At 39.0% G+C, this 72,089-nt stretch overlaps 1 protein-coding gene across 2 annotated transcripts; it reads left to right on the top strand.

Annotated features, from left to right (window-relative positions):
• The first annotated feature begins 17,664 nt into the window (after positions 1–17,664).
• Positions 17,665–70,341, top strand: SDHAF3 (succinate dehydrogenase complex assembly factor 3). 2 transcript variants are annotated; one of them, XM_037046432.1, is made up of 4 exons: positions 17,665–17,906; positions 63,838–64,247; positions 69,941–70,042; positions 70,165–70,341. In XM_037046432.1, exons 1-2 carry the CDS (start codon positions 17,733–17,735, stop codon positions 64,039–64,041), a joined length of 378 nt encoding a protein of 125 aa, XP_036902327.1. In that variant the 5' UTR covers positions 17,665–17,732; the 3' UTR covers positions 64,042–64,247; positions 69,941–70,042; positions 70,165–70,341. The 2 variants fall into 2 exon arrangements, with proteins under 2 accessions (XP_036902327.1, XP_036902328.1); XM_037046433.1 differs by having other exon boundaries at positions 69,941–70,079.
• The last annotated feature ends 1,748 nt before the right edge of the window (positions 70,342–72,089 follow it).

Genomic DNA, 72,089 nt, shown 5'->3' with positions numbered 1-72,089 from the left:
TATGACCCAGTTCAGTGCTTATTAAAAAAAATTAACCAAATAAAACCAACTGGACAAGATCTGTGTGAACATCACTTATCTTATGAGGGGTCTGTCTCCCTGCCTTCCATGTGGGGAGGCAGAACCCTGTTTCATACTCTTTAATCCCATCATCACCTTTTCATTGCCCAGCATGTGACTGCCGTCTTCCATTTGTGATGGTGATAACATGGTATGTTAACTCTGCTTCCTCCAAATGAGGGCAGCACCTTCTTTGGAACAATAAACATGGCACCGATCTAAAAGTGTTAGTGAATTCACTAAGAAAGGAATTGAGCCATATGATGTGAAAGCTGGAATGAAGATGGGAATCAGCAGTGGGGTTGCAGGACTGGTCCAGAGTCACACAGCTCGTTACTGACGGGTCCAGGGCTACACCATGCCTCCAAACTCTCACTTCCAGTGCTCTTGATCATCCGTGATACCGCTACAATTTTAGTTAGCACCCACTTTGAATCCTCATAAGCTCAGAGCTAGTTGTAGTACACACAAGGGGGAGATGACTTAAGTTATAGCTGAGCAATAAGAACCAACTGTGCGAGTTATACATGTTAGAATACCATTCATTAGCAACTCAAGAAGGATAATAAGAAGAAAAGACTTATTCACATAATATAAATAGTACTGCTATTTGTATTTTCCGGTTAAGTCTGTATTGCTTCCATGTAGTCTATTGTTTGTGGAATAGACATGGAAAATGTAAATTCCAGACCAGCTTCCCCCATCACTCTCCACCTGGCCGGCCGTCTTCCTTCACTGTCCGTAATGCTGAGATTAACGTTAATCTGCTACTCCTCAAAAGAGAGACCAGTTGATTTCCCCCATTCAGTGCATTTAACTCAACACCTTCTTTGCTGAAAAGCTATACTGTGTTAACTACTACAGCGCGTAGAAAGCTAATTGAATAAACAACAAAACAAAACAGTCTCATTTTCAAGGAGCCCAGGAACAAGGAAAAGGGATGCCAAGTTTATTTGCAATTTTGTTTAATCCTGGTCACTGCTGCCTCTTATTATGACTAATCAAAAGTTGAGGTGTAATAGAAAAAGCAAACACCAGATGGGGATGCCGGAGACACGGAATCTAGCTCTTGCTCAGCTTTTAATTAGCTGTATGACCTTGGGCAGGTCACTCAATCACATTAGATCTTCGTTTTTTTTCCATCTCTAAAATGAGAGGTTTAGATGGGAAATAATTTCAAAGCTCCCTCCAAAGCCTAAAATCCCAATTTATGATTACAATATATTTATGTGAACCAAGTAATCATCTAATTCACTCCAGATTATGCCCAAATTAACTTATAATTAACTGATGTTATCCTCACTTTAATTCAGAGCACTGAATAAAATTGAAATTGCAAATTGAAATAAAAATGAAACAAAGCTTGTAGTGTTGTTGGTGATGTTGGCAAGAAAGTCAGTAGTTAAGGTTCAAATGACCACCATAAATTGTTTTTGTTCAGCTCTTGCCTAATCCATAGTTGCTGAGTGGGAAGGCCCTACCATTTCCTGTCCTTTTATTCTGATTTAAGGTACAAGGCGTGCGCGCATGCATACACACACGCACACACGCCTGCAAGCGCGCACGCTCCCACACACGGATTCTATTTTTAGGACGGAGGAAGGTAAAAGAAGGTATTTTGACCCAGGACTCACAATTCACCTATTCTTCGCACCAAACGAGGGTTTCCTCTTTCAGCCGTGGTTAGCCTTGGTTTCTGTGTGGGGCGCTGGGCAGGCTGGTCCGCGAGTGTGTACAACTTTGCCACAGATCATGCCCAGGGGCCCCGGAGCTAAAACCTGTGCATTGGTGGTCCTGACCCTAAGAACCCGACTTGACGGGGTGCAGTGCAGGAGAACTCACATTCTTGTGAGTGTCTTCCAGGTTGGGTTTTTTCCCCTCTTTTTAAAAAACATTTCAGCATATCTTTGCTTTCCTTTGATTCTTCTGAGGTTTAAGGGTGGTCACTGGCAGAATTACACAAACAGAGCGCTCTCAGCTCAGCAGTCCTCCCGTCCACATTTGGAGCTCTACGTGGGTGGCACGGGAGTAAACGCCAAGAAGGAGCCCGGACAGATCTGTTAGCAGAAATTAAATGGTTTAGGATGCAGTTCTGAAAGCTCCCATTAAAAGGCCTGAAGCACTTAAAAGTTATCATAGTAAAGTCAGTTTCAAAATTGCTAATAGCTCAATTCTATTAATCTTTTCAAAAATATATCTTTTTATACATCCGATTAGTGTTTTTAATACCTCTAAAATTAGAGGCAAGGTTGTCTTAAGAATTGCGTTTCATTTCATCTGGTTTTTAAAAAATAAAGCCAGAAACAAAATTTCTTTGTGTTCCTCCTCTGGCTTGGGGTTGTGGAAACAGATTGGAAGACAGGAAAAATATTACCCAAAACATAGCCTATGAAATACCACCTATTCTTCTAAATCTGTATCTTTCTATCGGATGTTATCTTGATGTAATCAAAATTAATTTCACTGATCAACATATTGATTGAATTAAATTCCTGGAATCCTAATTAGTGCAGTATCGAGGATCTGTGCCTGTCTTTCTTTTGTCAAAAATATTGAGCTCGGTTAGCCTTACGATTAATGAATAGTTTCGCTCAGAACTTACAATGATTGAACAATTCATATTACAGATATGTAAAAGTATAGCCAGAGGTATTTTCAGAAAATAGTTTCATTTAGGACAGCAACTATTTCAGGTTGTGCTTCTGTCTGGTTAGAGGAAGGATAAGTATCTGAATATATAGTAAAATAATTAATTTTGAATATTTTCCTTTAATTCTTGAATATCAGAAGTAACCTAGGTTGAGAACTGTCCTGCCTGGCTGTCAGGCCACCCAAGCTGAGCAGCCGCGGAGCCCGATTTCTATATCAAAGCAATATTTCTCTTCAGGAGTCGCCTGCCCTGCAAGGACTGGCATTAAATGGTGGCCTCAGACAAGGCTTTCCCGGGACATGGTTGTGTGTTCTTTCCCACCTCGTTGCTAGGGCGATTATTCCCCAGGGAAAAGCGATTTGCAGAGGGATTATAAAGGACGTGCTGGCTGCCAAGGAGGAATTTTGAAAAGAGGTGTGGTGCCGGAAGAAATGATCCCGACCACGTATGTTCCCTGAGATCTCCCAGGGAGCAAAGCTCATGAAAGAGGCCCTTCGGAGAGAAGACGTTTTCTACTGTTTCTGCCACTGAAAAGCAATGGGGCCCGTCCCCGTGAAGTTCCAGACTCCGTTTAAGATGCGAAGCATCAGTCTCCTCCGCAAATCATGGGACAGGGAGGGCCTTTCATCTGTTCTCCAACAAGTCAGAAAGTAACTGACATTTAATGGCAATCAGTCAACTTTATTGAGACTGTTTCACTAGAAGAGAGTCTGCTCATCAAGTTTTTATCCGTTTCCAGCAGCTTTGACTTCTTTAAAGACCTTCCTGAAGATGAGCTGGGCATGAGGAAACCAAACCACATGGTGACGTTTTCTTTAATCTTCGCTTGAGGATACATTTACTGATTTTAGAGCAAGAGGAAGGGGGAAGGGGGGAGAGAGAGACAGAGAGAGAATGAGAGAAATATTGATGTGAGAGAGATACATGGAGCAGTTGCCTCCCATGCGCCCGGACCAGGGATTGAACCTGCAGCCTTCTGGTGTATAGGATGACACTTCAACCAACTGAACAAGGCCAGGGCAAGCCACAGGTGACATTTACTGAATACTCTCCATGAGAATTGTTTCTGCTATGTTCTGTTGACCCTCACGGTCTTCCTAAGAACCACATAGGCTCTTTTAGTTGTGAAATCTGAAAAGCTCAGGTGAATTTCATTAAGGCATCCTTTATAAGGAAGTTGGAGAAAGGGGTAAATAAAGACTAAGGCCCTTAACTCCAGACCCTGGCAGCAAGGCCTCTCCAGTCAGAAATTCTCCCTTTCCCTCAGGGGCCCAGCAAAACTGAGTAGTTGGCTCTGTATTTTTGGTGACCTTCCTAGTTATCTATTCTGTGTGATAAACTACCCCAAGGCTAAATATAACATATAATATTTTATGGTTTCTCTGAGGTAGCAATTCAAGAAAGGCTCAGCTGGGTAGTTCTGGCTCAGAATTTCTCATCTGGGTGTAGTCAGGCAATGATTGGAGCTGGAACAGGGGGCGGCAAGAACGTGGGGAAGCTGACCACTCATCTCTGTCTGTGTACAGTATTGGAGGCCTCTCCCCGGGGCCTGTGTGTGTAGGTTTAACCTGGGCTTCCTCATGGCATGGCAGGCCTCAGGACGTCTCAGGGCCCCAGCACAGGTGTTTCAGCAAACTAGGTGGAAGCCCTTTCTGAGGTAGAGAGGTAAGAGACGGGCAGCTCCCGGCTCCTCTGATTGGAGAGCTCTTGTTAGGGGCCCAGGTCTCAGATGTAATGTTGTTCCTGGAGAACGTGCCATACAGTAGGCGTCTCCTACAAAATGGGTGCCTCAGACTAGTGGGACTTTGGTGGCAAACATCCCATGTATGCATGTGCGTATTATAAAGTGCCATTTAAGGCTGTGTTGACAAGAGAAAGACAAAATGAAGAAAGGCCAAAATTTGGTGGTACTTATCCCAGGGAAACCATACTCTGTCACCCAAGGTTCCAGTTGGTGAAGGTGACACACCATGTATAGTGTTATTATGTCCTCAAGCAGCATCATCCATTGACATAAATCCTGACGGAAGCCAGATCCCCTGCAAAAGCTTCTGGAAAGCAAAGTATATGGTATAATTAAGGGAGTGAGGTTGCTCTTAACAAATCCTGTTTATTTGGAAAATATATTAATTAGGGTACAGGCTGAGTTACTCTAATGAAGAGACTTGAAAGTACAGTGGTTCGCATGAGATAAAATTTTTTATTTTCCACATATATCAGCCCAGAATGAATTGGCAATTCAGTGTGTGTAGGTTGTTCTGCTTTGTGAAGTAACTGAGGGACTCAGGGTTCCGTCCACCTGATTAGGCCTAAAGATGTTGTCATGCTTGAAACAGGAGCAACGGCTTTGTGCTGTGCATTTGAGCCTGGGCGAGGGAGAGAAAGGCAGACTGGATAGAAAGGGATTCCAGTAAATTCCCCTTTTAAAGGATTTGACTCAGAACTTGCACATGTCACTTTTGCTCACGTCCCACTGGGCAGATACAAGGAAGGCTAGACAATATGATATGATGTTAGCTAGGCGGCCACATGTTCAGTTAAAATGTGAGATTTCTGTTTCCAAAAAGGGCAAGTGAAGACAGTATCAGGGGACAATAAACAGTCTGTCACAAAGTCACCATGGAGTTCCAGAATCTTTTTAGAAATGCCATTAGGAGGGATAACGACACTGAAGACATTACACTCCCTTCTCTCTCGCTCTTCTCATCTAAGCCACTACAATCAGTCTGGCTTGGGTACCGCTGGAGAACACCCAGACCACAAAAGGGGTCCAGCTGAGGGTCCAAAGGGAAAAGAGCCAGAGAGCCAGATTTATAGGGCACATTTTTACTTTGTGGTATTTCTACTAGACAGCTTTGTCATTGATAGTGTTGAATAAGAAATCAAGAAACACGTTATCTGTTGACCACTTAACATAGGCATTGCCTTGGGAACTTTATCTTGAGAGATAAAAGGAACATTGAGATGAGCCTTGCCTCCTAAGAGCTCAAAATCTGCTTGTTGGACTCAGTCTTGGTAAGTTAAAGAGCAATAAGATCATAAAGTAACAATTACACATTTCTTGGATCATCCATTCTGTGCTCTATAACATATGAAGACCCTAGGACCCATTGAAGGTCCACCTAAGCTCTTTATTAGACGGGCTGCCTCATGCAGCCAAAGCCGTATTGAATGGTAAAGAGCTGGAGAAGATGCTCTGAGAGTGTGTGGAGAGGGACTGACAGCCCCACCCAATCCAAACCATCTTCCCCCCTGAAACCCACTCATGGCTTAATGATTTCTACAGAGAGAAGCACTTGGAGTCCAAGAATACGAGGCATTCTGGGAGTTGAAGTCTTTTTATAGAGTTTCCTAAAGAAGTATATGTCACTCCTCATTGGAGGATGGATAAAGTGGAGAAAAGAAAGGAGGGAGTCAGGATAAAGAGACAAAAATAGGGAAGAGAGAGGCATATTCTAGGACTAGCTACTTAGGCCTATTGGCTGGACTGAAAGGGTGTGCAGAAACAAGAGTGGGAGGCCCAAGGGTTGGGGTCTGTGCTGGAAGGACCTCAAATATGCAGCCAAGAAAGCTCTTTAATGTGCTGTCTATTGTGCAAAGGAGCAGGGTGGGCTTGGCAGCAGATGTTTCTAAATAACATGCTACACCTAGACAGTAAAGGAGCACCACTTAGCTACATTAGAATTTCAATGATCGCTGGGAGTTGATCATCTCGGTGGTTTCTTCTGGAAGCTGGGGCATACACAAAAGCTCCATTTTGAAGATCTATATTTAACTAAAAAAGCCAAGCATCTTTTACAGACTGGCCTTGGAGTGTTTGATCAGCCTTTGTTTATTCCGTTTGATGAGCCTGATCTCACACAGTTTTCTTTGAGGCTTCCTAAATATGAGTGCCTTCAAAAGGGGCTCACAGACACCTCCCCAGGCCTGCCCCTGCCTCAGGGGAGTGTGGGGGCTGTTGTACCATTACCGGTTTCTAACACAAAACCGCAAAGGGATGGACACGAGGCCTGCATCTTTGTGTTTTGACGGCTGAAGGAAGTTATGCCCAGGTATTGGGTGTCATTACTTTCACTAAAGATGGAAAAAAAGTGATAAAAAGCTTGTGTAGAGTAATTTCACTCTCAGTGACATTTAAAAAAAAGGTGGAGAACAAGGAGAAATTTAGGAAAGGAGCAGGGGTACCAAGAAGCCTGCATTTCCAGCACCTTCCATAGGTCAATGAAGAACATGTTGCTAGATATTTGATAAAAACAGGTATGTATATTAGTGCACTACCAATGCCAAGCACGGGGCCTCGTACATTGGAGATTCTCCATAAATCATACTGAATAATCAAATGAAGTAGTTTATATAAAATAGTTTTGGAACAAATATCAACAACAAAAATTATTAATTATGTATGCTCTCGCTTATAGTATAGTCTTCTTTGTTCAGTTTTGTTTTACAAGGCTCAAATTCTGAGGTGGAAGGAAAAGAAAAAATAAAAAATAAGCTCTAATTTCATTTTTCAGAATAATGACTTCTGACATTTAGGTGTATTTCTTACAGTCTTTTTTTCTATGTATATCTGTGTTCATATACACATTTTAATTCATTTAAACCAAGTGTATAACCTAGAGAACAGAAGCATAAGTTAAAGAAAACAACATGGACTTACTAAGTTTCATTCTCTGGTATAGTCCTAAGATATAAAAATGGCATGCAGATGCATGCCTGTATCTTACATGAGTCTCCGCCAGCTTCATCCCACATACTCGGAGCCTGCTGTATCAGCACACACACTGCATATGACGCCTGTGCTGCCTTTTGCTCTTGAGTTTTAGCACCATTTAATTAAGGTCTAATTAATATCAAACTAAAAACAAAAACAAGAAGGCAGACAAAAACTCACAAGGTTTTTGAGGCCAGTCAGCTTTCTAATTTCAGTAGCCATTCAGCATGTGCCCATGAATCCAACTTGGCCTTCCCCACTGAGGCTTTAACAAGAGAGAGAGAGAAGTTAGAGGCTCGTGTGTTGATTGCCCCCGTGTTGCTTATTTTGCTAAGACATGATTCCAGCCTCTGAAATAGGCTTTTAGGGCAGCCTCCAGTCCAGAGATCTATGGCAAAGATAGCACTCGGGCCAGCAAAATATTTGAATACATTGGCATCATAGAACTGGACGCTATCCTTGTTTTCCATGAGCCTTGGAAGGCTGTCCGCATACTTGAGGAGTTTTGAGCATCCACTCTGTCAATAGGCTGGGAAAATAATGGGCTTTTCGGAAGCATGCTATGAGGGGCTTTTATGAAGGGCACTTATTGTGCATTTCGGATGTTTCTTTGTCCTTCTTTTTTTTTTCTTTCCTATCTCCTGCATAGGAGGTAGTGCAATCGGGCACCGGGAAGGGTAAGGGCGGCTGGTATGTGCTCTCCCAAACCCTCACCACAAGCCCGGCTGCCTGAGCTGAAGCAGCCACACAGAGAGCTAAGGAAACTTNGGCTTTTCGGAAGCATGCTATGAGGGGCTTTTATGAAGGGCACTTATTGTGCATTTCGGATGTTTCTTTGTCCTTCTTTTTTTTTCTTTCCTATCTCCTGCATAGGAGGTAGTGCAATCGGGCACCGGGAAGGGTAAGGGCGGCTGGTATGTGCTCTCCCAAACCCTCACCACAAGCCTGGCTGCCTAAGCTGAAGCAGCCACACAGAGAGCTAAGGAAACTTGAAAAACTTAATTAAGGGAGAAAAAAAGCAAACAAAAATAATATTATAGTGGATTTACTGAGTGCTGCAGCCTTGCCAGGGAAACCACAGAGTCTGCATGTATGTTTCTTATATAAGACATATCTAATTAAAACAGGAGACGGGACTACAAGCTTTCTTCTAAGTTCATTTAAATACATGTTTATGTTGTGTTTAAATTCCCTGTGGGGTAGTGTAATGCTGATCCAAAAGCATAGAAGCAACTTGATTAGGCAACTGTAGGCCTTCGTGAATACTTTTAGCCTTAAGTACTTAAGACTTAACTTCCCACCACACACAACAGCTATCTAGTGAGGCCAGGCAAGCCCCAGACCCAAGATAGTCCTTCCCCTGATGGACTGATCCACCTTCACTTTTGTAGTGTTCTTTCACGCCTGGGCTCTTCAACTCAAAGTTTATAATACTCCAGCCTTATTTCTGCTCTTCTCTGCTCTTGATAATTTATTTTATCTTTTCAGATGTTATTTTTTAAAAGATTTTATTTATTTATTTTTAGACAGAAGGGAAGGGAGGGTGAAAAAGAGAGAAAGAAACATCAAAGTGTGGTTGCCTCTCATGTGGTCCCCACTGGGGACTTGGCCTGCAACCCAGGCATGTGCCCTGACTGGGAATCAAACTGGCAACCCTTTGGTTCCCAGCCCAAGCTCGATCCACTGACCTACACCAGCCAGGGCTCAAGTGTTATTTTTATTTAAAGACCAGTTACTCTCTTTTCACTTCTCAGACCACTTCATTTTGACTCTTGACAGTAATGAAAATATTTTAAATTGGACTTGAATTTGGAGAAATTTAAAATGTTTACAAATCACCCAAAATATCCACTTTATGCATATCTGAATAAGAAGTTTAGGGAAGGAAACTGTCATTCTGTTAGCTTATGATACAGATTATGTTTTAGGACCTTGCTTCTTAAACTGTGCTTTGTGGTCCAGCAGCCTCAGCATCGCCTAGGAGCTTGTCAGAGATGCAGAAGCTCAGGGTCCTCCCCAGACAACCAGAATCAGATTCTGAACTTTAACAAGATACCCAGATAGTGAGTGAGCACATGACAGTTTGAGAAACACCAATTCAGGGTCGATTTGCTTTCTGGACAAATCATCCCTGGATTTGAGGCTCACCTTCTTGAGGCGTTATAGAGGTTCTCCTGCAGGAAGAATCGGTCCTTCAGCACCTTCAGCCACCTTTTACGGGATCATTAAGAGTCTGCTAAGTAGAATACAAATAAAGAATCACCACATAAATTTTTAAATCTCTCCTTTAGTTTGGCCTAAATTTAATATACAATGATTCTGAACTATAACTAGATAGCTGAAAAATGGATTTATTTTACATGGATAAACATCTTTCAATTGAGTACTTGTAAGTGAAAAAAAAATTCTTTAATGCCATACACCTGTATATGGCAGAGTAGATTCCCTATAGAATGTTTATTTTGCCACAGTTCTTGAGAAAGTGTACACTAGATGTATGTTCTTTTAAAAACATATTGTTAATATAGATCTGATTTGACCTCACTTTGAAATGTGTATTTCATTACTGGGTGCATTTGTTGTGACATTCTTGAGAAAGGCTGTAATTCCATCATATATCCACTTAAAAATAATCTCATCTGTTTCACAACATTATTAGACTATCCAAAAGGCCATTTGGGGTTCAACTAAATAAGGTAATTAAAATAAATGTATGATTTATTCTAAAACTTGAGCCTAATTCTAAGACTGCTGTTGATATTTGCTGTTATATTTTTAAAGAAATAGTAATCATTAATAAATGTAACCATTTATTGCCAAAGTCTTATTTTATGAAGGAAGAACAAATGCTCCTTTGTTTCAACGCTCTTAGGGCAACCTTAAAGATAATTTTTAAGAAGTCACTGATTCAGAATAATGTAGTTTCCAGACTTATCCAGGCCCCACTCTTCATTCAGTAGATAAATGATCCTCCTTCCTCATGGTCATGGCTATAGAATGGTAGACAGAGACTAAACACTACTTTTTCACTTAATTTGTCAAAGTCATTCTCAGCCAGTGTAATAGCAATTCAAGTGATTTCACCACATAGTCCAAGACTAACAAGTTATGTCCTATCATAGATGTCAAGAGTCTAACAGACACTGTAGGATTTGCTTTGAATCAGTAAACCAGTCAGTCCACGTTGATGAGAGATTATCACTTCAAGGACAACTGCTCTGGCTGCTCAAAGGAAAACCATCGCGCTTGTGTACATAGAGGCTTGGGCACAGACTCTGGTTAAATTTAGGTAGACACCCTGTAATTGCCTTACATCATGTCAGTTCACTTAAGCTTCATACACCTAAGATTAATGGCCTAAAGTGGGAAAAAGTTTTTAAAAACCTTAAAATAAGAAACGTGGTTTCTACCAGCTATCAATTTACTACATCATCATCATCATCATTGCTAGCATTAATTAGCACATTAGCACATTCTGTTTGCTATAGACTAACTAGTCTGAATCTTTTTATATATCAAATCATTAAAATGAACAAGAATTTTTTAAAAGATTTTATTCATTTATTTTTACTGAGGGGAAGGGAAGGAGAAAGAGTGGGAGAGAAACATCCATGTGTGATTGCAAAACAATTGTATATCATAATGAAAAATACTTTCATATATGTATGATGTAATAAAAAGTGAGCTAATACTAGCGCAGCTGCAAGTTTTGCCTGTAGTTATAATGCAATTTTATCCAATTTTATATACCGGGGAAACAGACTTTACACTGGAGACAAGGCGAAAGCTCTGGAAGGTTTTGAAGAAAGGGAATCCAGTTAGAAGACTATTGTAATCATTTAAACAAGGGAGAGGAGTCTAGGCAGGTGGGTCAATGACATGGGGTAAAAATGACTGATTTACAAAAGAAGTCTCAGCGGGGACTGCTCAATTACAAGATACATGAAGAGCATGGAAGATGTTATAAAAGCATCCTGAGTCCAGGTACAGTGAAGAATGGTGGAGAGAGAAAGGTTTTTGGAGAAAAATGATGAGCTTAATGTGGCCTATAGACTCTGAAGGGATGAGAGGACATCCCATTTAAACTCACCCAGTGGTTAGATATGAGGAAGGCTGAAACTTTATTGAGAGGTCGGGAGCCTGTGTGAGTGAGATTTGGTAAGATGTCCTGGCCCTTCTCCAGGTAAAGGCCACTGAAGTGGTTAGAATGGGCTTGGCCAGGTGGGGGCAGCAGAGCATCACCAATTGCTGGGGACAGCAAGACGGGACAAGGGCAATGGAGCTAACGATTGGACTGAGCCTCAGGATATGTTTGCATTTGGTGGTGGGAAGAACGAAAGCCAGTAAGGACACAGAGGTAATGAGACCCTAGAGGTGGGATCGCCTGCGGGGCACAAATGTTTGAAAGCCAAAACATGGCAGGATTTCTAGGAGGTCAGAAGCAAGTGACTAGTGACTTTGAAGAAAGTGATTTTAGAGGAGTACTGGGGACAATAATATATGAAAAGAGGTGAAGTGAGCAATAAAAATGGAAATGGAGAATTTTTTTTCAAGTTCACCAATGAAGGAAGCGTAGTGTCAGCATGGTAGTTTGAAGGGAGGCAGGATAGATGGAGGGATTTTTTTTTTCACGGTGAATTGTTCTTGTAAATGTTCGTGAGCTGAATGGAATAATCTCATGAAGAGAATAATTGGAGGTGCCAGTGTGAGAAAAAAGAGGATAATAACAAAGCCACCTCTCAGAAGAGTTAGGATATAATCAAGTGTTCTGGTGGAAGGTTTGGGTTGGTGGAGGTTAGGGAGGAAGAAGATAAATAGATTTTATCAATTTTTAGTAAGTACCTACTTTGTATAAGTAAGCTGTGTTCTGAATGTTCACTGGTTATTTGGAAAGCTTAAATCATTTCCTTAAAGCATCATGGTGCTATAGCGATGTGACCTGTGGGAAGAGGGATGGTTCAGGAGCGAGCTCTTCAGACAGCCCTCAAGTCCGGAGTCACCTCCCCCTTTACAAATGTTGATCCACCCCAGAGTTCTATCATTCCTCTTTTCACCTTCCCATCCTCGTCCTCAAAGATGATTTCTACTTTTGTGGTTTAAAGTATTGTTAGCTATATAGAAATATTTATCCTTATTGTTACGGGAACTCTTTAGAGTTCAAGTACTGGATATTTAGCAATCAGTTCCTAACACAGTGCCTTGATATCTTGCATACTTTTCCTGGAACCCAAGGGTCTCCAAGTTGGAAATGTAGTCCCATTGGTTCTCAATCTTGGCTGCACATTAGAATCAGTTGAAGGCACCTCTAAACAATATTAATGCCTCGCCCCATTCTCAGAGATTCTGATTCAAGTGGTTTGGAGTGGAGCCTGATTATCAGTATTTTTTTTTTAAGTTACCCAGGTGACTGTAATACACAGCCCTGGTTGAGAACCCACTGACTTAGACAATGAGCAGATTACACTACTACTATTAGGCAACTTTTAATTCAACATTTAGTATAACCTGTCCCTTCAAACTCAATGTGACTAAGGTAAAATGCACTTCCAAAAGCAGTTTTCCCTCCTGACTTTTCTGTCTTTGTCAATTGCACCTCCATAAGCAAAAGCATGAGACCCCTTCGATTTGGCCATTTGCCCCATTTCCCCATATCAGGTTAGTCTTTAAATCCAGTGTCCTTCAGGGTCTTATGCCTGTCCCCCAGAGCTCTGCCCACCAACAGGTCATCAACTTTAGGGAATCTCTTGCTCTCTTTTTTGACTCAAGTCTAGACAGTTGAGTTCATCCTATACTCATGTGCATGGCACATTGTAGTTATGGTTTATCTTTTTTTGCAAAATGAAGGAAATATTACATACATTCTTTTCCCATTCCCCTTTTACACAAAAATTTGCCTATTTTGTCAGATCTTTTCCCATTAACTAAGATGCTGGCTTTTGTGTAAGGAATCCTGATTTCCATTTTGTTACTATTGTTTTAAAATCAGTAATGGGTGATGGATTTGTCAAATTATTTTTCAGCTTCTGTAGCAACGGTCAGTATTTTTCTCCTTAGAAAACAATTAATATCATTAACACTTTAAATGATCAAACATAACAATATATCTGGACTCTGGTCAAATTTCCATTTTCGTATACCAACAATAGCAAACATTTAAAACATTCCTTATAGTTGGCTCTTTCCCTCAAATCTTGTTTTCAGTTTATGGATATTTTGACCACAAGAGGAAAACTGGTCAACTCAAATTGGAATGTCAATGGAAAATTTTGACAAAGAGATGGTTTTTTCTGGAAGATACAGCTCACTGTCCAGCCCACTGGGAAAAGAAGGTCACTTATTATTATTCTCATCATTATTGCTTGATTTCTCACCTCAAGGCTTAACCACACCACTAGGTCTTGGCTTCTCCCTCACCCGTCATTTGGCATTTCTGAGCATCAATTGCCCAGTGCTCCGTGGACCTTTTCTGCTCCTTTGGGCTGGATTACTTCTTTTATTGTTACTTTTTAATTAATTCATTGGCAAAATGTTTTTTCCACATTTTTATAAGAGCTTTGGTTCTAAAAGAAGTATTTATTATACATGTTCTTTAACCCCAAAGGAAACCAGAAAAAATTAAACTGGAATAAGAAATTAATTTTCAATTTACAGGGATGTGAAGAGATGAAGTCTGGTTGGAAAAAAAGTTCCTGAAGTAAATAACCACACTGCCATTCAATCCTTGCCATCAATGTGGTTTGTCATAACACCAAATTAAACTCTTTTTTAAAAAAACATTCTGTGTTCTTTTAAATAAATATTTTTCCTAAATTTAAGCAAAATGAAAAAGCCCATTGAAAGTAATAAGTACTAGAGTGCTTACTATTTGTAAGGTACAGTGGTAGGCCCTGAATGGGATAATAAAATGAGTAAGTCCCTGCCCTTGGTGCAGGGTAGATGTCTTTGTCCTTTAAAAAGGTTGTACAGACAAGATTCTGGTGTCTGGGAGGGGACCTCACAAATTCCCGCAGTTACCCCTGCTTGACCAACAGGTCATGAGTCACTTGTCACCTTTAAAATCACAAAATCCATGCCCTCATAGAATTTTTATTCTCGGGTCATGGCTGTGGGGCAGAGGGGTGGGAGGTCATAAACAAATAAGTAAAATAAGCAGGTAAGTGTTATGGAGGAAAAGCCAAGGTTCGGGAGTTCTGGGCACAGTGATGTTGCAATTTCAAATGCATTTGCCCGGGAGAGTCTCATTGGTGGGGGGCTGAAGTAAGGAGCTGAGTGAAACAAAGGTATTAGCCAAGAAGATATGTGGCAGAGCATCCCAAGCAGAAGGAACAGCAAATACCAAGGCCCTCACTTGGGACTGTGCCTGGGCTGCTCAAACATGAACTAGGAAACAGCAGTAGGCTAGTGTGGCTAGAACTGGTCAACCAGGGACAAAGCACAAAGAGAAAATTTAGTGAGTTAAGAAGTGGGGAGAGTTTGGGTTTTACTCTGATGAGAAACCACTGGAGGATTTTGTTGAGTAGAGAGTGACATCTGACTTACAGCTTAGGGGGATGATGACTGGAGTTGGTCATTGTCAGAAGCAGGAACACAAGAAGCCACCACAATAGCCACGTAAAGAGAGGCAATTGTAGTGAAGTGATAAGAAATAGGTGAATTCCGAAGACTTCCGCCAAGATGGAGGCATAGGTGGAAACACTGTGACCACAACCAAGTTTGAATACAACAAAGGTTTAGTAAACAAAGACGCAGCCAAAGAACAGAAAACAACTACACCGAAGTCCGACAACGAAACATTCAACTGGGACCAGTAAGAGGGGCGGAGGCAGCAGCGGAGCAGAGTTGGGCTGGAAAGCTCCCCCCAACCCAGGTGTGCAGGCAGCTGGGTTAGCAGCGTGGACCCAGTGAGGGTGCAGGGCAGGCTGACCGTGATAACACATTTGCATGCAGATAAACCAGCAGAGGAGTGAGCAGTGAGACGGACCATACAGGCCCCAGTGGCGAACCTAGTGAGGGCGCTGCCTGCACACCTGGGTTGATGCGCACATTGGAGTGCAGTGGGACAGACCTTGAGGCCCCTGCATGGAGAGGCAGCAGAGGGGACTACCATTGCTTTCCTTTGACCCCGCCCCCACATACAGCATCACAACCCAGCCACTGAGTTGCCCCGCCCTGGTGAACACCTAGGGCTCTGCTCCGCATAAGTAACTGGCACAAACAGTCCAAAATATGGCTCAAGAAGAACTCAAAGCCCCAGAGCCGATAAGTTTAAGTGAAAAAGAAATAGTGAGCCTCTCAGATGCACAGTTCAAAATACTGGTGATCAGGATGCTCACAAAACTGGTTGATCATAGTCACAAATTAGAGGAACATATGAAGGCTAAATTAATTGAAATGAAGGGAGATGTCCAGGAAACCAATAGTGATTGAAAGGAAACTGGGACTCAAATAAATGGAGTGGACCAGAAGGAAGAAAGAAACATCCAACCAGAAAAGAATGAAGAAACAAGAATTCAAAAAAATGAGGAGAGGCTTAGGAACCTCCAGGACATCTTTAAATGTTCCAACATCCAAATTATAGGGGTACCAGAAGGGGAAAAGAAACAGCCACGAGTGGAAAACTTATTTGAACAAATAATAAAGGAGAACTTCACCAGTCTGGGAAGCAAAGGAAATAGACTTCCAGGAAATCCAGGAAGCTCAGAGAGTCCCAAAGAAGTTGGACCCAAGAAGGAACACACCAAGGCACATCATAATTACATTAGCCAAGATTAAAATGAAGGAGAGAATCCTGGAAGCAGCAAGAGGTAAGGGGACAGTCACCTACAAAGGAGTTCCCATCAGACTGTCAGTGGATTTCTCAAAGGAGACCTTACAGGCAAGAAGAGGCTGGAAAGAAGTATTTCAAGTCATGAAATCCAAAGACCTACATCCAAGATTGCTTTATCCAGCTAAGCTTTCATTTAGAATGGAAGGACAGATAAAGTGCTTCTCACATAAGATCAAATTCAAGGAGTTCATCATCACCAAGCCCTTATTATGTGAAATGTTAAAGGGACTTATATAAGAAAAAGAAGATTGAAAATATGAACAGTGAAAGGACAGCAAACTCACAGTTAACAACACCTAAAACAAAAGCAAACCAAGAGGACAGCTAGATCAGGAGCAGAACCATAGAAATGAAGAACACAGGGAGGGTTAGCAACAGGGGAGTGGGAGGAGGAGACAGGGAGAGAAGGCACAGAAAATAGCATAGACAGTAGGTAGAAAATAGATAGGGGGGAGGGCAAGAATAGTAGGGGAAATATAGAATCTAAAGAACTTGAGACACGTGGTCATAAACTAAAGGGGGGTAATGGTGGGGGAAGGGTGTACAGGGTGGAGGGGAATGAAGGGGGGGAATAGAACAACTGTAATGCTATAATCAATAAAATGTATTTTTTAAAAAAGAAATAGTTGAATTTTGCATATATTTTGGTGGTGGAGCGGGCAGGATGTGTTGAAGAACCGAAGGTGTGACAGGAGAGAACTAGGCCAAGTTACTGTCAGCTTTGAAAACTGGTCATACTCTCTGCATCACCTTTGTAAAAGGTGGAGATCTGTAAACTGCCGAATTCTACCTATTTATCCCAGATTATTTAATCAAACTCTCCAGCACCGTAGCCCTGGAAACCATACTTTTCAAATGCATCTTCCTGATTTTTCTGATCTGATTTGAACTAACCAAACTGGCTCAGGACTGGCTTGAATTACAGGAAGGAGGCCATACCTTCAGGAAACAAATTAGAAGCACAACACTGTACAAAGTACGTGGGTTAGTAGGCTTATGGGTGGAGAGACTAATCCCACTGTGATCTCTCTTGCAGAACAGTAAAAGAAGCCTGAACAGGGTGGAGCTAAGCATGGAAGGCTTCCTGGAGGAGACTGATTTCTACGAAGGATTTCTCAGGACTTTATCTGGAGTGAAGGGAGGAAAATGAAAGTAAAAGATGATGGGGTGTGGCTGTGGGGTGGCAACTGGCTCACGCCAGTCGTCTTGTTGGAGCCCTCTGTCACCCAGACACAGCCCTCCAGCAGTCGCTCTGACAACGCGACTCCACTAACGCTCCACTGCGCCCAGACAGTGACCCGCCCATTTTCCTCCACTAGCCGCAGCTCAGGTTTCCGGATGGTCCTAATTTCAGATCGGACCAAACCGGATGAAGGTCGCGTGCCCTCTTCCGCCTTCACGCTTTTTCACTAAAACCCGGCCTGGAGGTGGCACACGCCGTGTTTTTGCGCAGGCGCGGTCTGCAGTCCACGCGCGGCGCTATGCCGGCCTCGCACGTCTCCCGAGTCCGGGCCTTGTATCGGCGCATCTTGTTGCTGCACCGGCTTCTGCCCCCAGACCTTAAAGCCCTTGGCGACCAGTACCTGAAGGACGAGTTTAGGAGACATAAGACTGTTGGTTCTGACGAGGCCCGGCGTTTCTTGCAGGAATGGGAGGCAAGTGACTGCCCCCTTCCCCCACCACCCCACCTCGGCCCTACACCCTTGGAGGTCCCTTATGGACCCAAACCAGGGGTCCTGGTTTGTCCCTATGAAAGACCGCCTGTCCTGCCTGGTTTTTCCAGGTCCCATGCCAGCGGCAGCCTTTTCTATTTGAATTAAAGAGCGCAAAGCTGTTCAAATAGTACTTCCCGAAGTTACTGCCAGAGCCCATCGATTTCTCGCACGGGTTCCTCGCTGGAGCAGATCCCGTTCCATCAGCATCTGCCTGTGCCAGGCGCTGGAGTGGTGAGGATGGGATTAATCACCGTCAGGTGCTCAAAGAGCTTATGTCCCCTTCAGTGCCTTGCATGGAGCAAGTGCTGATTAATAAACTAATAGTTTTCTCCTTACCTCTAACTTCTCATACTTAGTCTTGTTTCCATAATTACTATTTTTAAGACTCCAGTGCTCTTTGTTGGGTCTTAATAATGTTCTCAGTTGACTGATACAGAAGTCAGTTAAGCCTCAGGGACTACAAGCGTTGAAAGAGAAAAATATTGGTCAGTTTAAGGCCGGTGAAAGTTGGTTTCTCCTGAGTCTGAAGTCACATTACTTCGTTACTTTGCCCTGCACTCCTTTTAAAGCAGACACACGCGCTAGGGATTAGCCCTTTGACTACCCGTCCCCCCGGGGCCCCCACCCACCCAGCTCCCCCGCCTTTGGGTGGAGGAAAAAGATATTCAGAATATTATATTTCCTGGGGTTGGGAGCCCTGCAGGACTACTTCTAGTTCTGATTTGTAAATATCAAGAAACAAATGGAATGGGAGATTAGAGCGAGATCTCAGGTCTTTGAAAGCTTGAAGCAGTGTTTGTATAAAAACAGAGGTAAGCGATTCTTCCACCTAAAACATTGATGGCTGAAGAGACTACTGAAGTCTGTTGTTAAAGGTCATAAAGGTTAGAGTGAACACAAAACCTTGTCACTGAATCCCAGAATTCTTGATTGTAGAATTCTTGAAGCTTGCAAAGGGAACATTTAGGACAAGGGTGAAATCTAGAACTTTCCTAAATATGTTATGTATTAGATGTATTGGGTTGGCCAAAAAGTCCATGGGTTTTTTTTTCCTGCAAAATAAGAGACACATTTTTCATTTTCACCCATAACTACTGATTTGGATATTTGAGTATGTTGGCTATCTCACATGTGGTGTAACATTGATTGTTCTCAATTAATGTCTCAATTTGATAGCTATCAACTTCAACTAGTCTACCCCACCATGGAGCATTGTCCAGGGAGAACTCTCCAGCACAAAACTTTGCAAACCACTTTTTTTAATGTATTGTTTTTTTAACAAACTTTACTGGAGTATAATTTTCACACAATCAGCTACGCCCATCTTTTTTTTTTAGATTTTATTTATCTTTAGAGGAGAAGGGAAGGAGAGAGGGAGAGATATCAATGTATGGTTGCCTCTCATGCATCCCCTGCTGGGAACTGGCCTGCAACCCAGGCATGTGCCCTGACTGGGAATCGAATCTCGATCCTTTGGTTTGCAGGCCCGTGCTCAATCCACTGAGCTACACCAGCCAGGTGTAGAAGAGAGGGCATTTTAAAAAGCTGTGTAAGTAAAAAGTGTTTTGTTCAACTTAGAAGGCTTGGTATTAGGAGTTCATCTTTTTTTCCCTTAACTCTCAACATAATTCTAGACGGACAGAAGTTAAAAAGATAGTGCTGAGTTCCCATACATCCTACACTTAGCTTCCCCTTATGTTAACATTTTTCATAACCGATTATCAAAACTAGCAAATTAACATTGCTACAGTATTCTTAACTACAGCCTTTATTCACATTTTGCCTATATTTCCACTAATGTTCTTATGTATTTCAGGGACCTACATTGTACAATTTTTAGCCATCCTGTCTCCTTAATTTCCTCTGGTCTGTGACACTTTCTCAATTTCTTATCTTTCAGGTCTTTGACACTATTTTGAAGAGTATTAGTTATTTTGTAGACTGTCTCTCAGTTTGGGTTTGTCTGGTGTGTTCTCTTGATTAGACTGGTGTTAAACACTGTTGGGAAGGATACCACGAGGGTGATGGGCCCTTCTCAATACATCATGTCAGAGGGCACATGGTATCACATTATTCATCACATTATTACATCACATTATTTACATCACATTATTACTGGTGATGTAAACCATGATCACTTGCTTAAGGTGATGTCTCCATTATGGAATTACTCTTGTCCTTTTTGAAATTCACACATATTTGGGGGGAGATACTCTGAGGCTACAGATATCCTGTTTGTTCTTAAACTTTCCAGCTAATTGTAGCATTCATTGATGGATCTTGCCATTGTGCTACAATGGTGACTCTGTCTCCCTTATTCCTTCTGAATTTATTAGTTGGAAATGTTTTGTAGGTAAGCATTATTTCTTCTTCCCTGCCGTTGATCTAGCATTTTACTTATTTTTAAAAAGATTTTATTTATTTATCTCCAGAGAGAGGGCAAGGGAGAGAGAAAGAAAGGAAGAGAAACATCAATGTATGGTCACCTGTTGCATGCCCCCTAATGGGGACCTGCAACCCAGGCATGTGCCCTGACTGTGAATTGAACCAGTGACCCTTGGGTTCACAGGCTGGCACTCAGTCCACTGATCCACGGCCTACAGCGAAGGCCTACTTGCTTTTTTGGAATGAGGAAAAATGTGACTCACGAGGCTAGGCCCCTGGATTTAATAATCTGGCAATTGGGTTAAACCCAATGATCTGTTTGGTTAAAATAATAATTCTTGTAGTTGAAAAGCAGCTTAGTCTAAGCCTGGGAATTAGAAGAGGTAGGCTGGGTTCTACCAAGAGAACCAGTTTCTTTTTTTCAAGGATGAGGGTTAGAGAAGACTCCAGTGACTTGGCAAGGAGAAAAACCTGGCTAGCGCAGTGATACCAGAGAATGATATTTCTCATTTGGCCTTCTAACTCATTTTCCCCCATGTGCTCCTCAAAACGTCTAATTTATGATTGTTATACTTGATGCTACTAGTTATGGCATGAATTTCCATTGTTTTTAGTTCATGATGATTGCAGACATGGTACCTGTTATCTGAGCGTTGTAAGCTTGATGCTTACGTTTATACCCAGCTGATTGAGAGGGATACAATGATGATTACAAACTTGGTACCCATTATCTGAGTTGCATAAGCTTGATGTTTATTTTTTATTTTTAGAAGTTATTTATTTTTCAATATATTTTATTGATTATGCTATTAAACTTGTCCCAATTTATCCTCCTTTGCTCCTCTCCACCCAGTATCCTCCATTCCCTCTGGCAATTCCCCCCTCTTTTAGTTCCCCCCTCTTTTAGTTCATGTTCATGGGTCATGCATATAAGTTCTTTGGCCACCTCATTTCCTGTACTGTACTTTTTCTAACAGTATAGGAAATACTGTTAAGTATTAAGTAAATGCTTCCTAAGTAAATACGGTTTAGTATATACTGTTAAGTATAGGAAATGCCCCTGTCTATTCTGTATCGACCAATTTGTACTTCTTTTTTTAACATTTTAAATTTTTTTAAAGATTTTATTTATTTATCTTTAGAGGGGAAGGGAAGGAGAGAGGGAGAGAAATATCAATGTATGGTTGCCTCTCGTGTGCCCCCCGCCAGGAACTGCATCCCCTGCTGGGAACTGGCCTGCAACCCAGGCATGTGCCTCTGGTTCGCAGGCCCCGCGCTCAATCCACTGAGCTACACCAGCCAGGGCCAATTTGTACTTCTTAATCTCTGCACTTTGTCTCCCATTCTCTCTCTTCCCCCTCCCAAATGATAACCCTTCAAATGATCTCCATGTCTATGATTCTGTTGCTGTTATGGTTGTTTGCTTAGCTTGTTTTTTAGGTTCAACTGTTGATAGTTGTAAATTGTCATTTTAATGTTCATAGTTTTGATCTTCTTTTTAAATGAGTCCCTTTAACAATTCACATAATAGCTTGGTGATGATGAGCTCCTTTAGCTTTACCTTGTCTGGGAAGTACTTTATCTGCCCACCGATTCTAAACAGTAATTTTGCTGGATAGAGTAATCTAGGTTGTAGATCCTTGCTTTTCATCACTTTGAATACTTCTTGCCAGTCCCTTCTAGTCTGCAAAGTTTCTTTTGAGAAATCAGTTGACAGTCTCATGGGAATTCTTTTGTAGGTAACCCTCTGCTTTTTTCTTGCTGCATTTAAGATTCTTTATCTTTAACCTTTGACATTTTAATTATGATGTGTCTTGGTGTGGTCCTCTGTGCTTCCTGGACTTGTATGTCTATTTCCTTCACCAAATTAGGGAAGTTTTCTTTCATTACTTTTTCAAACAAGTTTTTAAGTTTTTGCTTTTCTCTTCTCCTCCCAGCACTCCTATGATTTGAATGTTGGCAGGTGCAAAGTTGTCCCAGAGGTTCTTTAGCCTGTCCTTGTTTTTTTTTTTCCGATTCTTTTTCTCCTTGCTGTTCTGATTGAATTTTTTTCTTCCTTATGTTCCAGATCATTGACTGAATTCCACTGTTGATTCCCTGTAAATTTTTCTTTATTTCACTTAAACTTTGTTTTTTGCCTGGATCTTTTTTATGCTTTTGGAGTACCCAATGAATTCCTGGAGCATCCTGATAACCCCGCAGCTGATAGATTTCTTATCTCCATTTTGTTTAGTTCTTTTTCTAAAGTTTTCTGTTCTTTCATTTGAGCCATATTTCTTTGTCTCCTCATTTTGGCAGCCTCCCTGTGTTTTTTTCTGTGTATTAGGTAGAGTTGCTTTGACTCCCTGTCTTAGTAGCATGGCCTATTGTAGAAAAGCACACTGGTGAGTTGGATGGGGCAGAGCCTTAGGTAATTGCCAGGGTGGGGCAACTGTGTGACCCAGGTTGATGGAGCCTCAGATATGGTGTCACTGCTCTGTGGCTCTGTGTTGGGGAGGGCTCAGAGAGGGGACAATGCTGCTGCCTGGCCTCTGGAGTTTTGTCCAAAAGGAAGCTGTCTCCTGGCATTCACTCTGATGCCAGACACTTCAGTTTCTCCCTCTATGCCACTGGTGCCTTTCCAGCTGCTGCCCTGGTGCTGGAGCCCAGAGGGAGTGAATATGTAAGTCCTAAGTCTGTTATAGGCCATTTAAGAGGAGACGCCTGAGATCCCACAATTAATTTTGTTGCCCCAACCCCCACTAGTTTTTACAGTCAGAGGTTATGGGGACTTATCTTCCTGGCAGTGGGACCCTGGCCTGGGTGGTTGGTGCGAGGCTGGTGAGGCTGAGATTCCTTGCTCCCGAGGTATCCCCTCCTGATCTTTATCCACCACATATGGGTGTGGGTGTGGGATCTTTATCCACCACATATGGCTCTGGCGTCTCTGCCCCTCCTACTTGTCTGGGTAAATGTGACTTCTGTAAGTTCTTCGTTGTTGGACTTCCATTCAGTTCTATTTTCTGATGAGGTGGGTGATAGGTGTTTTGTATTTTAGTTGTAGTTTTTGCTGTGGTTGTGCAAGGAGGCGACCCATGTTTAACTATGTCTCCATCTTGATGTTTATGTTTATATTGTTCTAGTTGACAGTGACACAATTGTGCACTTACTGTGCTCTGTGTCATTTGGTCTCTGGGATTCTCACACATTTCTAAAACTACATATGAATTGAATGGATGGTGAATCTGTTTTACTTAACGGGCAAAGTTGGGTGCCACTGGAGGAAGACAATGGGGGAAGGATTGAGAATATTAGAGGCCTCAGTATTAGGAGAGTTCTCTATTCCCTCCATTTGTGATCACAGATAACTGTGGCAAATATTAGTGGGAGTTCAGTTATGAAAGTTTCTGTTCAAGGATCAGGTGGGGTAGGTAGGTGGCAAGTATTTCATTTTATCTTTTGGATAAAAATGTAAATGCATATTTACAGACTAAATAGTGATTTTATATAATTCCTTACCATAGGAGAAAGATTGTAAATTCTGAATGAGATGTTGGGAATCTGTTAGAGAGAGTGTTGGTAACTGGTTGGCAAAGTATCCATTGCAGTCTTACTCTCAAGTTTTTTAGGAGGCAACTATTAGAAGTGGAATTGGAGGCTGGTAGCTCAGGGGTCTTATGGAATCTTAAAAGTTTAATGATGGTCATTTTTTAGGTATAGCTGATTTAGGTAGTGCTTTCTTTTTTTTTTTTTTCCAGTGTCTACCTGTTGTAGAGAGAACTTCTCACTAGTTACTTTTTTGGAAATCAGAATAAGCACTGAAAGTTAAACAGCAAGTAGAACGTATTTGTGATAGAATGTGAGATACAGAGTAAAAAACAGTGAGCTCCCAGGAGCTGCTCTGCAGATACTCGGTGTGTGTAATTCTCCCTTTTCTGCCCCACTTGTTTATGTCTATGGCTTTCTCAACTGGATTCTGGTATTTTTCTTAAGTAGCTGCTTTGCTCTGTATCTGTTGGGGGATGTTTATAGTGGAAGTTCTGTTTCTGGAAAAAGCAAAAGGCTTAAACATTCTGTAGTTATTGATCACTTATTATTGCCAGGTAAAGTGCTAGGCAGGTGAGACACCAAAGTGAATAATAAGTGTGATTTATTTTCATGGTACCCAAAAATAGTAGAATATAAATCCATAATTATAATATAGTATGCAAAGCTGTCTGTTAATTGCTATGGGAACAAGGAGGGAGTGGATGAAGTTGAAGTCCACGTACGATGTCAGAGCTTAGTCTGGAGCAAGGCAAAGATACTTGAAACTGTCATGAAAATGACTTTCTAGAAAGAGAGAATAACATGTGCAGAGGTATTAAAGTAAGAAACAGTATAATTTTTTCCCAGAATCTGCAGTGATATGTTTGGAATTTAGTGTATTATGTGGGAGATTAGGAAAAGATAAAGCTAAAGAAGTATCAAGAGATAGGATACTCTGCTAAGGATTAAGTTTATGTTTTGAATCGTTGAAAGATTTTAAGCAGTGGTGAAAATGATTCAAATTATATTCTAGAAAGATTACTTAAGCAGCAATATAAAGAAATGATTGAAAAATGAGCCAGACTGAAGGTAAGGAGAACTGTTAGGAGAGATATAGTAATCCAAAATATCTTTGTATCTGAACCCAGACAGAGGGGTCGAGATTGGAGAGTATGGATTTATTTAGGTGTTATCTTTTTTAAGGTAAAATGAGACTTGACTTAGTGACTGATAAAGGATTGGTGACGGGAGGAAATAGAAGGGATAACTCTCAGGTTTTAGAACAGGATACCAATAACCAGAATAAGTATATAGGAGGAGCAGGTGGGGAATGAGTTCAGTGTGGCACATTGTATGTTAAAAATTCTGGTGGGGCAGTCAGGTGGAAATATTCTGAGATGTGTATTGATCTGATACTCAGGAGAAAATTGTGGCTGGAGATTTAGAATTCCTTATCTGTAGTTGGTGATCCCAAGGTGTGGATGAAAGTGGCAGGCTGGGTATAACATAGGGGAAGGTGGTCAAAGATAGTAGTTTACGAGATGCTGGAACTGCCCTGTTATCTTCTTCTGTATTTAGTTGTTCCTAACTACTTCTGCAAAGGAGCATACTTTTTTCCTGCTTGATTACGTTTAATTAGATTTGTGTGATAGTTTAGATCTCATAACAGTTGCCTTTTTGTTTTGTTTCGTTGTATTTGTTAGGAGGAAGGACTTCAGAGTTAATGTAACCATCTATTTGTAACTCACATGGGACATCTTTTTCTTATTTATGACTTTAAAGTGGATGATCAGATAAAAAATGTATGATTAAGTTGCATGTCACCTATATTTAGAGTCTTTTTTAACTTGGTATAATTAGGGATGGATGAGTGTTTTGCAGTTCTTATAATTGTATGCCTCTCTTACCTAATTTGAAGACCTCATTTTGTTGCTTTTGAACATCCTGATTTGTAGTTTGTATTTTAGTTTGGGGCAGAAAAGGAATGAATTACCTCTCTGTTCGGAAGAGGGACTGTGTGTGGGGGACATTGCTACCAAAATGAGTGAGTCATTTGGAGACCTCTCAGTTGTATTATTTATTCTGAGTGCTATTCAATGTAGTATTTTTGTGGTGGTTTATTGAATGGTGATGTGTCACACATGTATGTTTTTTACATTAAGCTTTACCTTTAAAAATTTTAGTAATATTGTGGTCCTTAACCAATGGTTGAAAAGGGATAAAGCAAAGGATATGAAATAGTGTGTCCTTGGAACATAAATGGTTTCTTTTTTCCCCCCCAACTTCTGAAACATTTGTATTTTTAGTGAAGCTTTTAGTGAATATGTTTTTTATTTAGGAACATTTAACTTTTACTGGTGTCATGAGATGTGTTCAATAATGATTATGTATAAAGTAATTAAAGGTTTTGTTTTTTAAATAATCAATATTTGATCAATATTGCATATATTATTGACTTTATAACTATGCTACTGGAACCTAGAGGTATGTTCCTTTTGTTTAAGTGATTTAAAATTTATTGGATTTCACAGATTTAAAATAATGGTAGTAGCATAATATCAGTATGCTAGTGAATATGGTTCTAAAGCAGATCTGTGTGTGTGTGACTGTGTTTGTATACATAATGTCTTAAAATTTTGAAGTAAGTTTTTGCACATATTTTAAGATAAAGGATTATTACATGTGTATAATGTTAACTTTATTGATTTTCCTTACTATTTTATGAACTAAATATATTTTATGGTTGCATATAAGAACAACTGTCTGGATCTCCAAAATATATAAAGAATTCACACGACTCCACTCCAGGAAGACAAACATCCCAATTAAAAAACTGTATTTTTGTGTACTTGTAATGAAAAGTTAAAAACACCACTTACCATCAAAAACAAATATGAAATACTTAGGGATAATTCAGACAAAGGATATATAAATCTGTACATTGAAAACTATAAAGTATTGCTTAAAACGTGTGTTGACTCTAAACCTTTAGTTACTCTTTTTTACCTAACCACTAGAAGATATATTTAGAATTTCTAGAGCTCTAAATTGAGATAAGAAAAGAATCATCTGAGCCATCCATCTGGTACAGTATTAACTCTTTCTAAGGTAACATGAAGAATCTTCTCATTTTTAATTTTTTTAAAGATTCTATTTATTTTTAGAGAGAGGGGAAGGGAAGGAGAAAGTGGGAAAGAAACATCAATGTGTAGTTGCTTCTCCTGCACCCCCTACTGGGTACCTGGCCCACAACTCAGGCATGTGCCCTGATTTCCAACCGGCAACACTTTGGTTTGCAGTCCAGCACTCAATTCACTGAACCACACCAGCTAGGGCTCATGTTTACTATCTTAATGGACATACTTAAATATTCTTTGTTGATTCTCTAAAACTTAATTTTATCAAAATTAATTGCTACTTAATAGCTGTTAATCTGTTGTATTTTAATTTTCCACTTTTTTCTAAGTACTACTGTAGAAGGTTGCATGAAGGCTGACAGGGAGATAAGGTGCGGAGGGGAGATTGGTTAATTGTTGGTTTGTCTTCTGTAGGGCAGTCAGAGAGGATGGAAGAGGTAAACAGGCATACTTGGTGGCTTGGAAATTAGTAGGCTTCGGAAAGAAATTCTGGGTAGGTATGTGCCACTCAGGATTGTGGTTATATGTCCTGGTGATTGATCTTGTAGGTCTGCAGTTAGACTTTATGAATACCCAGAGACAATCAGATACCGAAATCAGATTCACACTAAGTTTATATAATACTAAAGTATAAATTGGAATGCTGATTTACTCATCTCTGTGGGTGGGGGACAGGAGACTGGAGAAGAGGGCTTTCCTTTTCCCGAAGTCAGAATATTTACATTTAGCCCTGGATGGTGTGGCTCAGTGGATTGAGCGCTGGCCTGCGAACCAGAGGGTCACCCATTCAGTTCCCAGTCAGGGCACATGCCTGGGTTGTGGGCCAGGTCCCTGGTCGGGGGCACACCAGAGGCAACCACACACTGATGTGTCCCTCTATTTCTCCCTCCCTTCCTCTCACTCTAAAAATAAATAAATAAAATCTTTTTGGGGGGGAGCATGTTGCTGAACTCTGCCTTCTAAAATCGTTTTTTTAAAAGAATATTTATAGCCCTGGCTGGTGTAGCTCAGTGGATTGAGCACGGGCCTGCGAACCAGACAATCGCGGTTCGATTCCCAGTCAGGGCACATGCCTGGGTTGCAGGCCGGTTCCTTGCAGGCTAACTACCAGCAGGGGACGCACAAAAGGCAACCATACATTGATGTTTCTCTCCCTCTCTCCTTCCCCTCTAAAGATAAATAAATAAATAAAATCTTTAAAAAAAAAGAATATTTATATTTAGATGCAGGGAACCCTCTTTCACATGTCTCAAAATTCAGATTTTTTTAGATTTTAGAAAGGCAGTAAGATATATTATTACATATTAAGAAACATACAGTGGAATCTGGGAGTCTGTATTTTATTATACCCTGTAATAAAATACATTAATATTTCTTCAGTAAAACATTAGATTCTTCATATTAAGGACAGTAAATAAAGGCTTCATGTCTGTTTTAGGTCAGGATTTGCTGCCAGTTAAGTTCTGAAAGAGCTCTTGTTGTTTTGAAAATTCTTTACTTCAGAACTGCAAGCAATTGTGGACGACTCTTAAGCTTTCTGGGAAAGTGAATGGTGCTTAGAAGGTTGCTTGGTAAATGTGTAATTAAAATGACAGGCCTTGGGCAGGCATGAGAGGCTTTTCATCAGTCCTCACTGCGTCTGCAGTAGGAAACGCCGAGGGGCCTCCTGCTTCACTGCGCCTTTTTCCTGGCCAGTGCCAAACCTGTATCAGCAAGTCTGCTCCTTCATAATACTTTAACTTTTATTTTAAGCACGTTCTTTCTGTCAAACTACTATTATTATTACTCCTCCTACTACTACTACTGTGTTGATTAAGTTACCTAATTTGACTCCGGGGCCTGAAAGAACTCAGGTAGCACTTCTCATTGTGAATGGATTCAACTACCTTTTGCTCTTTACTCCTAAATCATTGGCACTTGAAGCATTTGTAAAACTTGCATTTCAATCTGCAAGATGAAGAGGTCTCTAGTTTGTTAAAAAAACTATCCTATTGAATAAAAAACGTCTGTACATATCTCACAGGAATTCCCTGCCCCCTTCTAAACTAAGAATGGCCGCCGATGGCATGGCAAACACATCTATGCATATATACGAAACCACTCCAGTAGCATCAGTCTGCAGCATCCGTGTGTCTGGCTTCACGGCACCTGGTCTAAACTGTGACATCTTGTTCACTATCTCACACTTTCCAGATTGGGCCTTGATAGTTTACCTGTTACTCATTTTATAAGCTGGAGATTAGTGTGATTATTCAGGATTTCTAACTAATAATCATAGTTAACACCCGTTTAAAAAAATGCCACGAGCATCTCTGAATGCCTCTACAACATTAAAAGCAAGATGCACAGAGTGAGAAACATTTTAAATATTTAGAAACATGTACGAGTTTAATATAGTTTCAGGGTACTTATAACAGGGTACTTTGGCTAGTTCTTGTAAATCACTTCTAATTTCTCAGGCACTTTTGGAAACTGCAATATGATTATACTCAAATTTTTAAATTAAATCTAATGAAGTCAGAGACACCTCAAAGAGGTATATTATGGTTCTTTTCCTACTCTAGAATTAATGTTGATAGATATTTTATTTCTCCATCCTCCTCTCTTAAACCCTTCCCTCTCCTCTTCCTCCTATCTGTTATCCTCTTCCCCTTCTTCATTTTCCCTCTTTTTCATGCAACAAGCTATCTATCCCCTTTGCACCATCACATTTTCCTGAATTAGCTAAATCCTTTTCATGCGCCACCTTTGGTCTCAGCACCTTATATTGTAAGGCTAAATTTTTGCTATCAGATTACTCCACCTCTGTTCGGTCTTCAGTGGAGATGCCAGGGTTTGTGAATGCGATCTTAGGTGGAACTCTGAACAGGAAGATGTCCACCAGCAATGGCCACTTGGGGCCCTTGGGGTCCTTCCTCCTTCCCTTAGTTGGTCCAAAATGCTCCAGTGTGGATCATTAAATTTGGATTTCCTTTTCCCAGACATTGTCTTCTACATCTCAGAGCACTTCTTAGAAAACTGCAAAACGAAAACAAAAACAAAAAACCCTGCAACACTCATGGATGGGGATGTGCAGATTTTTCTTTTTTTGTACTGCTTGTCTCCACCAAGAAGGCAAAGCAGGCTCTCTGCTCTTTGGTCCTCAGGTTTCATGATTGTTATTGGGGTACTTATAAAAGTACATATTTAAGAGCAATTATAATACACATTTCTATGCTATTATATTTAATATATTAGTTTCACCTGCTAGATTTGTCAAGTTTGGGGGACAAAGATTTGTAATAGAAGTTTTTGAAGCTTGATAGTTTGTAACTACTTTTAAACTGAGTATATTTCTGTAAAGTTTATAAATTGATTTATAAATCTCCATACTGCTTTCCACAGTGGCTGCACCAGTCTGCATTCCCACCAGCAGTGCAAAAGGGTTCCCCTTTCTCCACATCCTCGCCAGCACTTGTTTCTTGATTTACTGATGATAGCCATTCTGACAGGTGTGAGATGATACCTCATTTGGTTTTAATTTGTATTTTTTTGATGATCAGTGATGTTGAGCATCTTTTCATATGTCTGTTGGCCATGTGTACGTCCTCTTTGAAGGAGAGGACATATTCAAGTTCTTTGCTCATTTTTTTATTGGGTTATATGTTTTTTCCAAGTCCTTTGCTCATTTTTAATTGGGTTATATGCTTTTTAAAGATTTTTTATTTATCTTTTATTTATTTATCTTTAGAGGGGAAGGGAAAGAGAGAGGGAGAGAAATATCAATGTATGGGCACCTCTTGTGCGTCCCCCGCTGGGAACTGGTCTGCAACCCAGGCATGTGCCCTGACTGGGAATCGAACTGTGATCCTTTGGTTCTCAGGCCTGCACTCAATCTCCACTGAGCTATACCAGCCAGGGCCAGGTTATATGGTTTTTTGATGTTGAGTTTATAAATTCTTTATAAATTTTGGATATTAGCCCCTTAGCAGATGTATAGGTGAATATGTTCTCCCATTCTGTGGGTTGTCTTTTTATTTTGTTGATGTTTTTCTTTGCTGTGCAAAAACTTTTCAGTTTGATATAGTGCCGTTTGTTTATTCTTTTGTTTCCTTGCCTGGAAAGATATAACCAATAAAATATTGCTATGACCAATGTCTGAGATTTTGCTGCCTATCTTTTCTTCCAGGATTTTTATGGTGTTAGGTTTTACATTTAAGTCTTTGATCCGTTTTGAATTTATTTTTTTGTGCGGTGTGCAAAAGTGGTCTAGTTTCATTTTTCTACACATATCCAGTTTTCCCAACACCATTTATTGAATAAACTATCTTTGGCCCATTGTGCTTGAATATTAATAGACTATAAAGGTGTGGGTTTATTTTGGGGCTTTCTATTCTGTTCCATTGATGTACATGTCTGTTTTTATGCCAGTAACATGCTGTTTTGATTACTATGTCTTTATAGAATAGTTTGATATTAGGTTTGTGATTCCTCCAACTTCATTCTTCTTTCTCAGGATCGCTATTGCTATGTGGGACTGTTTGTGGTTCCATATAAATTTTTTAAATATTTGCTCTAGGTCTGTGAAAAACATCATTGGTATCTTGATAGATAATGTGTTGAATCTATAGATTGCTTTGGGGTAGTATGGACACTTTAATGATGTTAATTCTTTCTATGCACAATCACAGTATGTGCTTCCACTTATTTGTATCTTCAATTTCTTTCTTCAGTGCTATGTAACTTTCCAAGTACAGTTCTTTTACATCCTTGGTTAGGTTTATTCCTAGGTATTTTATTTTTTGAAGCAATTTTTAATGGATTGCTTTCCTAATTTCCCTTTTTGTTAGTTCATTATTGGCATATAAAATGCCACTGATTTCTAGGTGTTAATTTTGTATTCTGCTACATTGCTGAATTCATTTATCAGTTCTAGTAGTTTCTTGGTGGAATCTATGAGGTTCTTTATGCACAGTATCATATCATCTGCAAATCAAGAAAATTTTACCTGTTCCTTCCCAAATCGGATGTCTTCTATTTCTTCATCTTGTCTGATTGCTACAGCTAGGATTCCAGCACTATGTTGAATAAGAGAAGTGAAAGTGGGCATTCCTTATCTTGTTCCTGATCCTAAGGGGAACACTTGTTATTTTTCCCCATTGAGTATGATGCTGGCAGTAGGTTTGTCATATATGGCCTTTATTATGTATAGGTATGTTCCCTCTAATCCCACTTTACTGAGCATTTTTTAAAATCATAAATGAGTGCTGGATGTTATCAAATGCTTTTGTTCATCTATTGATATGAGCATGTGGTTTTTCATCCTTCATTTTTTGTGTGTAGTGAATCATTTATTGATTTGTGAATGCTGTATCATCCTTGCATCCCTGGGATGAATCCCACTTGACTGTGGTGTATGATCTTTTTGATGCACTGCTGTATTCAGTTCGCTAATATTTTGTTGAGGATTTTAGCATTTATGTTCATCGGGGATATCGGCCTATAATTTTTTATAGTGTCTTATCTGATTTTAGAAATAGAATAATGTTGGCCTCATAAAATGAGCTGGGGAATCTTCTCTCCTCTAAAATTTTTTGAAGTAGCTTAAGGAGAGGTGTTAAGTTCTTGGAATGTTTGGGAAAATTCACCTGTGAGGCCATCTGGTAAGGGCTCTTGATGGTTAGCAGTTTTTTTATTACTGTTTCAGTTTCTCGAGGTATAGTCTGTGTGTTCAGATTCTCTGACTCTTCCTGATTTAGTTTTGGAAAACTGTATGTTTCTAGGAATTTATCCATTTCACCTAGGTTGTCCAGTTGGTTGGCTGGCATATAGTTGTTCGTAATATTTTCTTACAATTCTTTGTATTTGGTGGCAGTAGTTATTTCTCCCCTTTCATTTCTGATTTTATTTATTTGGGTCCTCTTTTTTTTTCTTGATGGTTCTGCTTAAATGTTTGTCTTGTTTATCTTTTCAAAGAACCAGCTTTTGGCTTCATTGATTTTGTATCATTTTGTATCATATTTTTAGACTCTAGTTCCTTTATTTCTGCTCTGATCTTTATTAGTTCCTTCCTTTTACTCACTTTGAGCTTTGTCGTTCTTTTTCAGGTTCTTCTTAGTGTAAAGTTAGATTGTTTACTTGAGCTTTTTTTTTTTTTGAGATAGGCCTGCATTGCTATGTAATTTTCTCCTAGAATTGCTTTCCCAGTGTCCCAGAGATTTTGGATTGTTGTGTTCTCATTTTCATTTGTTTCAAGGTATCTTTTGATTTCTTTCTTGGTCTCATTGACCCATTCATTGTTTATAACATGTTATTTAGCTTCCATGTGTGTGTGTTTTTCAGTATCTTCTTGTGATTAATTTCTAGTTTATAGCATTGTGGTCACAGAAAGTGCTTGTTATGTTTTCAGTTTTCTTAAATGATTTGAGACTTGTTTTATGACCTAACCTGTGGTTTATCCTAGAAAACATTCCATGTACACTTGTAAAATATGTATACTGTGCTACTTTGGGTGAAATGCTCTGAAGATATCAATTAAATCCAGTCGATCTAGTGTGTTGTTTAAAGCCACCGTGTCCTTATTGATTTTCTGCCTGGAAGAGCTGTCCATTGAAGTCAATGGGGTGTTAAATCCCCAATTTTGACTATTTTTGTTGATTTCTTCCTTTATGTCTATCAAGGTTGGCTTTACATATGTAGGTGTTCCTATGTTGGGTGCATAAATGTTTACTAGGGTTATAGTCTCTTACTAGGTTGTTCCCTTTATCATTATGTAGTGTCATTCTTTGTCTCTTACTATAGCCTTGGTTTTAAAGTCTGTTTTGTCAGATATGAGTATTGCCACCCCAGGTTTTTTTCCTTCCCATTTGCATGAAATATCTTTTACTGTTCCTTTGCTTTTAGTCTGTATCTTTTGATCATGGGTGGGTCTCTTGGAGGCTATGTGTGTGTGTATGTATGTGTATATTTATATATATATATATAAATATATGGGTTATATATATATATATATATATATATGGGTTTTGTTTTTTATCTGTTCAGCTACCCTGTGTCCTTTGATTGGGATATTTAAGTCATTTGCATTTAAGGTGATTAATGATAGATACATATTTAGTGCCATTTCATTGTTAAACTATTTTCCTCCCCCTTTGTGGGAGACCATTCTGTGTGGCGTGGGCCCAGCTCCCAGAGATGCACAGGACCCACATCCAAGCATAGGTTCTCCGGTGGGGAATCAGGCCTGTAATATGCCTAGGTCGCTTTGAGTCTTGCTTTTTGCCAAAAACTCCCTCACCTGGATTTATGGCATATGTTTACTGCAAAGTAACTTCCTAAAATCCATGCTACACCTTCCAAGGATGAGTGTAACCAGTTCAACCACTTTTACCTTTTCATTTGCAAATATTTCTCTTCTGTGATGTGATTAGTGGCATTGGCCCCTTTGTTTTCTGTAAAAGGTGACCACCTAAAGCAACCTGTGCATAGTAAATGAGGACCATCATGTAATGTGCTGAGAAACCCAATAAATGACTGTCATGGCGGAGACTGTGGTTTTTGCTCCCCTTGAGAGAAAAGCCATGATGTCCCTTTTCCTCCACCAGACTCCGTAGTCTGTGTAAATGTCTTATTTCATCCATAATGATGTGAACACTGGGGCATCACCCTTTTTTTTTTCTTCATAAAGTAAGCCCTTTAAGACTCTTTGTAGTATGGGTTTATGTTAACAAACTCCTTTATCTTTTTCTTGTCTGGGAAGCTCCGTATTTCTTTCAATTTTAAATGATAGCCTTGCTGTGTAAAGTAGCCTTACTTGTAGGTTTTTGCTTTTCATCACCTTGACTATTTCATCCCACTCCCTTCTTGCCTGAAATGTTTCTGTTGAGTAACCAGATGACAGTCTAATAGGTACTCCCTTGTAGGTTACGAGCTGCTTTTCTCTTGTGGCTTTTAGGTTTCTCTCCTTGTCTTTAAGCCTTGTTATTTTAATTATGATGTTTGTGGATATAGGCCTCTTTGGATCCAACTTGTTTGGGATTCTCTGAGCTTCCGGGACTTGTGTGTCTTTGTTCTTCACCAGGTTAGGGAAGTTTTCAGTCATTATAACTTCAAATAGGTCCTTGATCCCTTGCTCACTGTCTTCTGCTTCTGGTGTTCCCATGATGCAGATGTTGTTATGCTTCACATTGTCCAAATGTTTCTTAAGCTCTCCTCGTTTTAAAAATTTGTTTTTCTTTTTGCTGCTTGGGTGCTTTTTCCTAGGTTGTCTTACAAATCACTGATTCGATCCTTGGCTTCTTCTAACCTGTTATTTATGCCTTCCAGGGTATTACTTATTTTAGATATTATACTCTTTATTTCTGACTGTTTTTTTAGGGCTCTTATGTCTTTTTTCATGCTATTGAGTATCCTTATAATTATTACTCTAAACTCTCCATCTGATCAATCACTTGCCTCCATTTCATCTAGTTCTTCTTCTGGAGAATTCTATTGTTCTTTCACTTGGGGTATGTTTCGTTGTCTTCCTATTTTGACTGCTGCTTTGTATTTGTTTCTTTGTATTAGGTAGCTTTGCAAAGATTGATGCAGACCTTCAGATGCTGCTTATGACTGGCCCTGGGCAACCTGTTTGGAGCTATCAGTGATTCATAGCATGTGGCTCCCTCTGCTGGGCCTGAGTGTGTGCAGAAAGAACCAGGCTGCACACTAACACTGGCTGTTACCTGTACTGGGCCCAGGGGAGGGTCAGCTGAAGTCTCAGAGCACTCAGAGATCTGCCTTAGTTGTTAAACTAATCAATGATACAGCCTTAAGCTGTACTCGGCAAGTGGCTTAAGCTCCACAGGGTGGGGCTATTGCCTCCTCTCAGGCTGATGCCACTTGGAGGGGATTGTTCTGGCTGAGGTAGATGGCTTCTGCAGTACCGGGAGTAACTGAGTACTCGGATTCTGTTGGCTGTTCCTGTCACTTCTCTTATCAGAGCCAACAGCTCCAGACTCTCCTCATGCATCTCTACTCCACTCTGCCCTCCCTCTGCCTGAGCCCAGTGTAAGTGGCAACAAACAAAATTTTGTATTGACTCTTTAAGAGGCTGTCTGCGTCTCCAGCCATCTCTCTGGCAGACAGGAACCCCACTGCTTTTCACAGCTGGATATTATCTGGGTTCCTTTCCTGGTCTGGTGCTATAGGCTGGGGAGCCCAGCTTGAGGTTTAGACCCCACACTTCTCAGGGGACCCCCCCAGCCACTGAAATATATCCCTCCAGAACTTCAGTGCCGCCTGTGGGAGCCCAGCCAGCCCTCTTGTGCTTCCTCTGTACTTCCTATCAGTCATGTGGTGTGAAATGGTTTCTTCCATTTGTCCTTGGTTATAAGGCTTCTCTACAGCTAGTGTTCAGTTTGGTTATTCAGGATGATTTTGCTACAATTTAGTTGTAATTCCAGATTGGCCTTGGGAGGAGGTTAGTGTAGCTTCCACTCATTTCTCTGCCATCCTGGGTCTCAGCGCTGTACTTACTGTACTTTGATGATACCCACCAGGTTATGAAGCTCTATTTAATACTGGGAAGGTCATAATGATAATTCCATTTACTGCTGGTAGTTTGCATACTGAAATGTTGGTAACTAAAATTAACCATAACCAGATATTTAATTCATAGAATAGCATAAATATGGTAGCTCTATAATGAAAAAATAAGATGTAATTGTTATATAATATGTTAACTGCTCTGTGGTTAAATAGACTTTTTGCTGTAGGGCTGTGTGGCAGCTGATTACTATTTGTTATATTGTTTTTCTTGGAAATGATATATAAATTAAAGCTGATAGCATTGGGAACTTGACCCCATTTCTCATACCCTCTGTACGGTCTATTGGATAGTCAAAGGAGAATGCTCCCATGACTTAACATGGTACTGCTGAATTCCGTGGGAATGAAAGCCTTTCCTTGAGGACTGAGGAAGAGGTCACTGATCTAGGAGAAACACCTCTTTTACTATGTGTAGGACCAGCCATTGGTCCATGGCCTTAACAAGTTGAGTGTCAGGAATAATCCAGAGGACGTCATTAAGTTAAAAAAAATGTAAAGGAAGCAAAGACTCAGCAGCAAAGGTTTCAGCTACAAGTTCAAGGTGGGTCATGGAGACACTGTTCCAAATGTAGGCTTTGGCCCGTGTGAGGGTGTTGGTCACACTGTGCCAGGGAGAACTAGACAGAAGCAACCCAACTGAGTTTATTGGTTCACTCATTCATTCATTACCTGCTGCTTTTCAGAGGATGCAGAGATTAATACATGGTCAGTGTTGTTAAGGAGTTTATAAGTAGGCTACAAGTCTGTATAAAACAGAATGAGACTCATACCCGGAAGAATAGTAGTTGAGAATGTTGGTCATTTGGCAGTGGGGCAAAGGATGGGCGGCAGACCACAGGGGAAGACTCTTTCCCTTGGCGCTGAGCCAGTGAACTTATGATTAGGCAGTTCTCTGTCTAATACAGCTACCCCCTCACTTGCCATTCCTTCTGAGAATGTTTGGAGTTTCCATTTACAATGTGATTATCTCTATGAGAGATTTTGTGTTAAACTATTATCAGTTAAGATGTTAATAATTATCTGACATTTGTTAATATCCAGCTACTTACTATGTGACCTTGAGTAATTGGATCAAACCCTCCAAGCCTCTGTTTCCTCATCAGTAAAATGGGACTGAGTTCCAGCAGTACTTACCTCTAAGATTAAGGATTAAATAAGATAATATGCATAATAGTTGCCTAGCACATAGTAAATTCTCAATAAATCTTACCTACTTTAGCTTCAGTGCGGGAGAGGAAGAAGTTTGATAGGGAGGAAGCAAGATTTCTAGGGAAGAACTTTGAGGTTGCTGAAAATAATTTTTGTAATTTCATTATTCGTAATTCTTTCTTCACTTACTTTCCATATCCAAATAGTCACCAAACTGTGTTGATTCTGTTTCCTTTTACTACATCAGAATTCTGACTTATTGTCTGCATTTTCATTACATTTGGATGTTTGTAGTAAATTCATAAGTACTCTTGTCTTAAGTCTCTTTTAACTGTCAGCTTATAAAACTCAACTTTGATCATATTATTTGCCCTGTCAAAAAAACATCATTGTTTTCCCATTAACTTGTCTTTAACTGGGAGTTCAGAATTGTGCAAAATATGACTCAAGTATATTTTTCCTATGTTACATCTTCATGTTCTTTGCCATGTATTCTGTATTCCAGTCATATTCAACTGAGCATCATTTTTTTAATGTGGCCTTAGGTTGCTTTGACTTTCACTGTTTACTTGGCATGAAAGTTTTCTTGTCTTTTTCTTTCTGGATAGCCAAATCCTGAAATGTCTTTCAAAATAGCTCTAATCCTTTACTGGCAAGTCTTATTAATTTTTACAGTGAAAAGCAGAATTCTATGTCTTCTAATTTCCTCAAATATTGTTTGTGTGTTTTTGTGCTTAATGCTTTTGACATTATTTTTGGTTATTTGTGTACATCCTCTTTGGCACTAGGAGATGATAAGTTCCTTAAGGACAAAAACTGTTATGCTTACCTCTGAGTACTTTGAAGCTCCTAGGACAATATTTTGCTCATAATAGATGCTCAATAAATCTTGTTTTTTTCCTACAGAAAAACGTATGATTATTTTTCAGATGAAGACTAAATATGCTAATGTCCACAGTGGATAAAAAAGTTAACCAGTTAAATATGTGAATTATCATCTTTATAAGATTAATAGTTTAAGCAGAAGCCTTTACCCTGATTATGAAAATTCTTAAATTGTATTTTATGAATATATGAGAATTCAGTATATTTCATAGGGTACTAGGCTTATTCCAAACATTTTAATTCATATTTTTATCTAGATAGACTGTCAAGTCACTAGGCATGTGAATGTATAAATAGCTGTTCCAGATTATTATTATTATTTTATTATACTCTGTAGCTATTAATAAACATTTGGTGTTTATAAAGCTTATAACAGGAATTTGTTGTTCTTAATTATTCAGGACAAGTTAAAGTAGCTTAATATTGTTGCTTCTTTTTCCATTTAATAAAGTGTTTTGAGTGGCTAAGGTGGGAGAGAGATAAGGAAAGAAGACTACCCAAGGAATTTAAGGTCATGGAACTGGTAGAGAAACCCAGAATAGTCATAACTGCTCTCTTGAAAAGAAAAAATGAACTAAGTGTTGTGCAGTTTTCGTAAGCTGAGATGAATGCTATTTTTCTCTTAGGAAGAAGAGAGGCTAGGAGCAACTGTGCACGATCATTTTCACGAAATTCTAAGAATTAACTGTCTTTACAACTAGATTCATCCTTTCTAATACTGGGAAACAAATACCGTAGTGGGGTACAGGAGTTTTTGTGTAAGTGTAATTTCAAAAATTACCACACGATGGCAGAAGATCCTCACATCTGGAAAAACAAATGGCAGTCACAACTGTTTCTGTTCATCTGAAATCGTTATTTGTCTTTTCATAGTTCCACTAGTAATCTTCTTATTTGTGTTGTCTCACATAGATACAGCATTGCCATTTTAAATATTTTAAGTGTTTTCACTGATTTTAAAATGGAACACTATTTTTCTATTTCTTGTATACCATTTTAATCCATTTTTGAAGATTTTTATGGATTTTCCCTGAGTAGTGCCTTAAATAATTGTTTAGGTAATATTATTATTTTCTTAAATCAGTTGAAGGGAGAATTGAGTGCAGCTATTTATAGATGAATGTATGAAACCCCAAATGTGGACTTTCATTTGACTTTATTTTACAAATTAAGGAATTGATTCAACATATATTCTTTTGTTTTAATTTGCCTAGAATTTTGAATGGCCATCTCATGCTCTTGTGACTGTTGTGTTACTGGCCTGCTTTATCACTGTCAGGTCTTCTCACTGAAATTTTCCATCCTAATTTAAGAAATTCATTTATTTTGTAAATATTTTTTAAATGAATACCATGTTTCATATACTTCTCCAGGCACTGATAATTCATAATAGGAAAAATAATTCACAGGTATGATCACTGTTTTATGGAGTTCACAGTCTTATAAGGCAGACAGCTACCAAATATGTTAATGCTTGTGGTTTGTACTAAAACTAATATACTTGTCATTTTTTTAATGCTCACCTGATGATATATTTTTTATTTTAGGGAAGGGGTGGGGCAGAGAGAAACACATCAATGTGAGAGAGAAACATTCATCAGTTGCTTTCTGCACACACCCCAACCAGGGATTGAACCTGCAACCTAGGTATATGCCCTGACCGGGAATGGAATATGCCCCTGTTTGGTTGGGCAGTGCTCCAACCAACTGAGCCACCTAGGCAGTGCTATTTGTCATGAAATTTAAGGAGTGTGCATCTTTTTATAAAGGTACTGTAGATTTATTGTGAAAATACTGAATTATATGAATGATGACCGGGGACCTGAAAAAGATCAAAATAAATACTTTGGAAATTTTGTGAAAACTTAAGTGGACCAAGGTTTTTAAAAAATTATAGGTTTAACTGTACTTGAACAACAGTTAAATAAAAATTTAAAAAAAGAACAAAATAAAAGAATAATGACTAAAAAAATGTATAGGTTTAAGATGTACAATTCATACTGTGTGTTCCCCATGCCAAGTCATGTCTTCCTCCATCACCATTTATGCCCCCGTTACCCACTTCTTGCTCTCCCTTCCCCATTTTCCTCTAGTAATAACCATACTATTGTTTGTCTGTGAGAGGTTTTTTTGTTTTTGTTTTCGCTTAATCTCTTTACCTTTTTCTTTCTTTCCCCTTAACCTTTCTTCTGACAGCTATGAGTCTGTTTCTATTTTGTTAGTTTATTTTGTTCACTAGATTCCACATATAAGTGCAATCATCAGGCATTTGTCTTTCTCTGATTGGCTTATTTCACTTAGCATACATAATTCACTTTCCAGGTCCATCCATGCTGTGGCAAAAGTTTAAGATTTGCTTCTTTTTTTTACAGTTCGGTAGTATTCCACTGTGTAAATGTACCACGTTTTTTTTATCCACTCATTTACTGATGGACATGTGGGCCACTTCCAAATCTTGGATGTTGTAAGTAATGCTGCAGTGAGCATTGGGATGCATATATTCTTTTAAATTAGTGTTTCGGGTTTCTTCAGATATATTCCCAGCAGTGGAATCGCTGGCCATAAAGTAGTTCCATTTTTAATTTTTTTAAGGAAACTCAATACTGTTTTCCACAGTGTCTACACCAGTCTGCATTTCCACCAACAGTGCGTGAGGGTTCCCTTTTCTCTGTATTCTGGCCAACATTTACTGTTTGTTGATTTATTGATGATAGCCATTCTGACAGGCATTAGATGATATCTCATTGTGGTTTTAATGTGCATTTCACTGATGATTGGTGGGGAGATAGAAGAGGGTAAAGGGGGATAAATTGGTGTCAGAAGGATACTTGGCCCTGGCTGGTGTAGCTCAGTGGATTGAGCGCAGGCCTGCGAACCAGAGGATCGCGGTTCAATTCCCAGTCAGGGCACATGCCTGGGTTGCAGGCGGGTTCCCTGCAGGCCAACTCCCAGCAGGGGGCGCACAAAAGGCAACCATACATTGATGTTTCTCTCCCTCTCTCCTTCCCTCTAAAGATAAATAAATAAATAAAATCTTTAAAAAAAAAAAAGAATGATACTTGACTTTGGGTGGTGAGCACACAATGCAATACACAGATGATGTATTATAGAATTAATTGTATACTTTAAACCTATATAAGTATATTGACCAGTGTCACCCTAATACATGTAATAAATTTTTTCAAATAATTTTTTAATTACCACTTATATATAGTATTGTATTAATTTTAGGTGTACAACATAGCAATTAGACATTAATCTACCGTATGAAGTGATCACCTGAGAAGTCTAGTATGCATTTGATACCACACATACATTGTTATTGACTATATTCCCTGTGCTGTATTTATGTCTCTGTGACTATTTTTATAACTGGCAATTTGTACTTTTCTGCCCATCTACCCAACCGTCCTTGTATCGAGCAACCATTAATTTTTCTGTGTATCTATGAGTTGTTTTTATTTATTTTGCTTTTTGGATTCCACTTAGAAGTGAAGTCATATGATATTTGTCTTTTTCTGACTGACTTGTTTCACTTAGCATAATACCCTCTGGGTTGATCTATGTTGTTGCAGATGGCAAGGTTTCACTCTATTTTTATGGCAGAGTAATATTCCATTGCATGTAGGTACCATCTCTTCTTTATCCGTTCATCTCTCAGTGGACACCTAAATTCCTTCCATATCTTGGCTATTGTAAATAATGCTGCAGTTAATGTGGTACATATAATCTTTCAAATTAGTGTTTTTGATTCCTTTGGATAAATACCCAGAAGTGGAATTTCTGGGTCATGTGTTAGTCCTATATTTACATTTTTGATGACCCTTCTTACTGTTTTCCATAGTGGCTGTACCAATTTACAATCCCACCAACAATACACATGGTTCCTTTTTTTCCGCATCCTTAGCAATACCCGTCTGTTGATTTATTGATGACAGCCATGCTGAGAGATGTAAGATGATAATTCACTGTGGTTTTAATTTGCACTTCCTGAGGGTTAGTGATGTTGAGCATCTTTTCATATGTCTCTTGGCCATCTGTATGTCCGTTTTGATCCTCTGCCCATTTTTTAATTGTATTGTTTTTGGTGTTATATGAGTTCCTTATATATTTTGGATATTAACTGCTTATCAGGTATTTTATTGGTAAATATTTTCTCTCATTCAGTGGGTTTTCTTTCTTTTTTTTTAAAGATTTTATTTATTTGTCTTTAGAGAGGAAGGGAAGGAGAGAAGGAGAGAAATATCAATGTATGGTTGCTTCTTGTGAGTCCCCTCCTGGGAACTGGCCTGCAACCCAGGCATGTGGCCTGACTGGGAATCGAACCGCGATCGTGTGGTTCACAGGCCCGACCTCAATCCACTGAGCTACACCAGCCAGGCCCAGTGGGTTTTCTTTTTTGTTTTGTTGATAGTGTCCTTTGCTGTGCAAAATCTTTTTAGTTTGATGCAGTTCCATTTGTTTATTCTTTTCTTTTGTTTCCTAGCCTTTGGAAACATATGATTTGGGGCCTCAAGGAACTTTAGGAGGTAGAAGAGGAGTAAGAAAACAGCTGTAGCTGTGATACAAGGCACTTGTATCTTTCAAGTGTTGGGAGTATTACCACTTAAGGAAAATTAAGTTATGAAAATAGAAGTTCAGAATAATATGTTGAAAAATAAGATATTGGAAAGGTATTTTATGGGCAGCTTTGGGTGACTTGATTGAAGATCTTTCACTTTTGGTAAAAAATACCTTGTTTATTTTTTTCTCATACCTTTATAACAAAATTTCCACAATTGAAATAAATCTTTTTTAACATCTCTCCATCTGAATTTTTCTTTTGTGTGCAAGGGTCCAATCTGTTTTATAGTTGGCCAAAGTTACAAGCTCAAAACCTGTTAAAAGTTGTTTCAATTTTATTTATTACACATGTAATTCTGATTGTAGGTAACTAATTTCATTAGTTCTTTTTCAACTTTTGAGATGAAACTCAATCAAATTTGTTGTGCACTAAAAATGTCTTTTAATATTGTCTATGTCATCTTTAAAATACTTTTTACATGACTTAGTCCAGTCAGGAGGGGAAAGCCACACAGTAATTTGAACAGGAACATTTAATATAAAGAATTAGTAATTATAACATAAAATTGGAATAGCAAGACATTGGCCTGGAAGAAGTGGATAGAACTCTAATGAATAGGATAGAACTCTAAAGATAAAAGGAGCAACCACTTCCATTAGGGCTGAGACAGAGCACAGCTCTAAATGGAATCTTTTCTACTACAGTCTCTAGACTTGCTCGAGTTAGTATTCCATTGTATATGGCATCCTTGTTAAGGCAGTTCCCTTTTATTTTCTGATAACAAGACTGGATGTATACTGGTTTCTACATCCAGTTAGTGAGAGCCTGAGAATCCTTGTAGAAATCCAAGCCATTGCTAGATTACTTGTCTTAGAATTTTTCTTTTGGTTAATTGGGAGAGTACTTCTAGGAGGCTGACATTTATATTCTCTTGGAATATAGGATTTTTTAAATATATTTTTTTGATTTTTATTTATTTATCTTAGAGGGGAAGGGAAGGAGAAAGAGAGAGAGAGAAACATCAATGTATGGTTGCCTCTCGTGTGTCCCCTGCCGGGAACTGGGAACTGGCCTGCAACCCAGGCATGTGCCCTGACTGGGAATCAAACTGCGATCATGTGGTTCGCAGGCCTGACCTCAATCCACTGAGCTACACCAGCCAGGGAGGAATATAGGATTTTTGAACAATTCTACCTTTCATCTTTACTTTCTTAAAGATGAATACTTTAAGATACTTTCATCTTTAAGGAAAATCTGTTCCTTTCATCTTACTAACACCTTCCCAGTTTCCCCATATTTATGAGTAATTCTTTGAAATGGGAAGATACATGTGCTATAATGCCAGAAAGAAACAATTAGAAAATAATATAGACCAAGGTTATTTTAAGGAACCTAGTCTACTGAATATGAATTTAAACTGTGATTAGGACTGTTTTATTTCCAAAGGGAAATTTTTAAGGGCATTTTATTTATTTATTTTAATTGTTGTTCAAGTATAGTTTTTTGTCTTTTACTCCCATCCCAGCTCACCCCCCCCATTGCTCCCCAACTCCCTCCCATTTCCACCCCCCTTAGTTTTTGTCCATGTGTCCTTTATACTTGTTCCTGTAAATCCTTCCCCCTTCCCCCCTAAAATTCCCTCCCCTCTCCCCACTGGTCACTGTCAGCCTGTTCTGTATTTCAGTGTCTTTGGTTATATTTTGCTTCCATGTTTTGTTGTTTAGGTTCCTGTTAAAGGTGAGATCATATGGTATTTGTCTTTCACCGCCTGGCTTATTTCACTCAGCATAATGCTTTCCAGTTCCATCCATGTTGTTGCAAAGGGTAGGAGCTCCTTCTTTCTGCTGCATAGAATTCCATCATGTAAATGTACCATAGTTTTTGGATCCAGTCATTTACTGATGGACACCTAGGTTGTTTCCCACTCTTGGCTATTGTAAATTGTGCTGCTATGAACATTGGGGTGCATAGGTTCTTTTGGATTGGTGTTTTAGGGTTCTTATAATATAATCCTAGCACTAGAATTGCTGGGTCAAAGGCAGTTTCATTTTTAGTTTTCTTAGAAAATTCCATACTGTTTTCCATAGTGGTTGTGCCAGTCTGCAATCCCACCAACAGTGAACTATAGTCCCCTTTTCCCTACAACCTCTCCAAACTTGTTGTTTGTTGCTTTTTTTATGATGGCCATTCTGACCAGTGTAAAGTGGTATCTCGTTGTGGTTTTAATTTGCATCTCTGTGATAGCTAGTGATATTGAGCATCTTTTCCTATGTCTCTGGATCCTCTGTATGTCCTCTTTGGAGAAGTGTCTGTTGAAGTCCTTTGCCCACTTTTTAATTGGGTTGCTTGTCTTCTTAGAGTGGAGTCGTGTAAGTTCTTTGTATATTTTGGAGAGTAAACCCTTGTGTGAGGTATCATTGGCAAATATGTTTTCCCATACAGTTGGTTCTCTTTTTATTTTAATACTGTTTTCTTTAGCCTTGCAGAAGCTTTTTATTTTGATGAGATCCATTTGTTTATTCTTCCCTTTATGTCCCTTGCTCTAGGGGACATATCAGTAAAAATGTTCTTGCGTGAAATATCTGAGATTTTCCTGCCAATGTTCTCCTCTAGGGCTTTAATGGTGTCCCGGCTTATATTTAAGCCTTTTATCCACCTTAAATTTATTTTGGTGTATGGTGCAAGTCGGTACTCGTTTCATTTTTTTGCACATAGCTGTCCAGGTCTCCCAACACCATTTGTTGAAGAGGGTATTTTTACTCCCATTTTATGTTAATGCCCCCTTTGTTGAATATTAATTGACTGTAGGGACTTGGGTTTCTTTCTGGGCTCTCTGTTCTGTTCCATTGGTCTATGTGCCTGTTTTCATGCCAGTACCAGGCTGTTTTGATTACAGTGGCCTTGTGATACAGTTTGATATCAGGTATTGTAATCCCTCCTACTTTGTTCTTCTTTCTCATAATTGCAGCTGCTATTTGGGGTCATTTATGGTTCCATATAAATTTTTGAAGTGTTTATTCTATGTCTGTGAAATATGCCATTGGTACTTTAATAGGTATTGCATGCATCTGTAAAATGCTTAAGGTAGTATGGACATTTTGATGATGTTAATTCTTCCAATCCATGAACACAGAATATGTTTCCATTTGTTTGTGTCTTCCTTGATTTCTTTCTTCAGTGTTGTGTAGTTTTCTGCATACAGGTCTTTTACCTCCTTGGTTAGGTTTATTCCTAGGTATTTTTATTTTTTGCTATATTGAATGGGATTTTTTTTGTTTCTGCTTCTGCTGTTTCATTGTTGGTATACAAAAATGCCTTTGATTTCTGGATGTTGACTTTGTATCCCGCTGTTTTGCCAAATTCATTTATTAGGTCGAGCAGTTTTAGGGTAGAGTCTATAGGATTTTCCATGTACACTATCATGTTATCTGCAAACAGTGACAGTTTTGCTTCCTCCTTTCTGATTTGGCTCTCTTTTTCTTTTCTTGTCTGATCGCTGTGGCTAAAACTTCCAATACTATAGTGAATAGAAGTGGTAAAAGTGGACAACCTTGTCTTGTTCCTGATCTTAGTGGGAAAGATTTTAGTTTTTGCCCATTGAGTATGATGTTGGCTGTAGGTCTCTCATACATGGCCTTTATTATGTTGAGGAATTCTCCCTCTATTCCCACTTTACAGAGTGTTTTTATCATAAATGGGTGCTGTACCTTATCAAAAGCTTTTTCCACATCTATGGATATGATCATGTGATTTCTGTCTTTGCTTTTGTTTATATGATGTATTACATTTACTGATTTGAGAATATTAAACCATCTGTGCATCCCCGGGATGAATCCCACTTAGTCGTGGTGTATGATCTTTTTGATGTATTGTTGGATGTGATTTGCCAATATTTTATTGAGGATTTTAGTGGCTATGTTCATCAACAATATTGGCCTAAAGTTTTCTTTCTTTGTTGTGTCTTTATCTGGTTTTGGGATGAGGATGATGCTGGCTTCATAAAAAGAGTTTGGGAGTCTTCCATCATTTTGGAGTTTTTGTAATAGTCTGTGAAGAATAGGGGTTAGCTTTTCCTTAAAAGCTTTGTAGAATTCTCCTGTGAAACCATCTGGTCCAGGGCTTTTGTGCGATGGGAGTTTTTTGATTACTTCTTCAATTTCATCTGCTGTTATTGGCCTGTTCAGGTTTTCTGCTTCTTTTTCATTGAGTTTTGGAAGATTATATTTTTCTAGAAGTTTGTCCATTTCACCTAGGTTTTCAAATTTCTTGGCATACAGTTCTTCATAGTAATTTCTTACAATCCCTTCTATTTCTGTGGTATCAGTTGTAATCTCTCCTCTTTCATTTCTGATTGTGTTTATTTGGGTCCTCTCTCTACTTTTCTTGATGAGCCTATTAAAGGTTTGTCTGTTTTGTTTATCTTTTCAAACAACCAGCTCCTGGATTCATTGATCCTTAGAATTGTGCTTTAAGTCTCTATGTCATTTAATTCTGCTCTGATCTTGGTTATTTCCTTCCTTCTACTTGCTCTGTGTTGTCTTTGTTGTTGTTCCTCAAGTTCTTGTAGGTGTAGGGTTATGTCGTTTGTTCGAAATGTTTCTATCTTTTTTAGGTAAGCCTGTATTGCTATGAACTTCCCTCTCAGGACTACCTTCACTGTGTCCCATAAGTTTTGGGTTGTCATGAGTTCATTTTCATTTGTTTCCAGAAACTTTTAATTTCTTCCCTAATTTCATTCTTGACCCATTCATTGTTTGATAGCATGCTCTTCAGTCTCCATGATTTTGAGTGGTTGGGTTTTTTTTCCCTTGGGGTTGGTTTCTAGTTTCAGTCCCTTGTGGTTGGAGAAAATGCTTGGTATGATTTCAGTTTTCTTGAATTTGTTGACTCTTGTTTTGTATCATGTGGTCTGTCTTTGAAAGTGTTCCATGTACATTTGAAAAGAATGTGTATTTAGCTTCTTTGGGATGAAGAGCTCTCTCTCTATACATATATATATCAGTTAAGTCCATTACATCTAGGGCATTGTTCAATGCCACAGTATCTTTGTTGATATTTTGTTTGGAAGATCTGTCCATTTTTGACAGTGGGGTGTTAAAATCCCGTACTATAATTGTGTTGCTGTCAATATTTTTCTTGAGGTCCTCTAAGATTTTCTTTATGTATTTGGGTGCTCCTATGTTGGGTACATATATATTTACCATGTTTATGTCTTCTTGGTGGATTCTTCCCTTGAGTATTATGAAGTGACCTTCTGGGTCCCTCTTTATGGCTCTTTTTTTGAAGTCTATTTTGTCTAATATGAGAATTGCTACCCCGGCTTTTTTTTTTCTTGTCCTTTTGCTTGGAAAATTTGTTTCCAGCTTTTCACTTTTAGTCTGCGTAGGTCTTTTGTCTTGAGGTGGGTCTCTTGTAGGCAGCATATGTGTGGGTCAAGCTTTCGTATCCACTCAGCTATTCTGTGTCTTTTGATTGGAGTATTTAATCCATTTACATTTAAGGTTATTATTGATAGGTACTTATTGTCATTTTTGTACCTTCGTTCCTCTCTCTCTCTCTCTCTCTTTCACTTCCTTTCCTTAAAGCAGTCCCTTTAGCATGTCTTGCAGAGCTGGTTTGGTGGAGGTATATTCTTTTAGACTTCTTTAGTTTTGGAAGCTCTTTATTTGGCCTTCTATCTTGATTGAGAGCCTTGCTGGATAAAGTACCCTTCGTTGCAGGCCTCTGGTTCTCGTTACTTGGAATATTTCTTGCCATTCTCTTCTTGCTTGGAGTGTTTTCATTGAGAAGTCAGTAGCCAACCTTATTGGGGCTCCCTTGTATGTTACTTCCTGTTTCTCCCTTGCTGCCTTTAAGATTCTCTGTCTTGGAATTTTGCCATTTAATAAGGGTGTGTCTTGAAGTGGGCCTCTTTGGGTTCCTCTTGATTGGGACTCTCTGTTTCCTGGATTTGTGTGACTTTTTCTCTCATCAAATTAGGGAAATTTTCCATCATTACTATTTCAAACAGGTTTTCTATCCCTTGTTCTTCTTCTCCTCCTTCTGGTATCTCTATTATATGGATATTATTATGTTTCATATTGTCTTGCATTTCTCTTAATCCCTCTTCATTCTTTCTGAGCCTCTTTTCCTTTCTTGTTCTTTCTGGGAGCTTTTTTGTACTTTGTCCTCCAACTCACTGATCTGATCTGCTTCATCGATCCTGCTTTTGATTCTTTTTACTGTGTTCTTCAGTTCAGAAATTGTGTTCTTCATTTCCTCTTGGCCCTTGTTGATAATTTCTGTTTCCTTTTTCATGTTGACATAATTCATAGTGAGTTCATTTGTAGTTTCCCTTAGTTTCTGGTAGCTCATTGTGGGCTCATTGAACTTCCTGGTAACCAGGGCTTTGAATTCAGTATCTGATAGCTGACTTGCCTCTATTTCATCTAGCATTCTTTCTGAGGCTTCCTCCTTTCCTTTTGTTTGGCGATTGCTTGTTTGTCTTCCCATTGTTTGTGAGACTCTTCTTGTTAGCTTCAGCTTCTTAAATTGATGTGTTCTGGCTTCCTGGGTTTATGGTGTGAACTTCTGTGGTAGAATACCTGTGAGATTCAGTGGTGTAGTCTCCTTGATGTCCAAAGCTCATTGGTGTTGGGCTGTCCTTTATGTTGGCTCTGTGTTTGTCTTTGTGTTTTGATTGTTTGGGGGTTTTTCTTTTGTGGGTCCTTCCCACCAGCTGGTTAACTGATGGTCCCTCTGTCCACCACCTCTTGTAATTTGTTGTGCTGGCAAGGACAGTTTGTGTTGAAGGTAGTTCTTTTGTGTGTACAAGGTTTTGAGGATTCTCTTTTGCTTTTGTTCAGTTGTTTGTACTGGGTAGTTTCTCCACTATTTAGTTGTATTTCCAGATAGGTCTTGGATTGAGGTTTATGTGGTTTCTACTACACTCTTCACTTTCTTCTGTTATCTATTGATGGTTCCTTTGTTGTTGGGTTTCCTCTTCCAGCAGGTATCCTGGTGTTCACTGCTTCCACCCACTCTTTTTTGTGATCAGTGGATGGGGAAGGCAAAATGGTTTAAGACAGCAGGAGCGTATTCTATGATATTTACAGTAGCAGGCAGTAGAGAAGAGATATAAGGTCCTTTGGCTATGTATAGTGTTAACCATGATCTTCAACCCAACGAGCCACTTTTAAGAAAGGATGGAAAGAAGATGAGACTCTTGTTGGGGAGGGAAGGATTGTGAATTGGATCTAGAAAGCAGGAGTTCACATTCTGAGGTAAGGTGAGAGTGAAGTAGAGTAAATAGGTGTAATGTGTGAGAGAATAGAGTTAACCACTACAGTAACAGAGTTCGGGAAACTGAAGTGAGCTAAGATTTGGGAGGGGTGATGTGAAGTATTTACAATTGTATGGAACAGCTATTATTTACAATAATATTAGAGCAACAATCATATGACAGAATCTGTGTGATCTAGATAACAAGAATAGGGAGTATAGGACCTTGAGTAGTGTCGTAAAGGATCACAATTGACATAAAGGAGAGTAAGTTAGCAACACATTGTGGAGGAGAGAACAGGGGAAACCTGTCAAATGATACAATATAACCATCCAAGCAAAGACTATACAGAAAGAAGAGGAATACAAAAATACTACTAAAATAGAGGATGTAAGAATAATGAAAAAGTAATATAAATATGCAGTAATTTTTAGTTTCTCAGCAATAGCAAAGTGTAATTTGTCTCACTGTGTCAACTGTTGGGATGCCCCCTCTTTGGGTCCAACTCTGGTCCTTTCACAGTCCCAAGTTTTTTGTCTCAATTGTGAGTTTAAAAAAAAAAAAGGTAAGAGAAGGGAAAAAGAAGAGATAAGATTGGAAATAAAGGAAGAAGGAATAATAGAAGAAAGAAGGAAAGAGATGAAAAAGGTATTGAAAGATAAAACAATAATAAAATTTTAAAATTTAAAAGATTACTTAAAAAAAACAAAACAAAACACCTCTTGTTGGTTTCAAACTGGCCAAGCCAGTTTTTCTGGTCTTAATTGGCTGCAGCAGGCTGAGGGGTGAGTGGTGTGGCCTTTTCTCCCTTCCCAATGTGTACTCGGCCAGTCTTGCAAGTGCTTTCCCCAGAGCTAGTCTGGCGCCTCTCCCCAGCGCCCCACACTGGGGATGCAGGTCTTCCTTAGAGCACTCTTTCTCCAGGGGTCATCACTATGGGCTGGGGTGTGGGTGCAGGCACCTGCCTCGGTCCTGCGGGTTTGGGTGGGAACCCTTCCCAGTGCTATGGGGGAATGCAGGGCCTTCCACCCAACCTTGGGATCGCTGCTGCCTGGCTGGGTGGGGAGTAGGCTGAGTGGCTGTCACAGGAGAATCCCCCAAACAGTTTTACTTTTTGAGAAATTCCTCCTTCTCAAGCCTGCCTCTCAGTGCAGCCCAATTCTCCGGCCAGACTGGTGACTGTCGGGGTCAGTGCCAGTCACTGCAGGGCTCTCAACTCTCCCAAGCCTGCAGCCAACCACAGACTGCTGGTGATCCCAGCCCCTGTGTGTTTGTCTCTTTGTCCTTATTTATTTCCCCTCTCAGCATCTTCAAGCAACCAGGTGCTTCTCAAACCCTGCTTGCCCGGGGAGGGAGGGAGCAGTTGGCCCAGCTCTCTCCCAAGGACGCTGTAGTAGACCCAGCGCTGGTGCCAGTGCAGGGTGCTAGGCCTGGGGCTATAGCCGCCCTGGTCCATTTGCTGGTCCCTAGGACCTTATTGTCCTGTAGCTGACTCCTTACCCTCCGGCTTTTCAGTGTCCGCTACAATCTGTGGTCTATTTTCATATATGCTGGGGTACTGTTGGCTGTTTGCTGTGTTCCTCTGAAGATCAGCCAGGTTTTTCTCCTGTGTGTAGGGGGAAGTGGAATCTGCTCCTTCCTACTCTTGTCCCAAAGGGAAATTTAAACATTAACAAACTTTTTAGGAATAAACCCATTCATTCTGTTTATTTACTGTAATTCAAAATTTGATTCATGAAACTTTATAAATATTGTTTGTTATAAAGTGAGGAATATGTATATCTTTGGGAATTGTGACAGTTAATAGATTCTGTATAAAGCAATACTTGGACAATCTATGCTACCATATTTTATTCAACTGTAGCAGTAAATGATGCATTTTTTTTGTTGGGGGAGTTGAGTGCGTATGTATAATCCTTTTAAAGAAAACGTGTACCTTATGCTTTTAGGCTATAATATATTCTATTTTATATTATATAACATTACATATATGATATACATATTATATGTTACATGTATGTAGTAATATTTCTATGTTTTTAAAATATTTTATTTATCTATTTCTTAAGAGATTTTATTTACTTATTTTTAGAGAGGGGAAAGGAGAGAGAGAAACATCAATATGTGGTTGCCTCTTGCAAGTCCCCCACCGGGGACCTGGCCTGCAACCCAGGCTTGTGCCCTGACTGGGAATCGAACCAGTGACCCTTTGGTTCGCAAGCTAGTGCTTAATCCACTGAGCCATATCAGCCAGGGCTATTTATCCATTTTTAGAGAGAGGGAAAGGAGAAAGAAAGGGAGAGAAATATCAATGTGCGGTTGCCTCTTTTGCATTCCCTACTGGGGACCTGGCCCACAACCCAGGCATGTGCCCTGACTGGGAATCAAACCTGCAACCCTTTGTTTCGCAGCCCACGCTCAATCCACTGAGCTATATCTACCAGAGAAATATATTTCTATGTTAATTTTACTTATTTCAGTATTTGTGGGCTATATATTAGAAAATTGGATATATGTAAATAACGGCAAATGCTAAGTCTCTAAATAAGAGTTGTAAATTGCAAAGGTTAGTAACAGACATTTTGATGCTACTGAGAGGAAAAATAATACTTTGAACTATAGGATATGGTAACATGTTCAGGGAAGTTACTATTTTATGTCTGACATTTTTTGTTGCTTCCTGAATTTTTTTGGCTGTATATATTTTAGCTCATCTGTGAAACGTGTTAATTTTTTGTTTAAAAATATGTATTCAAGGTGAATTCAAGTTTAGGGCTTTTGGTTTTCCCAGGTAAACTGAACAATTGCCTTTTTTTCCATTTTGTTACTGTGCCTTCCCATTGTTTCAAATGATCGTTATTTCAAATGATTCTCTTTTTATTTGGATCTATTGTCTTGTCATAGATTCCTCACCTGCAGCATTATAATTCAGAAGAATGACTGCATGGTGTTGAATACAGTTTGAATAGATTTCTATTGACTGTGTTACTCTTCATTTTTCCCTTGAAAGTAATCCACAGTTATTTTCACAGTTACTGCTCCCAGATGTTAATGCTAAAACTCTTTGACTCAGGTGTAATTCTCTTTATAAGATAGATGTATTCTAGCAAAATGAAATTTGAGTATATGTAATTCCATTTACCTAATGATTTGTAGGGGTGGCCAAACACATACTGCTCTAAATAACTTATTGAAATAGATCTATGTATACATATGTAAACAGGCTATATTTGTGCTTGTAATGTTTTTTGTTAGTGACTTAATATAAAGAAACTATTTGCTGTGAGTCTAATTGAACAGAACATAATATAAAGAAGTCATTTTTCTTCAAAAAAATTCTCATTTTATAGCAAAATAACATGCTTATGTTTTAGGTTCCTTAGATTCTAAGTCTATATTATTCATAGAATTAATGCCAGCTGCTGTAACAAATAGTCCCAAAGTGTCAGTGCCCTATAAAAATTTATGTCTTGCCTGGCTGGTATAGCTCAGTGGGTTGAGTGCAGGCCTGCAAACCAGAGGGTTGCAGGTTTGATTCCCAGTCAGGGCACATGCCTGGATTGCAGGCCAGGAACCCAGTGGGGGCCATGTGAGAGGCAACCACACATTGATGTTTCTCTCCCTCTCTTTCTGCCTTCCCCTCTCTAAAAATGAATAAAAATTAAAAAAATTATGTCTTGCTCTTGAAATGTATGTATAGATTTTCTTGTTCAGGCAGCTTTCCTGAAGGGATCTTTTCTAAGCACTGACTCTTTCAACATTTTAGGTACGTGACCATGTATGTGACCTTTTAAATGCCCAGAAATATGTGGGTGCTTTTCAAAACTCTTACTCCCCCCAAAACATCTCATTCACAGCTTTTCCTTCCAAGATTTCTGGCTAGTGTTTTTTTGCCCTCACCTCAACTGTTGTCTCTTGTCCTAGATATGAGTGACTTGTACATTTGCCTTACATGGTTTTGACAAATGACTCCAGGTACCCCCTCAATCCTACCCAAGCACTGGAAGAGTTCCAAGTCCAATAAGATAAAGGCAAGCCCTTTGGTGACCTCAAACAGGTCACAAAATAAATACTAATTCTTTGCGAATAAGGTCTGTTCTATTTGCTGATACTGGGCACCTATCCTGGGAATGTGAGTTGTTGTCCTAAAGCCATCGCCATGTGACAGACATGGGACAGGACCAGAGTGGGTTGGAATGCCACAGAGAGTCCTGGCTGCGATTCAGCTATTTTTTCTTGACTAAATGTGTGCTGGGTTGCTACAAGCTTTCCATGTTTTTCCAGAGTTCTGAAAAAGTTGGTTTTGCCAGTGTATTTGTTGTTTGTGGAGAGTTGAAGCATTGAGTTCCCTGTTTCACTATTTTTGCTGACATCTGGTCCTAAGATGTTTAAAGTTTGAGACTGATTTTATCCTGAGGACACTGGGCAAGGAGAGATGATGATGCCAAGGACATGTCACCCACTGGACACTAATGGAAGACTATCTAGATGGAGCTGCACACTAGGGAGTTGGAAACCTGGGACTGTGGGGAAAGGCAGAGGTTTCAGGGTGTGAGATTAGGCTTTACATTTGGTGATGTTGCACCTCTGGGATTCCGAACTGAATTTGGAGAAAGAGCAGCAAAGGGCTGCTGAGGCCTTAAGTTCGGGAGTACAGTCTATAGTCACTGTGTGAACAGAAACCTGTGGGATTCGTGCAGTAGACCTTCTGTTTTTCTTTTTCAAATGGGAAAAATTAGTTTTGGAATTTGGTGTAAAGTAACATAGCTATTTGTGCCAATTCCTTTGTCAGCTCTTAAAAAAATACTCTACAGTCTGTGGGACTCTCCTTCACAATTAGCTGCAATTGGTTGGGACTAGAGGAAGGTGTGGCTACAATAGCAGCCTTCCTCTGCTTAGTTTTTTTAATCTAGTTTCCATTAAACTAGAGCTTTATTTACTCTCTGCTGAATCAACTAGCACAATTTCTTCTCATTCTCCTTTCCCTTTCAGTCTTCTCTCATGTTTACCACTCTTTATTACAGGCTTATAGGCATTAATGAAAAGGCAATGAATGAAATTTATCAAAAATTCCAATGTGCTTTGTCAATTTCCAGGGTGGAATACCAGAGGCTTTAATTATTTGGAACTGAAAAAAAACATTGAAATTTCAAAAGTGTAATTTATAAATACAATGTAGAATAAAGCATAACCTCTTGGGAATTTCAAAATAATTTCTCTAGTGATTTACAAGTTATTTGTCTTTCAAAAGTCAATCCATAATTAGACTGTAAAAGAAAGAATATGATCAGGAAAGTTTTAATTGCTCCCTAAGTGCATTTTACCAAAGTAATAATTTTTTTTAAATTGGAAAAGAAGGGTACTATACTATAGGCTGTGTTATTGAAAGGAGAAACACCAAAAACATCATTTCCCCTTGCATACTGGTTTAGGTAATGTTAACAATTTGTCTGTCTACTCACGAAGTACAGAGATTGAGAAAATTCTGTTTAGAGTTAAATATTCAGTTGTGTGAATGTGTGTTCTTTAAAACATTCCTGTTCTATTTATTGTATGAGGAAATAGTATAAAAACTATATCATCTATATGCACTGGCAATTGTGTACACACCTTGAAAACTGGTCTCATTACAGGGCCAGGGCCTAACTCAGTGAGATGCGGAAGCTGGTTAAGGGGTATAGGAGCATAAACCCTATGGAGAGCCGCAGGCCCACTTCTCTGCATTTTCTTTTTCCCTCCTTCCCCTTCCTTTCCTCCTGTCTTCCTTTCCTTCCCTTTCCCTTCTTCCCTCCCTCTCTCCCCCTCTGCATGTAATTTCAGCTCCTTAACAGTTAAGAAGTAGTTACATTTATACAGTCCTAAAATTATTTTAGCCCTTTGAAAGCAACTGCAAGGCTGATGTGGCCCCTGGTGAAGATGAGTTTGACACCCATGAAGAGTTACAGGCTTGTGGTTAGACCAGGCAAAAGGTCGCTTTTCAGTGTCTGGGAAGTTTTGTAGATCAGTTAAATTCAGAACTCATAGCTGAAATTTAGAAGTGACTGAAGTATTGGGTTGGCTAAAAAGTTTGTTTAGTTTTTTTTTTTTTTGGTACGATAGCTCTAGTAGTGTTTTAGTTGTCTTTAACTTCATTTGAAACAGTTTTGTTAGATTGTATTGTGACAGCTGTAATATCAACATGCATTAACAATAACATCAAAATTGGTGAATTTTTGTGCAGCCATTTTAATATTGAAGATGGGAGAAAATATGCAACATTTTCAGTGTATCATGCATTATTATTTCAAGAAAGGTTAAAACACAACTGAAACACAAAAAGATTGTGCAGCGTATGGGGAAGGTGCTGTGACTGATCAAACATGTCAAAAGTGCATTACGAAGTTTCTTGTACTATTGACATTTTAGCCAAATAATTCTTTGCTGTGGGGGTGTCTTATGCATTGGAAGATGTTTAGCAGCACCCCTGGCCTCTCCCACTAGAAGCCAATAGTGGGAGATAACCAACATACTCAAAATACCCAAGTCAAAAAAGTTATTGATGAGTCTTCATTTTCCAGAAAATGAGTCTTTCATTTTACTGAAAAAAACATACAGGCTTTTTGGCCAACCCAATTGTTTTAGTTGAATGGTATTTGTACATAGTTAATTCTGTTTATTTAACTTTGCTTCTAATATTATTTTTTAAATTACATGTTTTATATAGGTGCATGTATATTTTAGTTAATGGGAAAATGTTCAAACATACACAAATGTAGAGAGAGTGTAATGAACCATTGTACCCATCACTCGGTTCCAACATTTATCACTTCACATCCAGTCTTGTTTCATCTGTGCCCCCAACTACATCTCCCCTCGCCTCTGAATTCTTTTTAAGCAACTCACAAATATTTCAGTATTTATTTCTAAAAGAGACTCTTTAAAATTATTACCATAATACATACCATTATTATAGCTCTGAAATTAACTAATTCTTAGTAGCATCAAACATCCAATCAGTGTTTAAGATTTCCTGATTGTCTTTTTTTTAAAAGCATTTTAGTTTAAGAATCAAAAAAAAGATATAATTGTAATTAGTTGCCTGTTAAACCTTTTTGAAATAAGAAAAATTAGCTTTTTACTTTGTGTTAATGTCACACCTACAGAAAGGTGGCAAAAATAGTACATCTTCCCTGCGTGTTAACACCTTACATAATTGTAGTACCATTATCAGAACTAAGAAATTAACATGGTGCGATATTATTAACTATTTTCGTATATTCAGTTTTACCATTCTTTACACTAATGTTCTTTTTCTGTTCTAGGGCCTGATTCAATACTCCACCTGTCTTGTTGCCTTAGTTTTCTCTAATATGTGACAGTTCATTAGTCTTTCCTTATTTATCGTGACATTAAATCATTTGAAGACTACTGGTCAGTGATTTTGTAGAGTGTCCTTTAATTGAGGTTTGTCTGATTTTTTTTTTATGATTAGACTGAGGTTGAGCGTTGTTGAAAGAATGTACTGAGGTGATGTACTATTCTCAGTGCCATTATCAGGGTGCATGCCATCAATGTCACTTGCTACTGGGGATCTTAACCTTGACCCCCAGTTAAGGTGGTGTCTTCTGGGTTTCTGCACTGTGAAGTTGTTCACTTGTCCTTTATTAGCTCTAAGACTGAGGTTGCTTTTGTAGTTTTATAGTCTGGGTTTTGCTGATTATATTTCCCTAGTGAAATTTAACGCATTATAGATGCTTCTTGACCCAATAAACCCATTATAAGTTGAAGATATTGTTGTGGAAAGTGCATTTAATACAGCTGGCCTACTGAACATCATAGTGTATAGCCTCACCTAACCTAAATATGCACAGATCACTTACATTAGCCCACAGTTGGGCAAAATCATCTAACACAAAGCCCATTTTATAATAAAGTGTTTAATATAGCATGTAATTTATGTAATTATGATTTGCTCTCTTCATGCTGGGCAATTACTCTTGGAGTAATTACCTTCCTCTTTTCTCCAGAAGCAGGGACACAGATGAGTGGTTTGTACAGTAGACAGGACGGGATGGGAAAACACGAAGCACAGTACCCAGAAAGCAGTGGGACGCGGTACATGGTAGAGCACTGGTTGTTTGCCAGGGTGCGTGTGGCTTTCGGGAGCTGTGGCTGCTGCTGCTCGGAGTCCTGACAGTGTTGGACTGTGCAGCACTCGCCCTAGAAACTGTCAAAATTCAGAATTTGAAGTGTGGTTTCTACTACATGCGTATCGCTTGTGCACTACGGTAAAGTTGAAAAATCATAAGTTGGGGACTGTCTGTGTTCTGTAAATTGGGTTAGATGATGTTATTCCCTTAGTTTAATTAATTCCCAAAGCTGTTAAAGTAAATCTAATGCAGTTCATCTTTAGTCTTTAAAAAAGCCTGTGCCCAGAAAAGTCAGTTTGCTAATACTTTTCTATAGAGATAACTTTAATAAACTATTTTTATCTTTTGCATACCTTAGAATCTGTTAGAATATGACTTTATCTATCTTGTTACCAGCAATTTAGTGGTATCAATTGGATTCAGACTGTAAACAAGTTTAATATATAGAGAATTTGAAAGTACAGTGAAGGCAGAACCAGTCTCCCAAATATTTCTAGTTCTTCTGTTACTTGTAAATTGGTACTATAGGCCCTCTGCCTTTTCAAAAATTTTAGTGAGCCACACTTAATTTTCCTTTTGGTAACAATGTAAGTGTTACTGTAGCCTGAAGTTTAGTTTTTCCTGTTAGAAGACTTTCTTAATATTGTGTTTCTGTAAGTATATTTCTGTAGTTTCCTGCCTTTTAGTTTTCTGGAAATGCTGCAACAAATTAGCAACTTGTTAGCTTAAAACAACAGAAACTTAGTCTCTGACATTCTGAAGGTCAGAAGTGCGGGTCAAAGTGTGGGAGGCTCCTGGAGAGAGCCTGCACCTTGTTCTTCCAGATTCTGGTGGATGAAGGCACCCTTGACATGTGGCCACAGCGCTCCAAACTTTGTCTCCATCTTCACACCCTCTTCTTCTCTGGTGGGTCTTATTTCTCTCCGCCTCTCCTATATGAACATTGTGATGGTATTTAGTGCACACCAGAATAATCTCTTTATGACAAGATCCTTAAATACACCTGCAAATCCTTTAACATACAAGGTGACATTCGCAGGTTCCAGGGATTATTGGGGCTTGATACCTTTAGGGGCTTGACACCATTCTGACTGCTATACTCGCTCTCACCGTACTCAAAGCCTGTCTTTGATGGCTTTCCGCTACCTGAAGCGACTACCTAACCCGAGGAAGCATTGTGCATTCTTTTTGGTCAAGAGATCAGTCATAGAGGTCTTCTAACTTTAGGAGAATTCTGGGGCAACTTGATTCTTCGAGACTAGCATGATCAAAGCTTAAAACTAGAGGATGCTGTAGCTCATGTGCTGCATTTTTCTATTCTAAGTCTCCTTCCTCCCTCTAGGTACATTTCCATGGCAGGGTACCTAATTGGAAAATTCGTATTTTATTGCTGCCAAGTCCTGTAGTGGACACCCCCAAATTACAGTCCTCAATATTTTGCCCTTGGAGTAGTGTTGAAAGTACAGAGTAGAGGAATAGGCAGTGGGAGGGCTGTGAGCCTTCCACCCCAAATATTCATTGATCATTCCTCACGGGTTTTCTTTTTTTGCATTTCATCAAACAATGTGGTTTGAATCATCAGATTATTAAAAATTGAGATATAAATGACATGACAATACATTAATTTTAGGTATGTGAGGTACTGATTATATGTATATATTGTGAAATGATTGCCAGAATAAGCTAACATTCATCATCCTGTGTTTCGCTAATTTTAATGGCATTGCCTTTTCTCTTAACTACGTGTCACATTTACTATTTCTTCATGTTTCTAGTAATTATGGATTTTCCCTCTGACACTGTGAAGGATAGATACTACATTGTAGAGACATTATTCCACTATGTTTTTCCAAAGTGCATTGATTTTCTTTTGTTTTATTAAGCTATTAGCTTGCCAGAACTTAGATTCCAAACTCTGTGTTCCCTTTGACACGAAGCAGCTGAAATACCTAGTTATTTTTCCCTTAGCTGGGCTGCCTAAGTCTGTCCTGAGTCGCTCCCAGGTGAGTGGTGAGCCAGAGATTTTGGCAGATTTTACTTGCACAATTTAGAGTTCCCTTCTGTAGCGTTTTTCCCCAGTAGAAATGAAATTTCTGCTTCTCATTTTCCAACCGCCGTGGTTATCCCACAGTGTCCTCTGATTCCTCAGCCACCACCCAGCACCAACTGAAATCCTCCTCACACAACAAGGGTAACAGTGAGGTCCGACCCTCCTCTCTGCTTTTTGTGTGACTCTGCTTCTCCAGTGGCTTGGGATTATTGTTTATGTTCTGTCCAGAATTTATACCCCAATTTTTTTCTTACCAAACAAACTCTGTACTCATTAAGCAGTAAGTAATTTCCCCAGCCCCTGGTAACTGTCTATAAATTTGTCTATTCTATCATACATATTTCATATAAGTGGAATCCTACAGGATTGTTCTTATGTGTCTGGATTATTTCCCTTTGCATAATGTTTTTAATTTTTATCCACGCTGTAGAGTGTATCAGAACTTCATTCCTTTTTGTGGGTGAAAAATTTTAACACTGCGTATCTCTACCACATCTTGCTTATCCACTCGTCTGTTGATGGACACCCGGTTGTTTGCGTGTAATTGGCTGTCATGAATAATGCTGCTGTGAACAGAGGTGCACAATTATCTGTTTGAGTTCCTCCTGTTCTTTATTTTGGATATATACCTGTGAGGAATTGCTGGCTCAATCACATGGTAATTTTTTAACTTCCTGAGGAACTGCCAAACTTGTGTTGCACGTGGGCTGTATACAACTTACATCCCATCAGCAGTGCATGGGATGTAACATGAGTTTTCCCAGTTCTTCAGTTCTCACCAACACTGGTTATTTTCCTTTTATTATCTTATTATGAGAGCCACCCCAGTGGGTATAAAGTGCTATTTCATTGTGGTTCTGATTTGCATCTCCCTAATGATCAGTGATGTCAGCTGGCTTCTCATGGGCTTGTTGGCCATGTGCATACCTCCCTTGGAGCAATGTCTGCTCAAGACTTTGCCCACTTTAAATTTGGGCTGTTTGTCTTTTTGTCACTGAGCTGTAGGAGCTCTTTATATATTCTGGCTATTAAAACCCTTGTTAGATACATAGTTTGCATATGTTTTTTCCATTCTGTAGTTTTTTCGCTTTCTTAGTAGTGTCCTCTGTTACACAAAAGTTTTTCAATTTTGAAGAATCCCAGTTTATCTAGCTTTTTCTTCTGTTGCTCAAGCTTTTAATATAATATCTAAGAATCTATTGTTAAATCCAAGGTCCTCAAGATTTACTCTTCTGTTCTGTTGGGCATTTTATGGTGTTAGGTGTTTCATCCATTGAGTGTTAATTTTTGTCTGTCATGGGAGGGAGGGCTTCAGCCTCACTCATTGCACGTGGAAACGCAGCTGTCCCAGCACTGTCTTTTGGGGGCTCTTACTCCATCAAGCTGACTTGACAATCTTGTCCAACATCAGCTGGTCTGTGTAAGGGTGTATTTCTGGACTCTCCATTCTATTCCGTTTGTCAATATGTTTCTCCTAAAGCCGGTACCACACTGTTTTGATTACTTACAGTATTTTTGTGGTGAGGTTTGAAAGTAGGCATTGTGCATGCTCCAACTTTGTTCTTTTTCAAGGTTGTTTTTGGTTATTTAGGGTCTCTCAGAATTCCATATGAATGTAAGTATTGGTTTTCCCATTTCTACAAATGAATAACTTTGGTAAAACCTGCTTTTTGGATTCTGTTTGTTTTGGAGCTTCATCCCTGTCCACAGACATTTAGTGCATTGACTATTAATGGATTATAATGCAGTGTCTGATTAAATCCCAGTGTAATGGTCCTTTCTCTGATAAAAACTAGACCGGTTTCAATTTTTTGCTTTAACAAGCAATGCCACATGTTCTTGTGCACGCCACATGTTTGGAAGTTTCTTTAGGACAATAGTTTTTAGCTCAGGACAGTTTTGCCTAATGAGGATCACTTAGCAATGTTTGGAGACATGTTTGATTATCAAGACTGAGGGGGATGGATGCCACAGGCATCTTGTGGATAGAGACAAGCCCAGAGATGCTGTTAAACATCCTATAATGCAAGAGCAGACTCCCACCCACCACAAAGTGTTATCCAAAGTGTCCAATTTGTTAATAGTGCCAAGGCTCAGAAACCTCTGGGGCATGCATTTAGAAGTGGGATTCATAAAGCTTAAGGTGTGAGCAGGGTTGTTTGGGGTTTTCTTGGTTTTATATGAAGTGGATTTCTGTAAAATATGAAAATACTATTTCCAATACAACTAAAGGTTTGGACTGGCTGGAACTAAAGTTTCTTTGGTGATGCTGGCAGTTTTAAGCAATTTAATTATCTTAACCCACATACAATAATAACAGTATCTAGAGCTAATGAACTCATTCACTTAACCATATAGTCTTTTAACTTCGTGAATTGAAATACATTGGTACTTTCTGCCTGATTAAAAGACTAATTTTCTAGTGAGAATCTGCTTCAAGAAAGTGTCACTTGTGTAAGACAATGATAGTTGGCATATTAGGCTGAAGATACTGACAATGAAAAGTGTAGAATTTTTAAAAATCCTCACCCAAGGATATGTTTATTGATTTTAGAGAGAGGGAGAGGGAGAGAAAGAGGAAAAAACATCGATGTGAGAGAACATCAATCAAGCTGCCTCTTGCACACACCCCGACCAGGAATCCAACCCACAGCTTTTGGGGTCAATGCTCCCAACCAGCTGCACCACCCAGCTGGGCTGGAATTTTTCCCTGACAAAGAGGATTGTTAAATATGAAGGTTTAACGTTGGAATAGTTTTTTTTCCTCTAGTGTGATTTAAATTAATTTTTAAATCCAAGACACAGATGAACTTAGTAAATTTTGAGACCCACTTTTAAACCTATCAGAATACTGGTCACCCCTTTTCAAATCTCACAGCATCCACTGCCCCAGAACAGCGCCCTGCTTGTGTGCGTAGTTTGCGTCTGATTTCTCGTTGCTTCGCACACACTTCTGAAGCCCACCTGTGCACCACTCTTACCCCCCTGCCCAGCTTTCCAGGTTAAGACCTTTTCTAAAAGTCTATTAAAACGCAAAAAAATTAAGATACTGAAATTATCACTAACTAGCAAAGACATGGCTATAGTATCGTTTGTATCTGTTTCGTCAAAGGCAGAAGACTCATAATGGAGGAAAATAGGTACTTGGAATTAGAATTGTTCAAGTCCTCCGTTAACTGAGTGAATACAGATCTTAATTTTGTATCTGTAATCTTCATTTTTCTTTCTTTTTACTAGGCATATGCAGCAGTGCTATGGCAACAAACTAAGGAAAACAGACAAAACTCGACCAAAAAAGCATGCTTTGGGATCGCCCTACCAGAAGAAAAACTTAATGACTTCCGTGATGAACAAATTGGACAGTTGCAGGAGCTGATGCAAGAGGCCACTAAGCCCAACAGGCAATTTAGTATCACTGAGTCTAGAAAACCAGAATTTTAGTCTATACAATAAAGCTTCACAAAGCGGTTCAAGCTCAGAACCCCTTATTTTAACTATCATTGGTTTTTAAAATTTATTTCTTCAGCTCTTAGGCTTCGAGAGTGCCCGGTGTTAATGAATTGTATTTTTTCATTTGGGGGTGTTCTGAATGCTCTCTGTAACGTGTGGATGAGGATCACCAGTGGGTGGAACTTTATATCATTGAGGTAAGTAACAGTACTTGCTGGATGGGATTTGATTTTTGGACTCTAAACAAGGAAGAATATCTCCAAATGAGACAAACTTATGGAATTTTGCCAAAATATTTTTATATATAAATTTGTTTTTAATGCTGGCCTTGTTCAAGCATTAGCCTTGTGTTTTTAGCATCATCAGATAAGTATATCATGATAATACATATGTGAAATTTCCAAAAAATTATTATTTAATTACACTATCATCCTGAAAGTTTCATTTCTACTTTCATAATACATGTGATTATGCTTTTCAGTGTCCCTTCTCCATCAGTCATTGTTTATTTATAATGAAAAGTTAAAAAGAAACTTTCAGGTTCAGTATTACTCCATCATTTGTATAATAGGTTATACAATATATAATGCATTTCTATAGTGTTTGTTAATAACTGGACCCCTTAAAATAATCTGTAGTTATCTTGAGAATCTCATTTATTGACTAATGGTTGAGGGGATAAAAAACCACTTTTATAAATTTTTCTTACATGAGTTCATATATAAAGTGAAAAATCAAATGGTAATTTCATTAACATCCTAGAATATTTATGAATTTTACAAAGTATTACAAACTAAAACAACTTATATTTTTATTTCATGTTACCTTGAGATCTTTGAAGTGATCGTTTTTCAGGGGCAATTGCCTTTATATCAGGGCTTTTCATCCCCAGTTTTATTGAGAAATAATTGACACATCACTGTATGTGTTTAAGGTATACAGCGTATGTCAGCTCTTTAAAAATTGATTTGTATTTGTTCCTGTGAGGTTTGATAGTATTAACTATACTTTACTACTTTTAAACCATTCCTACTTGGTTTATGTACTGCCTAAATCTCTTTTAGGTTAAAATTTTTCTATTTCCTGTTTAAAAAAAAAGATGTTCTCTGGGATTTCATGTCTAGTAATTTCACTTTACATATCCATTGCTCCAAATATTAGCTATACACTTTAATTTATAATACTAATCTAAATCTCATTTCTGAACTTCAGGTCTCTGTTTGAAATTCTATTTGGATTTTCCAGTTCATTTAAAATCAAACTTACTTTTCTTCCCCTTTCAGTGAGTGCATGATACTAACATATACCTAGTTCACCAGTTCAGAATTCTATAATTCAGCCTAGATCTCACCATTTCCCTAGAGGTCTCCTCATTATTCAGTATTTCCGACAACTCAGTGTAGTTGGTGCTTTGCAAAATGCCCATAGTTCTCTACCACTTCTGGTGCTCATGACCTTTTGCAATACGAGTTCGCAGTTCCTTCCATCAAGAATTCTATTTTCCAATTCTTCAAACATCTACTGACCTTGTTTTTTGATTTGCTCAAAAGAATGTGGGTGGTGACATTATGCAAAATAGGGGGACTAAGCCTCAGAGCCTTGTACTCTTACACCTGCGCTTGGGAGACTTACCCAGCTGCCTGCCATGTGAACAAACTTTGGAGGGTACTAGGGTCACAAATAATCTCCCTAGGACACAGATACTTCATGTTTAATAAACTCTGGCATCATAAATGAAAGGCTGCAAAGACCACCAGAAACAACTTTAGAATTAGCATGTACATAATATAAAACAATTATTTTCTTTAAACATAGAACTCAAGTTTGAAGATATCTACAGGAAACAAGGCATTATGAAAAAAGAACCAAAGATAAGTTCTAGAAATGGACAATAGAATGACTAAATCAATGGGCAGGTTTACGAGAAGATTGGGTGGCCCTAAAAAGAGGATGAATGACTGAAACCTAGGACAAGAAAATTATCCAGAAGGGATGTAGCATAGAAAAGGAGCCTGAAAAATATGAAAGAGTAGAGGATGAAGCAAAAGGATCTAATGTATAGCCAACAGTGGTTTCAAATAGAAAAGGGGGCAGAAGCAATGTTTGAAGTAATTGCTGATGATTTTTCAAATCAGTGAAAAATACCAATCTACACATTTATCCCAAGCAGAATCTATGTGAAACAGTAGAATGCTAAAGACAGAAACTTGTAAAAGCAGCCAAAACAAAAGCCACATCTAACCTTCAAAAGCAACATCAGCTAGATTTCTCTTTAGCTGTTGAGAGAGCCATCTGAATGGCCATCTCTAATATGTGAGGAGAAAGTAACTTTCAAATTCTATACTTACCAAATATATTTCAAGAATGACAGTGGACTAAAGACATTTTCAGACCATAAACACGAGCAAGTTGCCACGTGCAGGTTCTTACTAAAGGAAATTCTAAAGGATGTGCTGGGTTTAGTGGAAAAGTAGTGAAGAAAGAACGAACCAAGATGCTTGTACATATTGATTAATCTAAAGGGACATTTTCCATGTAGAACAATAATTATGTTTCATGGGCTTAAACACGTGAGAGGTTTTAAAATAAACAAAATTTATTTAATAAATTTTAAAATTTATTTATTACATAAATTTATGTAAGTTTGTAGGGCAGTGATTGGAGTAACTGTTCTAAGTGAAACAGTCTGAGAATGAAGAAACTGATCACATGTAAATGTGATTTCTAGTGTTTAATTCATTTCTATATAACACATGCTAAAATGATTTTATATAAAAGCGGCTGTATGTTCCAAGCTATTAGAGGGAAAAATGAAATACGAAAAAAAAGTGTGATAAAATAAGAGAAAAAGATACATAAAAGGGGAAGGATAAATAGAAAAAATGAAGTAATAGATATAACCCAATTATGTCAGAAATTACAACTTAAAGCAACTGAGTTATCCAGTTAAAGTCATTTGATTGTGAAAGTGGTTGAAAAATGAGAGCAATTGTGTGCTGTTGGAAGGCATACATCACAAACCATAAAATACAACAAGTCTGAAAGTGAAATGATGGCAAAAGTTACACCAACCTAAAGCCAGCTGACTTAGGTATGCTAATAGCTTCAAAAAATTGTTAAGGCAGAAACATTGTTAGAGCTAAAGAAAGTAACTCCATGTAATGAAAGGTTCAGTTCATGGGGAGAATCTCTTCAGGTTGTTGCTGTGGAAGTGAGGGATTAAGCAGCCCCTTGTTTTAGGAAGGTGATGTAGTTCCAAATAACACAGGAATCAATCAAGAAATGCTAAGGAGTCCTAGAATATAAGTGGAATTGAACACTAGTGAAATAACAAAATTAATGGAGTGTAGCTGAAACAGTAGTGGAGGAAATTGATAGCCTGAAACGTGTCTAGCAGAAAGGCTGCATATTAATAGGAAAAGCATCTATCTTAATAGAAGAACAGGACATAATCTTAAAGGAAAAAGAAGGAAATAAAGATTAGAACAGAAGGTAATACAAAAATCAAAAGTTTATTCTTGGAAAAAGTCTTCACAGTGACAAACATCTAGCCAAGGTAACTAAGGAAAGGAGGAGTGGGAAAGAGGGCAGAACTGCGTGTGTTCTCACGGGAGGTGTGGTACCACGAACAGCCTAGAGCCGATAGATCTGTAACATGTACAAGACATGGACACATTTTTAGAAACATATAGTTTACCAAAATAAAAGAATAATTCTATAGCCATTAATTTAATTGAATCAATACTCCTAGAAAGAAAATTCCAGGCAAAACAACTTCTCTGGTGAGTACTGCCAAATATTCAAGAAATAAGTAATTCCAAATGTGAGCCCTTCCAGTGAACAGAAAAAGAAGGATACTCCCTAACTCATTTTACAAGACCAGCAAATACCTGATACCAAATGATAATATGTGAAAGGAAAATTACAGGCCAATTTCACTTAGGAACACAGATGCAAAATCCTAAATTAACAGCCATCCCTCAGTATCTGAGGGAGTTGATTCCAGAAGCCCCTGTGGATACCCAAGTCCATGGATGCTCAAGTCCCTTACATATGCATTACATTGCATAGTAGTTGCATATAATCCGAACACATCTTCTCATATTAAATAATCTCTAGATTATAATACCTAACATAAAATACATTATACAAATGTTTAGAGAATGACAAAAAAGTGTACATGTTTAGTACAGACACAACCATTATAGGCCTAACTACACAGTACATGAGTAACAACCTAACTTTCTTCCCTTGATATTTTTGATTTGCAGTTGGTTGAATCTGCAGATCGAGAACACACAGATATGAGGGGCTAACTCTTCAGAACATCTAAAGAACTGTATGTCAGTGAGTAAGATGTACAATCCAACTCAACAAGAGATTCACAAATAAGGAAATCCACTTGGCCTGTAAACATTAAAAAATACTTTCTCATTTTCAAGAGAGAAACACAAAAAATAAATCATAATGAGACTGCATTGCTCACCATCCAGATTGACTAAAATAACATGACAATAACAAGTGTTGACAAAGATAGGAAGTAATGGAAACTGTCTATCCTGCTAGTGGGAGTGTACATTAGTACAACCTTTTGGGAAAATAGTCTGACATTCTCTAATACATTTGAAGACGTTTATATTCTATAAATACTATTGCATTAGGATGTGTTAATTGAGTACAGATTCTGCTGCCAACTACAGATTATTTAACATGATTAACAGGTTCTGTGACTAAGCAAAACAAGTGTAATGAAACCAACTCTATCATAGGCTAATCAATATAAATAAAAGTTAAGTTTCTATGGGACAAAACAGTATTGAATGAAACAGTTATTCATGGAGCTGCTGGACATGGATTTGAATACCATCTTTTTAATTCTGTCACCTTGAGCATGTCACTTTATAGATTAAAAAAGATTTTGTCCACTCCCCACTTCCCAAGAAGCAATTTTTGCCCTCAAAGGATTTTTGTGAGGACTAAATGAGTTAATCCATGTGACATGCTCAGAGCCATACCTGGAGCTCAATACACACTATAAAGCACATGTTAACATTGTTATTGCTATTGTTATTAATATTCACAGCCTGAAAAATTACTCCTACATATGTGCACTGGATGATCTTGTGTACTTGTGGAGGATAAAGATGCAAGAATGTTCATATAAAAATTACTTTAGCAGCTCCACGCCAGGAACACAGAACAGATAAAAAGTTATGGGAAGTCCTGTTACAGTAAAACGAGATAACTATAATACTGATTGAAAGAAAGAAGTCAAATACAAATACAGTATAAGTCCATTTGTACAAAGTTAAAAAATACACGAAATCAAACAAGATTGTAAGGGATGCAGATGTTAGGGGTGAAACCATAAAGAAAACCAAGGAAACAACAGTCACAAAAATTAGGAGGATGGTTACCTGCTGGGGAGTGAATAAGGTTGTGATGGAGAATGGGCACTTGGGGGTCTTCTGGGGTGCTGGGCGGCAGTGTTTTATACTTTGGTGGCATTCTCATGGATGTTTATCATTATTCTTGACAACCCTCCCCCTCCATGGCATATTGAGCCTTATTAAAGAAGAGTATTTATTGAGTATGATGTTGGATTTTTAAAATTACAATACCGAGTGTCCACTAAAGTAGGAAAATAATTATTTTACTCCAATTAAGGATGAACCACAGCTTTCCTTTTTCATTTAGCATAATTAGCTCCTCTCTTTTAGCACAATCCAATTCTCCACAATTTCTATCTATTCATAACATTTCATGAACTCATTCAATATGTAACATAAGAACACACCTGTTTGAGGGGGAACATAAAGAGAATGCTTACACTGGTGTTTGCACTTGTTGCTTTAGTTTTATAAACCATGTAGCACTTCTTTCTTTCTAGACCTTGGCACCATTTTATGCTGATAGATTTGGGAGAAAATCGGTTTTGCAGTGCACAACCCTGAGGGCGGCTTGCCTACTCCCTCTGGCCTCTAGCTCTTTGGTGAGATACCTGCTAAGGAAAAGACAGGAGGACCTTGGTAATGCCTGTTAGACTCATACAAAGTTACTGAATTTGAAGAAGCTTATCTAGTCTAACTATGATCTTCATCCTTTCCTTTCCAGAATTTATTTGATCAAGATACGCATCTTGACCCCCAAGATTAGTGAATTTGAAACACAAATGCACTTCTTCCTGCTAATTTTGTGTTCTGGGTATATCCAAGTCTGACAGAAATATACAGAAATGCTGGGCTCAGTTGGCAATTATGAGCTTAAATAAATGTCTTATTGTTATACAAATTTAAGATGAACTTGTGCTGTTTTAGCTAAGAAATAATAGAGTTCAATGCTAGGTATCTGAAATAGTACACCCTTTTCAGGGTTCCTCATCATCGCAGTGCAAAAACTAGTAAGAGCTGAATGTTGAATAGTTGTTGCCAAGCAACTTTAGAAGAGTAAGTATCTGCATAGTAATGGCATATGGAGTGAGTACCGGCACGCACAGTGAGTGGCTGAAAAGAGCACAAAGCACCAGGGTGGAAGGACAGTGTTAAATGCAGAGCTCACCAGAGAAGTCCACGGGACAGGGGAGACATATGTTCCTGTGTTGCCCAGACTAGAGCTAGTCTGCGTTTGCTGGGCCGGCAGAAGCTACCCTCTGGTGGATGCACTGACATGGGCAGGCAGCAGGCTTGCAGAGGAAGTTGGGGTACTGGGGTCCTCATCGAGAGGGCAATTTGGAGCCTGGGGAGTGCAGGCAGGCTAGGGTGGTGGCAAGTGCAAGGAGTGAGTTGGGGCATCGGAAACCAAGTTGTAGGCAAGGTGCTGAGGGGTCTGGGATGCTCTGTCCATGTTGGGAGGGCCATGTTAAGTGATTGTCCAGGCTACAAGCTTGATGAGAGATTATGTGCCCTGGCCATACTGCTGGGGAGAGAACCACTGGATAGCCTAACACACGTGCCGCTGACAGCCATGCAGCAGGAACAAGAGGCAGAGATAGCATCACACTAAAGTCAGGGCAAGAAATCCCTTCTCCTGTAATAACTAATGATGAAGCTTAACACTGCTCACTGCAAAAAACAGAGAAACAGTTAGACCTCCATTGTCGCACAGCTGGCAGTGCAGGATGGCCTGAAGAGGAAGCTACAGCTGACGCCTACCACCTGTAGCTAACAGATTGCCTTCTCTATGTCAGGCCCTGGGATTTATTTGGATCCTCTCACTTAGACCTCAACTTCCCTGTGATTTGGATGCTATTTTCTCAAGTTTATAGATGGACGATCTGAAGCTCAGAGAAATGAAATAACTTGCTAGAGGTCAAATAGCTGATGCACAAGAGCTAGGACAAACATTTTCGGTTTGCCTAGAACCTGGGCCTTAACCACTGCACCGTTATACTTCCTCCCAGAGGAAATGCACTTGAGTCAGTGAAAGCGATAGGTGCATCCCCTGTTGGGTCAGCACCTATTGGTCCTGTACTCATCAAGTGGCCCCTTAGACACTGGCTCTCCAGTGGTCTCACCCCATCACAGGGTCTCCTGTTGCTCAGAGAGTACTCGGTACACCTTTAGGTGCCTGTGTCACTTCCTCATAGGTGAGTGCCGTGTACTGGTCACCTAGAAGTCATGCCAAGAATTAGGGCTGTTCCCTATGCAGGGAGACACTGAGGCGTGACAGTGAACACTAGATAGCAACTCTCCCCAAAAGTGGAGACTAGCCAACCTCCTGAGGCTCTGAGGTCACACAAATGGTCCCAGAATCTGAAAACTGATGGTACCTTTCAAATTCAGGACGCTGTTTAATATCCACACCAAACATCCTCACATTTTGTTCTTAGGATTTTGGCTTTAGACCTCTACTCCTTTCTCTCCCTGGGTGCGCCATCAGCTCTCCTGGCTGGCTCTGTACTGTGCATTTAGATGATTCCCGACTCTCTCTCCAGTTCGAATTACCCTTCAGTGTTTGGACTTCCTTTCATGAATTCAGTCACCCAGGTGGCACGAACACAGACTGCGTATCGTCCCTGATGGCTTCCTTTATCTCCCCTC

This window comes from Sturnira hondurensis, unplaced genomic scaffold, assembly GCF_014824575.4.
Source record: "Sturnira hondurensis isolate 20B ecotype Veracruz unplaced genomic scaffold, ASM1482457v3 Scaffold0005252, whole genome shotgun sequence".
Lineage (NCBI taxonomy): Eukaryota > Metazoa > Chordata > Mammalia > Chiroptera > Phyllostomidae > Sturnira > Sturnira hondurensis.
Note: the sequence above shows the minus strand (reverse complement) of the source record. Positions and strands in the feature narration are given on the sequence as shown.

Excerpts from the sequence above, each read along its gene's own strand:
- SDHAF3 (XM_037046432.1), top strand. The coding sequence starts at position 17,733 with ATGCCGGCCTCGCACGTCTCCCGAGTCCGGGCCTTGTATCGGCGCATC. Across the intron at positions 17,907-63,837 it reads GTTTCTTGCAGGAATGGGAG|GCATATGCAGCAGTGCTATG; the intron begins GCAAGTGACTGC and ends TCTTTTTACTAG.